The sequence below is a fragment of the Gobio gobio genome, assembly GCF_949357685.1.
Source record: "Gobio gobio genome assembly, chromosome: 14".
NCBI lineage: Eukaryota > Metazoa > Chordata > Actinopteri > Cypriniformes > Gobionidae > Gobio > Gobio gobio.
The window spans coordinates 32,009,163-32,081,251 of NC_137107.1; the positions used below are offsets into that span (position 1 = coordinate 32,009,163).

At 38.3% G+C, this 72,089-nt stretch overlaps 5 protein-coding genes across 12 annotated transcripts in view; 4 read left to right on the top strand and 1 right to left on the bottom strand.

The window, feature by feature from the left end:
• Positions 1 to 6,382: 6,382 nt before the first annotated feature.
• LOC307137102 (dynein axonemal intermediate chain 1-like) lies at positions 6,383 to 18,303 on the top strand (the record flags this gene model as incomplete). The annotated part of the gene is made up of 9 exons (XM_079834581.1): positions 6,383 to 6,431; positions 6,518 to 6,635; positions 6,731 to 6,774; positions 6,868 to 7,121; positions 7,672 to 7,761; positions 10,607 to 10,749; positions 11,788 to 11,887; positions 15,132 to 15,314; positions 18,214 to 18,303. The coding sequence occupies 9 exons, from the start codon at positions 6,383 to 6,385 to the stop codon at positions 18,301 to 18,303; spliced, it is 1,071 nt and encodes a 356-aa protein (XP_079690707.1).
• A 4,554-nt stretch (positions 18,304 to 22,857) lies between these two features.
• Positions 22,858 to 43,293, bottom strand: wdr5 (WD repeat domain 5). 2 transcript variants are annotated; one of them, XM_079835524.1, is made up of 14 exons: positions 43,084 to 43,293; positions 34,221 to 34,351; positions 33,913 to 34,021; positions 29,501 to 29,574; positions 29,325 to 29,414; positions 29,063 to 29,152; positions 28,888 to 28,971; positions 28,718 to 28,773; positions 28,584 to 28,630; positions 27,658 to 27,733; positions 27,528 to 27,561; positions 27,360 to 27,434; positions 27,108 to 27,195; positions 22,858 to 24,457 (listed from the first exon to the last, which is right to left on the bottom strand). In XM_079835524.1, the coding sequence occupies exons 2-14, from the start codon at positions 34,299 to 34,301 to the stop codon at positions 24,357 to 24,359; spliced, it is 1,005 nt and encodes a 334-aa protein (XP_079691650.1). In that variant the 5' UTR covers positions 34,302 to 34,351; positions 43,084 to 43,293; the 3' UTR covers positions 22,858 to 24,356. The 2 variants fall into 2 exon arrangements, with proteins under 2 accessions (XP_079691650.1, XP_079691649.1); XM_079835523.1 differs by having other exon boundaries at positions 34,221 to 34,355.
• Positions 43,294 to 53,761: 10,468 nt separating this feature from the next.
• LOC307137198 (uncharacterized protein) lies at positions 53,762 to 61,085 on the top strand (the record flags this gene model as incomplete). The annotated part of the gene is made up of 8 exons (XM_079834698.1): positions 53,762 to 57,878; positions 57,993 to 58,076; positions 58,220 to 58,384; positions 58,610 to 58,814; positions 60,254 to 60,328; positions 60,426 to 60,464; positions 60,692 to 60,778; positions 60,996 to 61,085. The coding sequence occupies exons 1-8, from the start codon at positions 55,222 to 55,224 to the stop codon at positions 61,083 to 61,085; spliced, it is 3,402 nt and encodes a 1,133-aa protein (XP_079690824.1). The 5' UTR covers positions 53,762 to 55,221.
• A 229-nt stretch (positions 61,086 to 61,314) lies between these two features.
• On the top strand, positions 61,315 to 62,984 carry LOC307137199 (uncharacterized protein). Its single transcript, XM_079834699.1, has 6 exons — positions 61,315 to 61,507; positions 61,583 to 61,643; positions 61,776 to 61,904; positions 62,039 to 62,134; positions 62,222 to 62,306; positions 62,682 to 62,984. The coding sequence occupies exons 1-6, from the start codon at positions 61,362 to 61,364 to the stop codon at positions 62,690 to 62,692; spliced, it is 528 nt and encodes a 175-aa protein (XP_079690825.1). The 5' UTR covers positions 61,315 to 61,361; the 3' UTR covers positions 62,693 to 62,984.
• A 4,574-nt stretch (positions 62,985 to 67,558) lies between these two features.
• The window catches only part of brd3a (bromodomain containing 3a), a 14,455-nt gene continuing 9,924 nt past the window's right edge, over positions 67,559 to 72,089 (top strand). For 3 of the 7 annotated variants that reach the window (XM_079835660.1, XM_079835665.1, XM_079835663.1), the window contains exons 1-4: positions 67,559 to 67,681; positions 69,237 to 69,598; positions 69,762 to 69,899; positions 69,999 to 70,134. In XM_079835660.1, the coding sequence (XP_079691786.1) occupies positions 69,398 to 69,598; positions 69,762 to 69,899; positions 69,999 to 70,134 (475 nt within the window). In that variant the 5' untranslated portion in view covers positions 67,559 to 67,681; positions 69,237 to 69,397. Of the gene's footprint in view, positions 67,682 to 68,040; positions 68,198 to 69,236; positions 69,599 to 69,761; positions 69,900 to 69,998; positions 70,135 to 72,089 lie in introns of those variants that run through there. The other 4 variants (XM_079835662.1, XM_079835666.1, XM_079835664.1 and 1 more) reach the window with 2 other exon arrangements.

Sequence of the window (72,089 nt, forward strand, 5' to 3'; positions counted from 1 at the left end):
AGAGATTACAGTTTGTAAAGGTTTAAATATGGATGTTTTTCTTACACAAATGCATCGATTCGCTTCATAAGTCCTTTATCAACCTCCGGGAGCCGTGTGGAGCAGTTATGATGGATAGATGCACTTTTATGGACTTAAAAACAGAAAAAGTCCTTCACTGCCATTATAAAGCTTGGGAGCCAGGACATGTTTTAATATAACTCCAATTGTTCGTCTGAAAGAAGAATGTCATATACACCTAGGATAACTTGAGGGTGAGTAAATCATGGGCTAATTATCATTTTTGGTGAACTATCCCTTTAATGTCAAGCCCAGAAGACTTTGTAGGTTTTCTGTATTTTCAGTTAATGCATAATTCAGTTAATGCAGGATGTAGCTTGTAAAGCCTCTGCATGCAAATTTCTCAGCTAATGCCAGTCAGATAAATTATAAAGATAGATCAATTTCAGATAAATTAGCAACTTTTGTGGTACACCTGCAGTAAAAAAGAACTATGCTTGTATTATTGTGAAAATGGACGTGTACAATGTTAGCATGACCTGCTCTTTCTGCAGTCCGAGACCAATGACTTCTATGAAGAGCATCTGAGGCAGGAAAAAAAGAAAGAAAGCTGTGTGGAGGAGGAGGAGGAGGAGGAGGAGACTCAGGTGGCTATAGACAACAAATATGATCTGACCACTGATCTCTGTATAGATCATATAGATAATTGAGTACATACACTATGATCGATAAAATGACTTGTCTTTTAAATTGTCTTATTTAGTTCAAGAGTGTGAACATCCCAACAATGCCGATACCAGGCATTTTTGACCTTGTGTGGACATTTTGTTTGTCCCCATGTGGAAAACAGCTTATAAATAATAGTAAATTATGTTTTTTGAAAATGCAAAACTCTGTGAGGGGTAGGGTTAGGTTTAGGGGATTGAATACATAGTTTCCACACTATAAAAATCATTATGTCTATATGGCAAGTCACCATAAAAAAATGTAAACCCAGCAAGTGTTGTTAAGATACGTTACATTGTATAATCTTCATACTACATTCCTGCAAAGATGACCGAACTCGCAATTTCTGTTCTGCGGCATAATGGCAATTGCATTTTAGACCAGACGTTCTGAATTTGGAACCGCATACTAGTATACTACTCTTACTACTACTTCTTTCTATGACAGAAAAAGTAGTATGTATGTCCACGTTTTACATCATAATTTATGATTAGCCTATATGATATTATAATATGATATTATGAAAAGAAATCCGTAATGAAACATTGAACCCAGCAGAACTACTCTGACATAGTGATGGGAAGTCTGATTCTTTTGGATAGTTTGTGAGAAACCAAAGAAACACATTTTGCCCTTCATTCAAGTCAATTGCTCGGTTCACGCAGAGTAACTGGACGTTTTGGCAAAAAACGGCTTCATACAATAAAACGTACTCGGTTACTTAACGTAACCTCGGTTCCCTTACGAACGGTCAGTTCGTACTGCGTCGAAGACGCCATGGGAATTCTCCTATTCTCGAATATATTGAAGTAATTTGTAAAATCACGCAGTGCTACTGCCCAGTCAAAACAGTGTCGAGCCATCTCGCACGCTATTGGCTGGCCAGTGGGAACTGCATGAACCAATGGCAGAACAGCGTAATCTGAGCGAACCAATGGGCACAAGGCCCGAGCAAGAGCCCGCGAAAGGGGCATATAAAATACGCTGTAACTGTCAAAAACGTCAGGTTAAATCGACTGAAGCGACGATCACCCGAGTCAGCGCCATAGCACGGCCGTCTACGCAGTACTCCTTCCCTTATCTCAGGGAACCGAGGTTACGTTAAGTAACCGAGTACGTTCCCTTTCGAACGGTCCGTTCGTACTGCGTCAAAGAGAACAAGGGAACCCAAGGGAACGCCAAGGGAACCTGTAAAATCCCGCCGTGCAATGATAAGCGCAGTGACATGTACTCCCTCAAGTTTGAACACTTATTAGAAAGGGCTCAAGACTAGAGTTAATGACACATCATTTATATATATATATATATATATATATATATATATATATATATATATATATATATATATATATATATATATATATATATATATATATATATATATTATATATATATATATATATATATATATATATATATATATATATATATATATATATATATTATATATATATATATATATATATATATATATATATATTATATATATATATATATATATATATATATATATATATATATATATATATATATATATATATAAGTCTTATACTACTGGGCTCATAGAGGCCGGTAACTATAAGGAATGTGTAAGCATTGAAGCATATGAAGGCCCCAAATGCCAACTTATGACGGGGACGGGCTTACAAGGCCGTCTAATATTCGTTAGGCCGTCTTAGTATTTTTATACAGCGAGGACTTGTGCCTGCAGTGCAGGGACATCCAGACTGTAGAATCTGGTTAAAGTAGATGGTGAGGACCAACCTGCCAATCTACAAATGTCCCCCATAGAAACTCCACTAGACCATGCCCAGGAGGAGGCCATGCCTCTGGTGGAGTGAGCTTTGACACCTATGGGGCATTGGAGGTCCATAGTGTCTTTTGCTAACGCTATCGTGTCCACTAGCCATCTGGCTAGGTTTTGTTTGGTGACCGGAAGTCTCTTAGTTCGGTCACCAAAACTTACAAAGAGCTGCTCCGACTGTCTAAAGTGGGAGGACCGCTCAATATATTCTCTAAGCGCCCTAACAGGGCCGAGCAGGTATAACTGTCTCTCATCCTCCGAAGCGATAATCTGTGAGAACAGTGCTTATGTGCAAGGTGCACGTATTTTAGTAAGGTCGTTGTTAAAAACAGCGTTGATGTGCAGGCGAGCATGTTTGACAACAGGCTAGTTGACTGCAATATTTACATCTCCAGTCGCCTGAACCGAGGGGATTGAGAGAATGTAAAGTAAGTCTGTAGTGGTAATCAGGCCACAGCAGGACTTTTGAGTGGTTCTATAGCGCTGAATTAACAGTGCTTATATGCAGGGGTATACCCTATGTAGGGGACACACTGCCTGCAGTCATAACAGAGGAAAGAACTCTTAATTGTTTATTAGGATCGCCGTTAATACAGCGTTCTGTGGACAGGCGTGCATGTTTTATAACAGGCTCGTTTACTGAGAGAAGTGGTGGAGGGTTTGGCCGCCATTCACTAAATTGAGACTCAATGAGAAACCTGAGAGAGCAGGGCTCGAACCGGCAACCCTGTGTGCGAAAGTGCACCGTACCAGCAGAGGGCACGGCTATGATGTAGGTTGTGCTCTCGACGGTGTTTTGGTGTGTAGGGCGTGCGTGCTTCATAACAGGCTCGTTTACTACACTGTTGAACCTCTCCAGTCGTCTGAATAGGGGACTGAGAGAAGTAATAAAGAGTGAAAAAGGCGCAGGGCTTGGCCGTCATTCACGACGCCATTATGCGCTAGACAGCGAAGCAGCAATGACGTAAGTCACGCGCTCTCGACAGTCGCGCTGCCGCTGTAGAAAGCGCGGGGTGCAGTGACAACAGTCTGTAACGTAAGCCTTAATATCTCCAGCAGTCTGAGAGCCATTAATGCGGGAAGCTCCGGCATTAGTTCGCTCGTCCACTCTGGCATTCTCTGTCCGCGGCGCCCGAGTGAGGGAATAGGAAGAGCGAGACGTTGGTAATCGTGCAGATTCGTCTTCCTCATTGCTGCCGAATGAGACCAAGCCCTCGGCGTCGAGCGGAGGGAGCAGGTCCGATCGAGAGAACGTCACAGGGGAAACGTCTCTCTGAGGCGAAGACGAGGCGCGCGGGCACTGGGCCGGCGTGAACTCGCTAGCCTTGGTTTACTCAGCCCTCTGGCTCCGCCGTTCTTTCCCGCCGAGGCTCGGACGGAAAGGGGAACGGGAGAGCGCGAGGGCCGGGGTCGCGCTCTGAAAAGAGCGCTATCCGCGAACGGAGGGAGGAAATGGGCATACCCTCGCAGTGAGAACAGCCGGACCCAGCGAGAGCAGCGTCCGCGTGGGCCTTGCCCAGACAGATCACGCACCCGTCGTGGTTATCCTCCAAATGCAGGTAAGTACTGCACACACAAGCGATATGTTTTTCTCAGTATTGTACAGAAAGGATACACCGTAGTGTTTCACCAAAGAGCGCAGGGGAAAGGCGTGACAGCTCGCGGGATCGATGGCGATTTAAGCGCGCTGAACTACAGCAGGCCGCTGACTCTCGCAGGACGTCCGGGCTGGCTAGCTCGCTATTCCGCTGCAGGCTCGTCAATTCACGGTGAAGGTGGTGTAGTTCGAGTTTATCAGCGAGGACCGTAGATCGTCGCTGAAGGAGATTAATCTGCCGTTTTTGACAGTTACAGCGTATTTTATATGCCCCTTTCGCGGGCTCTTGCGCTCAGCTTCGCGGGCTTTGTGCCCATTGGTTCGCTCAGATTACGCTGTTCTGCCATTGGTTCATGCAGTTCCCACTGGCCAGCCAATAGCGTGCGAAATGTCTCGACACTGTTTTGACTGGGCAGTAGCACTGCGTGATTTTACAAATTACTTCAGTATATTCGAGAACAGTGTTGGGGGTAGTAACGAGTTACAAAATAACGGATTACAGTAACGATATTACTTTTTTGGGTAACGAAGTAAAGTAACGCATTACACAACAAATATTGGTAACTACACTACTTTACTAGACTATAGGAACGCGCTTTCCTGCGTTACTCAAGCCGTGTTTGCCTGTGTATAAAGATCTGATTTGTTTAAGTGCTGCGTGCGCCGTTGCCATAGAGCAGTGTTTCCCAACCGAGGGGCCGACAAGAGCAGGGTTGCCGTGTAAAAGTCCTTCAAATTCTCTCTTTGTAAACTTTGTTCAATGCATATAGTGCTGCAGTATGTTCGAATACTAGTCATTTTCGCCGTCATCACAAATGAGAAGTTGCGCGCGCTGTGAGAATATTTTGTCTATGTGCACTCATCCGAAAGCGCGCACACGTCTCACAGTGCGCAAATATTGAGTTCTCTTTCAAGTTTTGCTCTTGAACGGACAAACTCACACAAAAACTATGTCAACATGCCCATCTTGATGAGTATCCTAGCAGACATAGTCTGTATATGCCTTAAAACGACGCATATCCGAGCATTAGGTCTTTAAAGGGGCAGTATTATTAGGTCTTAAAGGGGCAGTTTTATTAGGTCTTAAAGGGGCAGTAGCCTTTACTGCTGTCTGTTTAATGTCAAACAACAAAAGACAAGGGCATCACTCACTGCTCTTGATTGAATAGATTTTGTAAATTTAATAGGATTAATGTTTAATTTATACAGTCAAATATGCAATGTTATTTTACATTTGATTTCTGTACCTGAAAACTAATGTTAGACGTACCTGAAAAACCTGAAAAGCATTGTTTATTTTATTAGTGTCTTTGCTCAATAGTATTTATTTGTGCTGCTGCTTGTATTTAAATTATTTGTTCTTATTATTTTCTTTATCTTGATTTGACAGTAGTCCTTTTTGTTTGTTTGGGGAAACACTGCCATAGAGCCATGATGTTTGTCCATATATCTACACAGTAAATTAAGAAATGGGAAAGTAAAGTAATAAGTAGTGTAGTTACTTTTCAAATACAGTAACTAGTAAAGTAATCTCATTACAATTTACAGATGTAACTAGTAACTAGTAACTAATTACTTTTTTTGAGTAACTACCCCAACACTGTTCGAGAATAGGAGAATTCCCATGGCGTCTTCGACGCAGTACGAACTGACCGTTCGAAAGGGAACACTATTTTTACAGTCTATGGTTAAGAATAAGGTGAATAAAGTTTGGCTGGCCTGCACTGTTTCTTACTCTGGTCATTCTGGGCTATAGGTCATCTATTAAAGAGAACAATATTTTGTGAAGTTTTAATAAATCTGCGAATGTCTAAAGATTGTTTTTTTAATGTGAAAAAAAAATCTTTAAAAATGTAAAATGTATGTTTATTCACGGTTACATGTTGTTCATGTTATTTTACATTGGAAAATGTACAGTCTATTTCTGTAATTTTATACATTTTTCGTATTTCAAAAATACAGGAAATATCTGTAAAATAAAACAGTGCAACTTCCTTACAATTATTTAAAAAAAAAATTTTTTACAGTGCACAGCTGCAGACCTGTGATCTCACTCTAAATACGTATCACATCATAGTGTTGGGATGATTGTTTATACATCTTTCTATTTCTTGTGTTCAAAAGTGATCAAGAAAATTATTAATATCTTATTTAGTTTAAGAGTGTGATTGGTTTGTTTTAAAAGGTTGATTAAAGGGGGAAAAAATCCCCTCTTGTGGTTACAGAAACTTGACTCGTCTCTTGGTGCGGCTAAGATGATGGAGCAGAGTGTGGTTTCCAATATGTATGGGGAAATCACAGATGGTAAATAGAGAAACCATTTCTTTCCACTGCGACACTGCTTTATTTTGGATTACTGACGGATGGACACCTTTATATCCAAATCTCAGATTTCCTGTACTTTGAGGATGCATCTGATGAATTTCGAGGAGGGAAGGGCACTGTTGCCCCACTGTGGAAATTCCTGTATGAGGAAGCCAAAGGTCTGTGTGTGACTGCCCTCTGCTGGTGAGTTTCATACTGTATTAAAACAAAACGCAGAGTTTTTCCAAGTAAAATAAGAAGCACTTTTTTGAGTGACATTTGTATTTGCTAATTTCTAGGAGTACTGAATACAATGACTTGTTTGCTGTTGGTCTTGGGTCATGTAAGTTGATTATTTACTCTGAGAGAAAACCTTGGACAAGTAATCATTTGTAAGCTAAATGACTCTGAAATGTGATTCATCTTACCCCACAAGATGGATATGATATTGAGGATCGTGGTGGCATGCTTCTCTTTTACACCCGGAAGAAGCACACTTACCCAGAATTCATCTTTAACACGGACTCGGGCGTAATGTGCGTAGACATCCACAAAGAACTGTCCGAGCTGGTGGTTATGGGGATGACAGACGGCTGTGTTGCAGTGTATAGCCTGCTGGAAGAGAATAAGCAGCCCATTTGTAAGGCCACATGCCTGAGCCCCGGGAAACACAGCGGCCGTGTGATGCAGGTATGGATGAAGATATGACCATAGAGTCATGGGTGAAATAATAACAGTAAACCATCATTACTTAATATGACAATGAAGCTGTATGTTCAATACAATGGTCGGAATAAAATACTACTCTTACTAAGTAGTAATATGAAGTATGTGCAGTACTAACTGTGTTTGTGCAGTTTTTTTTTTTAAACATATTTCTATACACGACTGTTCAAAAAATTATCACAGTTTCCACAAATATGTTAAGCAGCACAATTGTTTCAGACACTGATAATAAATATAAATGTTTTTCAAGCACCAAATCAGCAAATTAATATTAATATGACACTGACGTAATGGCATAAAACAATATTCAACTGTACTTTTGATCAAATAAATGCAGCCTTGGTGATCATAAGAGGCTTTTTTAATATTCAATTATCTTACTGACTCCAAACTTTTGAATGGTAATGTATTTTAATAAAACTAAATACAGGTTTTAATTCAGTGCTTGTATAGTTTTTGTTATTGTTGAATGGTAATAAAGTCTTGACTGTGTGTTTAATTGTCTTCATTACAGGTGAAGTGGAAGAAAGATGATTTTGACGGTAAACACAACTTCCTCTCTGTGTCCGCTGACGGTCGAGTGGTGTCTTGGACTCTAAGAGAGGTACAGATGGAAACATCTAAGTGTTGATTCTAAAACAAGTCATTATTGTAAGAGGTTAATTGATGCCTGAATTTCAGAATGTACTAGACTTCATAGACATCATCAAACTCCCAGCCATGGACAAAGTTCCTGATGATCTTGAGGATGTCATTCCCACATGTATGAACCACCTTACCTTATTTTTTATGAACGCATACTCTCAGAGGGAGCTTCTGATCAGTTCCATTTATGTTCAGATCGGTTTTTAGAAATCACACAGAACAGAAAGAAACCGTTAAAATGTCAAATGAAATAAATGTGCTAATGGTGTGAAAATTGCATGCAATAATGTATTATCATCCTTACTGAAGAATATATTTTTTCTGTGGTTCAAGCTGGAATATCTTTGGACATTCATAAAAAATATGACTGGATTTTTCTTGTTGCCTCTAAATCTGGAACGATTTACAAGGTCAGTCATATACCATCACATTCAATATGTTAATATACACTAAGGTCAGTCATACAGTCATTCAGCCAAACATTGATTATATATATCAGGCATAATCTGATATAGATCAGGCATAACATACAGGTGAAGTGAATAACACTGATTATCTCTTCATCACGGCACCTGTTAGTGGGTGTGATATATTAGGCAGCAAGGGAACATTTTGTCCTCAAAGTTGATGTGTCAGAAGCAGGAAAAATGGGCAAGTGTAAGGATTTGAGCGAGTTTGACAAGGGCTAAATTGTAATGGCTAGATGACTGGGTCAGAGCATCTCCAAAACTACAGCTCTTGTCAGGTATTCCTGGTCTGCAGTTGTCAATATCTATCAACAGGGTCATGAGCGGCCAAGGCTCATTGATGCACGTGGGGAGCGAAGGCTGGCCCGTGTGGTCCGATCAAACAGACGAGCTACTGTAGCTCAAATTGCTCAAGAAGTTAATGCTGGTTCTGATAGAAAGGTGTCAGAATACACAGTGCATCGCAGTTTGTTGTGTATGGGGCTGCACATCTGCAGACCAGTCAGGGTGCCCATGCTGACCCCTGTCCACTGCCGAAAGCACCAACAGTGGGCACATGATCATCAGAATTGGACCATAGAGCAATGGAAGAAGGTGGCCTGGTCTGATGAATCACATGTTCTTTTACATCACGTGGATGGCTGGGTGCGTGTACATCACTTACCTGGGGAACATATCATGGCACCAGGATGCACTATGGGAAGAAGGCAAGCCGGCGGAGGCAGTGTGATGCTTTGGGCAATGTTTTTCTGGAAACCTTGGGTCCTGCCATCCATGTGGATGTTACTTTGACACGTACCACCTACCTAAGCATTGTTGCAGACCATGTACACCCATTCATGGAAACGGTATTCCCTGGTGTCTCTGGCCTCTTTCAGCAGGATAATGCGCCCTGCCACAAAGCAAAAATGGTTCAGGAATGGTTTGAGGAGCACAACAATGAGTTTGAGGTGTTGACTTGGCCTCCAAATTCCCCAGATCTCAATCCAATCGAGCATCTGTGGAATGTTCTGAACAAATAAGTCAGATCCATGGAGGCCCCACCTTTCAACTTACAGGGCTTAAAGGATCTGCTGGTAACATCTTGGTGCCAGATACCACAGCACACCTTCAGGGGTCTAGTGGAGTCAATGCCTCGACGTTTCAGGGCTGTTTTGGCAGCAAAATGGGGACCAACACAATATTAGGAAGGTGGTCATAATGTTATGCCTGATCAGAGTATATAAATGCAGTCTTGACTCATCTAGCATTTAAACTATTCATTTTGAAAGACCAGACAATTTTGTTTCTCATCTGTATGCCACGCTTTGGTCCATATGACTTGTTTTGTTCTAAATTATAAACATAATTTAGGCAAACACATGTTCTTCTTTTAAATTTTCACTTCTACTGACTCAAACATCCCTCCACTTCTGCACAACACACTCACACACACTTTTACTTCGGTATCTTCTAGATGGGGACATTCCATAGACTTCTATTGTTTGTATATACAGTTAGTTATAAATACTGTAACCTAACCTTAACACATACCCTAACCTTAAAAGAAAAATTTCTACTTTATTTACTTTTTTGATACACACACACACACACACACACACACACACACACACACACACACACACACACACACACACACACACACACACACACACACACACACACACACACACACACACACACACACACACACACACACAGTGTAGTGTTTTCATCTTTTATGGGGACTTTCCATAGGCGTAATGGTTTTTATACCGTACATACCGTATATTCTATCCCCCTACACTGCCCCTGCCCCTAAACCTAACCCTCACAGGAGACATTCTGCAATTTTACATTTTCAAAAAACATCACTTAGTCTGATTTATAAGATGTTTTCCTCATGGGGACCTAAAAATGTCCCCACAAGGATGAGGATTTCGGATATTGCTATCTTTGTGGGGACATTTTGTCCCCATAACGTGATGATTACCAGTCCACACACACACACACACACACACACACACCATGCTTTTAATTCCTCTTATCAGAACAGAGGCATTTGCCATGTTATCTTTATATATTGTATTTTTTTAAAAAAAATAAAGATAAGGTTCAAACAGAAACAGGTAAAACATATGCTTCAGGATTTATGTTTTAAAACTTGATGGATCGTGCTTGATGGATCGAACAATCCCCAGAGTTGCACAAGACAAACAAAACAAGACAAATGATGTGGATTGCTTTTCACCAACGGATAATTAAGCACAGTATAACAAGAGCAAGAGTGCTGTTGTATAAAACAGCTTTTTTTCATGTTAATTTAACCAATAATGGGAATATGTTTGTTTTTCACAGGGTGGCAAGTACTCTTTCCTGAAGGAATATGATGCACACTTCCCCATGAGTGTCCAGTGTGTGAGGTGGAATCCCTTCCATTCCCAAGTTTTCATCTCATGCGGCTTGGACTGGATGGTGAAAATTTGGGATGAGAGAATGAAGTATGAGCACCATTCCCTGCAGCACTATATTTACTGCAGCCTTTTCCACCTCTAAAACTTATCATTCAGTTGTCTTCATTTTAAATTTGACAAATCAATTAGACTGTCTCTGTTGCGCAAAAAGACACCTTTTAATAATAATGAATGAATATTTCTCTTGACTGCACATTTTGTGTTAGTAGCCAGACACATTACATTTCTAAGGTGGATAGCGCTTTAGCTGCTGAAGTGTTTGTTGGATCTGTAATGGCAGGATAAGCAATTAGAAGATTTTACAATAGATTTTTCAACATCTGTGGCACCACAGACAACAATTTTGACTTCAAAAGTTTTATTTTCTTGAAATAAATTAATAGTTTAATTCAGCGAGGATGCATCAAATTGATCAAAAGTAATTTATATTGTTAGAAAATATTTATATTTCAAATAAATGCTGATCATGTTTTTTGTCCATCAAAGGATCTAGAAAAAAATGTATCACAGTTTCCACAAAAATATTAGGCAGTATAACCATTTCAACTGAATAAGAAATATTACTTGAGCACCAAATCAGCATATTAGATTGATTTCTGAAGTATCATGTGACACTGAAAACTGGAGTCATGGCTGCTGAAAATTCAGCTTTCACAAGTTTGTGTTCCCATATAATCTTAGTGAAAGTGATAAACAGATTTGGTTTGCTGTCTAGATGGGCCTGGAGAGGATATTATACCCGAGCTCCGATTGCCCCCCTATAACAGGCAAAATTATACAAAAAAAATGAGGAGCAGGGGAGGAGGAGGGACGCTGCAAGAACTAACAACGGGAAGAGGTCTCTTTTTCCCTACTGATTGTGACAGTCTGGGGAAGTTCTGGTGATGTTTTTTTAAGATGTTATATTTCACATCTTTAGACATCAGTTAGTCAGACTGCTAACATTTGAACATTAAATGAATTCAGAATGGGAGCAGTGTAGTTTCTGTTAAAGTTTTGTTTTCACTGAATAGTAGCTTATCTGAAGCATTCTACTATTCCAGTAACAATACATGTCTCTCACAGATCTCCTGTGTTCACCTTTGACCTGAGAGCTGAAGTGATGGATGTGGCCTGGGCTCCATACTCCTCCACTGTCTTTGCTGCTGTCACCGCTGATGGAAAGGTAAACAGCCCAAACGACTCCTCTAATACAAACACAATGGTATCATCCATAGCCGCTTTTCCACCGCCGGGCCGAACGGTTCTCATTGCGTAACCGTGGTTTCATTTTCCACTGTGGGGCTGATAACGGCCGCTCTTTGGAATGTCATACAAAAGCGTCAGTCGTTTCCTTGGCAACACAACGGTTTACTCATAGGCGTCGATTTCGGGGGGGACGGGGGGGACGCGTACCCACCAGATTTCGTCATGAGTCCTTTTGTACCCAGCACTTTTTTTTTTTTTTTTTTTTTAAACCTCGAGTTCAATTTTGCGGTGAAGCATTGCTGACACACACATATTATTTTTTCCACTCAATTGTGTCGTAATAACGATATCTTATGTCGTTTTAACTACATCTTTTCTCATAATAACGAGATCTTATGTCGTTTTAACGACATCTTTTGTTGTAAAAACGTTTGAAAAGCAGAAGGAAGCTCCGTAAAATAGGCTCTTCCGCTGCCTGTATCAGTGGCAGTGCCCATAACACGAAATTGTTGTAATGGATTGATGTAGCCTATACAGTTCTTAACAGCCATGGGTAGCAGGTGCCATGGACCGCTCATGATTTAGCGTAATGACGGACCGCGGTGCAGCCACAAATATCATAATTATCTATAGGCTAGGCCTACTGTAATTGAGACATTCAAGAAATGTATTAAAAAGAAAGACGCTTTCAGCCTTACTCAAAGTAGAGCCCTATTTCTGCCCGAGCCCGACGGGCCCCGACTTTTTTACGCCCTAGGGCCGGGCTTCGGGCCAATTTTCCAGTCATAGCCTACCTCAGACGCGGGCCGGGCTTCGGGCTTTTTTAGGCAACACGCATCGCCGCAAATGAGTAAAGCAAGCCAACACGCAAACTGCCACAAGTGAAACTGAAAATAAGCTAAGTTTTAGATGCTCAAAAGCACAATCATCTTCATTAAAATTAATGAGACTAAATGCTCTTACCAGTGTTTAGGTCGCTCGTTCTCATAATGCGGTCTTTGATGTTGAAAAGAGCTGATGAATAAAATACTCATATCGGTTGATTTCGTTGACATGAACTCCGTTAAATGTGCATATAGCACGGGAATTGAAGAACGGATATATATTCATTTCGCGGAGAGGTGTAGCCTAAGGTAAGACAACCAGCATGTTTTTTATTTTTAATTATTTGTTTAGATTGTGTAGCCCGTTTTGTTTGCGCGCGCCGTTGCGATCTGCCTGCCTCATCTTGTCAAAAATGCCTTTTTACTGTGATGGTGGTGATAATAGGCTAAACGTTTAAACGATGCTTTAAGTGTTTTTTATGGATTTAATAAGCAAGACAAGTCAAGTGTTGATTTCAGAGGCTAAAGTGTTGGGTTAACTCACTGTCGGCCGCTGGCCGCTTGGTCGTCACTTTAAAAAGCAAAAACTTTAGTTTAACAAACATTAAATGCTTTAAACATTTTTCTAAATTAACTTAATAAAGAAACAAAACGAAATATATCTACTTTGACATTAAAAACAAAACTGAACTATTTTAATGGCTGTAACTAATGTGTAATAGGGAGGATAAAAAAACACGGGCTCCAGTGGGACTCTGATAATGAAGTGGTAAAAAAAATTGCAAAAATGAAAAATATTAAAGAATTCGTGGGGCGCTTTCGTCGGCATGAGTAAGGCTATAAGACCCGCAATATGTCTCTCATCTGACATTTTTATTTATTACATTAGTAAGCTGCAGGACATAGTCTTTCAAAACATGACCTGCGCGAAAGAGAAAAAAAAATGTACCCAGCACTTCTGAAAATGCACTTCTGAATGCGTCTCTGTCCCCAGCACATTTCAAACCGAACTGACGCCCATGGGTTTACTGATGATATGAGACATAAATAACGACTGCATTATAGAGGATGATCAGATATTTATTTTAATTTTATTATTAATTTCTGTTTACGCCGCTCAAATAGAGCGCTTAGCCAGCTACAGAGAAACTGGTAGCCAGGCAACAGACAAGTGAGCGACGTCATTTCATGGATTCTACCAGCATACCAGCAGTTAGCTAAGTATTCCGGGCCGAGAGCTCCAGGCTCAAGTGGAAACACAACTGGAACCCTTCCTTACCATTCTAAGAACCGTTCGGCCTGACGGTGGAAAAGCGGCTCATGATATGATAAAATCCTTTTTATTATTATTTTAATAATGATAATAACAAAAAATGTATGATTAAAGTAATAATAAAATGAATAATAATTCCTTTAATAATCCCTCACCTTAAAACAGCAATTTTCTGGATACTTCCACTTAAAGCACATTTAATTTTTCACAATGCATCATTTTTGCATTAAAGTTGATGCAATAATCAAACTGACATACTTTCCTAAACACTCCCCTCTTATATGTAGCATTAAACCCTGATTCATTCTAGTGAATCAATTTAGGAAAACAAAGTCCATATGTGGAAGGCCCAGTGCAGCATTTTAGGTCTTCTTTTTTTAAGCAAAACGAACACGACATCTATCCTTTGGCTCATTGTTAGCTGAAGTTGTTATACTGTCATTAGTGTTAAATCACACCGCTGGTCTGGCACTTGTCTAAGGCTGCAATCACCTGTCAGTCTCGCAGTCTTGATCGGAGTCTCAAATCACCAATTGTATTTATTAATTTCTGGACAAATATATTGTGTTATTTTAGATTGTTATTAGAAGGGGGGGTTGTTAGCCCTTGGGTTGGCTTATTCTACAAACAAGCAATAATGTACAACATTCATACACGCAATTTAAGCAAAAAAAACGTGACACATAACACAACACCAAAAGTGTCTGTCAGGTCCTGCCAGAAACTAAATCACTATTACTGTGAACATTAGTGCAATCAAAAATTTAGAAATGTCCTGCACTTAAAATTGTAGATATTTCTCCTCTAAGTAAATAAAATAAATAAATACAAATTTTTTGCCTAATTTTTTGTAAAAGAACAAAAAAGGGTTCAGGACATAGAGGCCTGATTGAACTATTACATGATGACAACAGCTCAAAATATGTCTCGAGCATCATGCATGCTACCATCTGCTCTATTGCTCTTTGACATATATTATCTTGCTTGCTGACACACAGAGCCAAAGCAAGAGTATACATATAGAGGTGCTGCTTCAGCCTGAAAAACATCAAAACATAAACTGATACAACATACATTAATGACAAAGACTAAAACTTCCTGCTCCTCTTCTATTTCTCTCTCAGGTTCATGTGTTCGACCTCAGTGTCAAAAAATATGAGGCTCTCTGCCAACAAATAGTGGTGTCCAAAAAGAAAAGGCCTGTGAAAATTGAATTCAACCCTGTCGATCCCATCATCATCGTGGGTGATGACCGCGGCCATGTCATCAGCCTCAAGCTCTCGCCCAACCTCCGCAAGAAACCTGAGGTAAGTGATGCACAAATATTATGTATAGGCCTCTAATGAAATCACATGCTCAATCGATCAGTGCGGTTTCAATCACTGCTGTGCTGCATATTTCATGTGCTGAATACTGATATCTGCATATTTGTGACTGCTTCAGACATGAATGTACAGCACACGCACAACCCACTGCAGTTCATCCCGGTTACTGAACACCTCATTTTAGCTAAGTGACATCAGATGAGAATGTGTCGGGAACACATTAACGTAGCGCATTGAGCATAGTAATTCCCGATATACAGTGCATCCGGAAATTATTCAAAGCGCTTCACTTTTTTCACATTTTGTTATGTTACAGCCTTATTCCAAAATTGATTAAATTAATTATTTTGCTCAATTCTACAAACAATACCCCATAATGACAAAGTGAAAGAAATTTGTTTGAAATCTTTGCAAATTTATAAAAATAAAAAAAAACACATGTACATAAGTATTCACAGCCTTTGCTCAATACTTTGTTGAAGCACCAATTGCAGCCTCAAGTCTTTTTGAGTATGATGCTATAAGATTGTTTGTCACACCTATTTTTGGGCAGTTTCTCCCTTTCTTCTTTGCAGGACCTCTAAAGCTCCATCAGGTTGGATGGGGAGAGTCAGTGCACAGCCATTTTCAGATCTCTCCAGAGATATTCAATCAGGTTCAAGTCTGGGCTCTGGCTGGGCCACTCAAGGACATTCACAGAGTTGTCCCGTAGCCACTACTTTGTTATCTTGGCTGTGTGCTTAGGGTCGTTGTCCTGTTGGAAGATGAACCTTCGCCCCATTCTGAGGTCCAGAGTGCTCTGGAGCAGGTTTTCATCAAGGATGTTTCTTTACATTGCTGCATTAATTTTTCCCTCGATCCTGACTAGTCTTCCAGTTCCTGGCGGTGAAAAACATTCCCACAGCATGATGCTGCCACCACCATGCTTCACTGTAGGGATGGTATTGCCCAGGTGATGAGCGGTGCCTGGTTTCCTCCTGACATGACGCTTGCCATTCAGGCCAAAGAGTTCAATCTTTGTTTCATCAGACCAGAGAATTTAGTTTCTCATGGTCTGAGAGCCCTTCAGGTGCTTTTTTGTCAAACTCCAGACAGGCTGTCATGTGCCTTTTACTGAGGAGTGGCTTCCGTCTGGCCACTCGAACATACCTGGCCTGATTGGTGGAGTGCTGCAAAGATGGTTGTTCTTCTAGAAGGTTCTGTTCTCTCCACAGAGAAACGCTGGAGCTCTGTCAGAGTGACCATCGGGTTCTTGGTCACCTTCCTGACTAAGGCCCTTCTGTTTGGCCAGGCGGCCTTCTCTAGGAAGAGTCCTGGTGGTTCCAAACTTCTTCCAGTTACAGATGATGGAGGCCACTGTGCTCATTTGGACCTTCAATGCTGCAGAAATGTTTCTGTACCCTTCCCCAGATCTGTGCCTCATTACAATCCTGTCTCAGAGGTCTACAGACAATTCCTTGGACTTCATGGCTTGGTTTGTGCTCTAACATGCACTTTTAACTGTGGGACCTTGTATAGACAGGTTTGTGCCCTTCCAAATCATGTCCAATCAACTGAATTTACCACAGGTGGACTCAAATCAAGTTGTAGAAACATCTCAAGGATGATCAGTGGAAACAGTCTGTGAATACTTCTTTTTAATAATATATATATATATTTTTTTTAATACATTTGCAAAGATTTCAAACAAACTTCTTTCACATTGTCATTATGGGGTATTGTGTGTAGAATGTTGAGGAAAATAATGAATTTAATAAATTTTGTAATAAGGCTGTAACATAACAAAATGTGGAAAAAGTGAAGCGCTGTGAATACTTTCCGGATGCACTGTAAACCAGTTAGTCTGCAGCACTGTGGGAAAAGGGCTTTCAGAACAAATAGATGCAGATAAATAAATTACATGACTGAAGGTCCTTAAAGTTTTACAGAATAATTCAGGTTCCAATTTGGAATTATTATATATTTTTTTAGATGTTTTTGAAGGGGGCTCTTATGCTCACAATGGCTGCATTTATTTGATCAAAAATAAAGTAAAAATTGAAATATTGTGTAATAAATGTAGAATTTAAAAGAACTGTTTTCTATCTTCATATTTTTTTAAATGTAATTTATGCCTGTGATGGCCAAGCTGAATATTCAGCATCCATTGCTCCAGTCTTTAAGTGTCACATGATCCTTCAGAAATCATTCTAATATGATGATTGAATGCTCAATAAATATTTATTCTTATGTTGAAAGCAGTTCTGCTGTTCAATATTTTGGGGGAAACTGTGATTCTTTTTTCAGGATTCTTTTATTCAGTTCAAAAGAACAGCATTTCTTCTTTTATAACATTATACATGTCTTTACTGTCACTTTTTATTAATTCATGCACCCTTGTTGCTGAACAAAATTATCAAGTATATGTATACAGTATTTTTCAAGCTAATGATAACAATAAAGACAGCATGAAGGTCTTTTTTGCCGTTATAGCATTCTGCTGAGCAAATTTAGCAGATGTTCTCAGAGTGATAACCAGACTCATGATTGCTGAAATGATTGTCATGAACTGGAGAGTGTTTAATTTGTGCAGGTGAATTTCTTTGTTGAGAAGCCGGTCTGGTTCAGTTTAGTTCATTGCGGTGTTGGTATGGTCAGCAATAGTAATGTCAGACAAATGTTGTGTGAGATTGGAGCAAGTCCGCCGCAGAACACAGAGGAAATAACGTCTTGCTAACACCTTTCTCATTACCTCCACCGGGCGAGAGAGAAACTTTTAAATGGGACTGGGAGCTTCACGCTGAGACGTGTTTGTGATTGTTACTGGCACCCCTGGGTCAGTCCTCTCACTACCAGCAGCTGACTCATCTCTTTCTCTTCATTTCTCTCTTAGGTTCTGCAGAACGAGGAGGATCAGGAGTTGCCGAATGGGCCAGAGGAAGAAATAGCAAAGATGGAGCGACTGTTGAGCCAGACTGGTGAGATAGACTGAGGCACAGTAAAGACCAGGACGAAATTAATTTAAAACAGTAAAACATAAATAGATAAAAATAAATAAATGCACAAATAAATATACAAATACACATATTCTGATGTTAAAAAAATACCAAGACACTTGTATGGATATTTCATTTGTATTTATTAAACATTCATGATCTCAATCTACTGTTTAATATTTGTATTTATATTATATATATATATATATATATATATATATATATATATATATATATATATATATATATATATCACTGTTTCTTGAGATAAGGGACAAAACATGTTTTAAAATGTTAAAAAAAACACTACATTATTAAAATTTGTATTTAAAATTTGGACAAAGGTCTCAGATAATGAACCATGTGAGGGAAAAGTTTTTTTTCTAAATAAATGATATTTATTCAGTCCATAACTTAATTTGTGTCAACTCCGTCAGACACACTAAAAAGCATGCTAATTTAATTTAATCTATCCAAACAATGTAAATTCTTCAGTTATGTTATACTGGTGTTCAGTAAAGGATCTAAATCATGAAATACCATCTCTGTTTATTGTTGGTTTGTTTTCACACTATTATGGACAACCCGGTTTCTAAATTCCTTAATTCTCCTCCCTCCTTTTAATATTAAACATTTATCACCAATGTTCTTAGGTCATTAAGACACAATATCATGTAATTCCATTGATGTTTTAACATTTTTACACAATAAATTGAAAAAAGAATAAGACGTTTCTTTCAAAATTAACAAAAACCTTCACCAGACGGTGTAAAATACTGATGGAGTTGACAAATACTGACGGAGTTGACAAAAGATGAGCTGAGGCCAAATATACCGTATATGTAAATAGAATCATGAAACAGCATTAAAAGAATTCCCCATATGCAAAACACAAATTAAATCACATTATACAGACTTTTTGGGTGCATTTGACAACTATCAGGCATAAAACATGACGGAGTTGACAAATTTGAATTTTTTTCCACCTTAATCACAACTATTTACAGAAACTATTACACTGCGATGACAGGGTTGACATGTTAAGACTGTGACTACAGAGACTTCAATATTGTTTGTTTAAAATATTTTAAAAATCTATAACTTCCAGGACTATGTGTCCGACTGTGAGATCCACAATGAGCAGGAAATAGCAAATGCTCCTCAGAGTTAAAGCTGCCCATGACACTGCCTGATTTATTCAGAATTATAAACAATCCTGACGGAGTTGACGCAAAGTGAGGACACAACTTTTATAGCTATTTTTGAATGGAAAATATATTTCAATATTTACATGTTGTATTGTTTGATATCTTAAAGATTTCTGCCTTTTAATGTAACTGTATTTTTTAATTTGTTGCATTTTTAAACACTTTGTTTGGCAGTTTTACACTATGGTTTTACATTGTGACCTCATGCTGAGGACAGGTTAGATTACATGCGTTTCCAAGTATAGAGTGTGCTTTTAAAATAATACTAAATCAATTATTTAAAAGAATAAGCAATACATGTCCTGAGTATACAAATTGCCCTTAGATGTATCTTTTTAAGTATTTTTATTGTGTTGACATTCTTACTTTTTAACCTAAATAGGGCTTTTGTGTGTGGGACATGTTCTGTCCCTTATCTCAAGAATCAGTTATATATATATCTCATTTGCATTTTGTTTTAAAATTCCTCTTTCAGACAAAAAGCAGCACAATTCAGCTCTTATTAAAATGTCATTCTCGCACTTGAGCTTTTATTCATTTGCACATGCTAATTAACATAGCATGATTGCTAGCTGGTTAGCTGCAGGTGTGGGAATTCACTGACGCTGACTCTAAAGAGGGCATTGAGAGTCTCTTTACTTTTATTTAAAACACTCAAGCAGAGTGGGTCAGTATAAAAGAGCTCAGGTACAGTGCCTGCAGCCCACACTCAGCCAACTCGCTCCTCATTCTCGAGTGTTTTAACCAAGTGTGCCACACAAGTCCTGAAAAGTGAAGCCAAAGCGGCTAGATCACCCCCAGGTGGATGGATGCAGTATAGGTCATAAACCCCGTCCTCTCCATGAAATGTGGGGAGTGTGGGTGGGACCTTGATAAGGCGGCTCCACTTCTAGCTCACTACTGCACAGACTCGAGACCCAAGATGTCAGCACCATATTTGGACACTGGCGGCTTCACTTGCGATAACTGGAAGAGAGTAAAGGCCATCTTTTTTTCTTCTTCTATGGTCTATGGTTTTAACTTGCTGCCCCAATATTGCAGGCCTCTAAGAATAGCATGAAACATCTATGAAATCATGTTTTAAAAACACTACTAATTTGTGATGACAAACCATGTTGCCTAATCCGAGTGCCTGGCACTCGGATGGCTGGAGGGGAAGTTTTTAGTTTGGGTGAACTATTTTTGTCAGTGCTCCATGTTCTTGACTCATGCACAAGTACCTTACACACTTATTTTATTCTTCTGACTAATTTTGAAGTTTTCTATCTAAATTGATATAGTTATCTATCTATCTATCTATCTATCTATCTATCTATCTATCTATCTATCTATCTATCTATCTATCTATCTATCTATCTATCTATCTATCTATCTATCTATCGTTCTAGTGTCTAGTTTTGTCTGTCATTTATCTGTCTAGTTTTGTTAGTATGTCTTTCTATCTACAGTTCTGTATATATCTATTTATCTATAGTTTTGTCTGTCTATCTACAGTACTGTTTATATATCTGTCTACAGTTGTCTATCTATCTAGTTCTGTCTGTCATCTATCTGTCTACAGTTCTGTCTATCATCTATATATCTGTTTATAGTTGTCTGTCTGTCTGTCTACCTATATGTCTATTTATCTATTTACTCAATGTCTTATTTACTTCAGTTTATAATTAAGTTTATAATAATTACCTTCTCTGCTGCTCTAGAGTCCAATCGTGGCGTGCTTTAAACCACTGCATCCGATGATTTGCATTGCACTTGGTGATGTAAGGCTTGGATGCAGCTGCTCGGCCATGGAAACCCATTCCATGAAGCTCTCAGTCTCTACACACTGTTCTTGAGCTAATCTGATGGCCACATGAAGTTTGAAGGCCTGTAGCTATTGAAGTTGGCGACTTCTGCGCACGGTGCGCCTCAGCATACACTGACACTGTGTGATTTTACGTGGCCTACCACTTCGTGGCTGAGTTGCTGTTGTTCCCAATTGCTTCTACTTTGTTATAATACCACTAACATTTGACCATACAATATTTAGTAGTGTGGAAATTTCTCAAATGAATTTTTTGCACAGGTGGCAACCTATCACGGTACCACACTTGAATTCACGGAACTCCTGAGTGACCTATTCTTTCACAAACGTTTGTTGAAGCGTCTGCATGCCTAGGTGCTTGATTTTATACACCTGTGGCCATGGAAGTGATTGGAACACCTGGAATCAATTCTTTTAAGGGGTGCCCCAATACTTTTGGCAATATAGTGTAGGTCATTTGGGCCCCTTTATGCATTCATGTAGGTTTTTCAATTCATGCAAAATTATGAATAGCTCACAGCTTGAAAAATTACTCTGTAGTCTTCAAAGGAGACAAATAGAAAGGTCCACCAAGTTGGAGAATTCTGGCCTCACCATTGCCGTGTCACACACTACCAGTGTTGGGGAAAGTTACTTTGAAAAGTAATGCATTACAATATTGCGTTACTCCCTTAAAAAGTAACTAATTGAGTTACTTAGTTACTTTTTAAGAAAAGTAATGCGTTACGTTACTTTTGCGTTACTTTTTCTCACCTGGGCTGGGCTTGTTTTTTTGTTTTGTTTTTTAATAGCAAAAAAAGTTATATTTTTGTGCAAGTGTAAAGACCTCTTTATACCAAAATTGAAATAAGCCTCAGGCTGAGGTAAAGATGTGCAGCCATTCTGGATAATGGAAGAGTAAAACGCAGGAGCAAAAAAGTTTTACCAATAAAAACAAAAAATCTAGTAATATTTGCTCATGGTTTAACTGAATCATCGAAGGTAAGTAGCAAGACATTGGTCAATAAAGGTAGATTAAATGCATAAAAATATTTGTTTTATTTAACATTTATATATTTGAGGTTTGCATAGTATTCTGATTTTGCATTTGACTGACTGTATTCATTTTGAGGAGTACTGAATCTTTATTGTGCAAGTGAGATGAATAAATGCTCACATTTAGTCTAGAACTACAATAACACATTTACACACAACGCCTCTACACTTACTCTCAATTTTTCTCAACATGGGGGCAGGAGAGCTGTCAGTCAAATAAATGTGAAAATGTAAATTGGAGTTTTTTTTCAAAAAGTAACTCAGATATTTTGTTGTAAATTTGAAAAGTAATGCATTACTTTACTACTTACTTGAAAAAGTAATATTATTACGTAACTCAAGTTACTTGTAGTGCATTACCCCAACACTGCACACTACACATTGTCATGTAGTCAGCCAGTCATGATCGCAAAATAAACCTTTCTGTTAACACCTGTGTTTTCAAACCTAATGCACAGAAGATCATTTAACTATATCAACTGTATAAATGCATGGACAATGTTGCACTGATAGAGGTAAAAAATCTTTATTGAGTCACAGGTCATGTCCAAAGTGACTAAATGCAATACAGATACAATTCCTCATGCGGCCCTTGTCATCACTGCAGTGCACTGGAAATCTGGCCAAAAACAATGAAACAGAGGGAGTCCAGAAGCAGTGGATAGGCTTATGACAAACCATCATCCACATCAAGCAGAGAAAAAAAATTATAAAAGTCTTGAAGCACTATCAGCTACTTGAGACAGTTAAAAAGACCACAGAACAAAAGGGAAACATACCAAAGAACAGAGAAGCTGCAAGTATGTACAAAGTGTCTGGTACACAAAACATCTCAAGGCTTTTAATACATCGAGACTGCTTTTGGTCACGAGATATAAGGTTATGGCATATTCAGATCACAGCAACACTCCTCCTTGCATATGATGTGTAATTGTAACCACATAACAATGGTTAGAAACGGTCTTTTACCAGATTGTGCAGTTTTTTGTTTTTTTTTGTAGCTTAGAATTAATATTTATAGTTTGTAAAATTTTAACTGAATGCTTTCTCTGAAAGCTCTGACCAAACTGCTACTCCATCCTGATGTATTGTAGTTTTATTTATCAAAAGCACCAAAAACTGATATGAACAAAGGTTACGGGTAGTTACAGCTGTAGGAATAAAGTGAACTTTTGGCATACCTTATGTCTGTAACTGCAATAAGCCTTTATAACAAAAGAGAAAGGAGTTGTATTGTTAGCACTGCCTAGACGACACTGAAAGCCACTGAAAACAATAAACAATGTCTGACAATTAGCTTAGCAACTATAACACAATGAATTGATTTAATTGCCGTTTTAACATTTACAGAAATAAACATGAAGTAGTGGATGTTCAAAACATCCTTCTGCCACACAACACATTTCGTACATGGAGGTTTGATTTGACATCAGCAAGTCAAAGTAAGTATTTCAGGTGTTCACAGATGAAGTCTGTAAAACTTCTTTTTGGCCAAATAATGAAGTCAAGCTGCAAATCGCTCATCAGGCAGAGAAATGTAATACTCCAAACATTTCTGTTAAAATGGCCACTTAGGCATTCTGCTGGCTTCAGAAAGTGTGCAAACCATCTCAGATTCTACAAAACCTACAGGGGAAAAAAACAGATATGAACGCTCTCTTTGTCATAACTGTGGATTTCAAACAAAGCTGCCTAGATTTACAGTCTGGTTAAAAGTTTTGCTGGATGCTTAAACTGATGAACGAGAGCTGGCGGCAAGGCAGAGAAAAAAAGTGATTGTTTTAGTGCACACGAGTGGAGAGAGGGGAGCTGTGTTAGGAGAGGGTATGTCAGGGTAGGGCGCTTTCACCAATCCTCTTGCCGAGCCTTGATGTCAATGTGAACAGCGTTGCGTGACCTTTCAAATGAAAAACAAAAGTCTCTCCCCCCCACAAAATGAATATTACAAAATTAATTAAAAAAAAAATAACAAAATAATAATAATGTAAAATAAGCTTGAGGCTTAGCAGTCGCTCTTCCAAAGTTTGATGGTTTTGTCATTTTCTAGTGCTGCTGATGCGATGATATTTTCTGTAGGGTGACACGCAGTTGAGATCACCACATCTAAAAAGAAAATACAAAACAAGATAAGCTTATTATATCTACATTAGATGTGCAGCTATTAAGAAAATCAGCATAATAAGAAGAACATTTTTTAAATATTTGTATGAACAAAAAGATTTATCAACTAAGCCATAAACTGAAATTTGACTAATTGAAAGTCCCTGAACAAAGGGGGTTAATATCAAAAGTAGCGGTCAGTATCTGGTGTGGCACCAACTGCTTTAAGCATCTCATACTCATGGATTGCACCAGATTTGCCAGTTCTTGCTGTGAGATGTTACTCCACTCTTCCAGCAAGGCATTTGCAAATTCACAAACATGTCTGAGGGGAAATATGTTAACACGTGGTACGTGGCCCTGCAAGGATGATCAGCTGTCAGTTTTAACAGTTAGGTCCGGTCGAATTATTTATTAATTCAATTCTGATTGGATTCTGTAGGCACTTACCTAAAGCTACAATAAGTTTTGAGCCTTTTTATCTGAATGGTAAGCAGAAAACACTTGAGGTTTGCCACAGACTTGTCCCACCGCCTAGAATGCAACTAAATGCTTTTTCCAAGCGCCCCCATACTTGAAAAAACAGGAAATTACGGTATGTTTACTGCATATTTACAGCAGGTCTATTCGCACGGCATTAGTATTACCTGAGGTAAAGTTTCGAACCTTTTTACAGAAGGTAAAAGTCGCCGTAATCTTTACTGACATTTGTCCGGAGTGATTACTGAGATGGCACATTCGGACGGGACTAAAATCACTTAGAAGCTCTGGTAATAATTACTTTACACCACCACACCATGTTAAACGAATCCCGTCCGAACAGGGCTTTAGGTGACTTACATTACGGACATTGCCGTTTTTTGCTCAGTCCTGCTGCAGGACGCATGAGGACTGCAGATGTGAACAATGGCATGTTCATCTTTCTCCTGGTGTTCACAGAGCCAGTAGAAAGATCTTTTTAAATGGCCAAAGTTTTTAGAACTAAGGCCCCAATATAGTTCTTTTTCATTTTTCGTTTAGGGGTAAAACGAAGTTCAAAATACATGACCAGCGATATACTGCAAGCGAACATCTGACGCCGCCAACATTGCTGAGAGCGATGGTTAGATGAATATGTAAATGTGTGCTGCACGCTTTTCTCTCAATAACAAAAACAACACAAATTTGAAAACGGCAGGCATTTTTAGCAAAGCATAAGAAAAGCATCTGGCCATCATAGCAACAATTCAGCACTCTAGCAAAGTCGCGTCACGTTTATTTACATAGCACTTTATTCAATAGATTGCTTAAAATCAAGCAGCTTTACCGTATAAAATGTCAGTCTCATTTCATCAGAAGTACAACTTAATTTTCAAATGGATCCAGTCTATGTTCATTAGAAATTATTTGATAATGCAACAATAAACTAGCTAGTAGGCTATAAGTTAATGTATTTTTTTTTTACTTTGCTGATTTAAAACATGATCAAAACACTTTTATTGACAAAATTTCAAATAAGAGGGCAAGTGACAAATATCGGTATCGGCCAATAATTGTGTGTTAAAATCTGTATCGGCCCCAAAAAATCCTATCGGTGCATCCCTACATGACATATTACACTGTGTCATTATTTATTTAGCAAAAATAAAGTCAAGATGGAAAAACCATGGGTGACAAAGTTAGGACACCCTTTCATTTAATTGCCTGTAGATCGACTTTGGGTAGCAATAACTTAGTAATCATTTTCTGCATGATTTTTCAGTCTCTCACATCATTCTGGAGGAATTTCGGTTCATACAACACTGCTTCAGTTTGTTGAGTTTTGTGGGCATTATGCACAGCTCGCCACAGCATTTCAGTCAGTATGAGGTCTGGACTTCGACTGGGCCATTGCAACAACTTCATTCTTTTCTGTTGTAGATTTGCTGGTAATCTTCGGATCATTGTCCAGTTGCATGACCCAATTTTAGCAAAGCTTTAGCTGTCGGACAGATGGTCTCACATTTGACTCTAGAATACTTTGGTATACAGAGGAGTTCATGGTCGACTCAATGACTGTGAGGTGCCCAGGTCCTGTGTCCTTGTCCGCGTCGACGTGCATAACAGACGCAGAGGGAGCATGTGTACCCCTAAGGGAGGGGTTCTGGCCGACCAATCACAGCGCTTGTGGTCTGCGTAGAATTTACGCGTTGTTACATTTTTGGAGAGGTGCATGTCAGGGTACGTCGTAGGCTATGCGTGCAACACACAGCCTACAACGTAGCTACGGCGCACACTCGACGCAGAAGTATAAATCAGCCTTAAGGGTGAGCTAACTTTATCACCAATGGCTTTTCCATTTTGGTTTTATTTTTGCTAAATAACGACACGGTGTGATATGTCATGTGTTGCTCATGTGAGGTTTTATTTTCCAAATTAAGACCTACCAAGGACCAGATGATTTTTTTTATTTATGTCCAGATACAGAAAACCATGGAATTCAATAGGGTGTCCTAACATTTTCACATGACTGTACATACATACAGTATATGTGTGTGTAATGATAATCATGCAACAACTAAACACCATTTTATGGAATAAATAATTAAATATGACAATCAAAAAAACTAAAAAGGAAGTGTTTAAACAGTTGGGCTTGAGCTTTGTAAAACATCCCCTGAACTTCTGCTCCTACCTGTGTGCCCCTGTAGTTTCTGTACAATCTCCTTGGTCTGAAGGTTCCAGATATAGACCATGTTGTCCTCTGAGCCGGAGACAATCCACTAAAAAAAAAAAAAAAAACTCTTACAATGTAAAATCAGCAATAATAACCGTTCTTTCGGCAATAATAATTGAATGCTTCTGAACAACACTAAATTCAGTATGCTGATTGCCTGTTAGTGCGATATGCTTAGCAACTGATTAGTATAGTGTAGAGCCTACATACCTTTCCACCAGTGACGGAGAAATTAGCAAATATGCAGTACTTCTCATTTTTATGACCAGTATATGTTTTCAAACACTAAACAAGAAAAAAGGATATTGGTATACACAGATTTAGCATTATTTGATTTAATTAAAACAATGCACCAACTTAACAGAAAAAAACTCTAACCTTTCCTTTGCTGTAGTCCCAAAGCTTCAAAGTGCTAAAAAACAAAGGGAATGCATGCGTCTTTTCAAAGTCTATGGATTAATATAAAAACAATAATAATAATAAAAATAATAATATTATGACGACTCACTTATCCAAAGTGGCAGCCAGGATGTATTTGCCATTGGGGGAGAACTTCACAAAAGACACAGGTGGGTTGTCATCATCTGTTGAATATTTGCGAATGTATACATTATTTATAATGCCTGTTTATGCTTCTATTAATCTCTTTCTTCTTACTTAAGATGTTGTACATTTAGTTGTGTTATGCATGAATGTTTGATGAGAACAGAGTTTCATAAACACTAGCTATGTTTCCATCTTTTTTTTTTTCCATCTTGCAAATTTTGGGTCAGTACATTTAAAAAAAAACTGGATGAAAACACAGATGCACATAAATTCTAAAAATTTATGCACTCATTTGGGGTGCATAATTTATTCAATAAGACATGCGCATAAACTATAAAGCAAATAAATCCCTTGATGCGCAACAAAAAAGTTTGCCTCAACAGAGGATGTGATTGGATAACTGTTCTAACCAGTGGATCAGTTTCATTGCACAGCATCTCAAATGTTGGTTTGCTCACTCTGAAATGCCCGAGCCAAAGTCTGTCAGCAAAATTGTTGGGTATAATGAATCCTCACAGATTTTTCAAACACCAGGCATCCAGACGCAAGATAACATGACATCATTTGTATTTGGTCTGCGAGCTCTGAGGCGCAAGTTATTTATGATGTAGGAAAAAAGAGCCAAAATGGCTTCTCCAATTGCAGCAGTGTTCATTTTTATTACAGATACTTTGCACCAATTTCCAAGGAAGTAAATATTTTGTTTTCTTGAATACATGGAATGAAAACGGTGCTATATTCACAAAAAGTTGTATGCAATATTATTATTTTTTTGCATAAGTTAAATTCTCAGCTTTGGATGGAAACATAGCTACTAGCGAGGAACAAATTGTTGCCTTTGAAACTAGTCTGAACAAGTGCTTTCGTGTAAAACATTGGTCAACTTACCGATAAGTGTTTTAAGGCACTGGCCTGATGCTGTGTCCCAGATCCGGCTGTTTAAAAGTCAAATAAGTGGGTATGGTTGTTAGTTATGCATCTGACATAGTCTAAAAAAAAAATCACGGCCAAAGCTTACTTACCAAAGTCCATCATAACTACTGGACACAATCAATGAACCATCTCTGTTGAAATGAACCTGTAATAAAATAGCAAATACACCTTTACAATTAAAAGTATATCACCCACCCACTGTACACAGTTGTGAATTTTACTATTTGATCATCATAGGTCAAGTAAAAAAAGCACGCACCGCAGAGACGGGGTCCGAGTGAGCTGGCAGCGTCTTCAGACATTTCCCTGTTTTAACATCCCAAATCCTCACGCTCTCATCAAACTGCCGTAGAGATAATAATTAGCATGCATGCATGTATGTATGGCGTAATTAACAAAATTGTAAAATGACAAGTGATTGTGAATGGACTTACAGATCCAGATACAATGAGATTGGATTGGGGGTTGAAGTTACAGCAAAATACGTAGTTGCTGTGACCCTTCAGTGTCTTTAAACACTTCCCCTGTTGATATGAAGAAGAAAAAAAAACAGAAAGGGAAAAGGTCTTGAATATGATAAATTGTGCTGTAATAATTTTTTTTTTTTTTGTATTCCGGTCTGTCTGAAAATAACTAGCAGGATTCAACAGCTCTGATGCTTTCAATTCTATGTTCAGCTTTGTGATGTTGACTTACAGAGCTCACATCCCAGATCTTCAGGGTCTTGTCATCGGAAGCTGAGACCAGGAGGTTGGAGTCAGAGGACCAGGCTACATCTGAGATTCCCTGCAGAAAAAAGAAAACCAGGTCACATCAGTCACCTTGTGCAGTAAAAGCTACTCTTGAGATCATGGATCTTTTGAGATACTCACTAGTTTGTGTCCAGATATCGTCTTCTCAAATTTGCCATCATATGCACCCCATATTTTGATCAACTTATCAGCAGCTGGATGAATGGGGACAAAATGTTTTTTAATTAAAAACAACATTAATTAAAAGCTATTAATTAAATCATAAATTGTTGAATTAATGTAAGAGCTCAGAGATGATAGCAAATAAGTAATGCTAACGACAGTGGCCATGGCACTTAATGAGCAATCGCTATTACAGTCAAAAAGGGCCAACAGTCAAACTTATCTTATGCAAGATGACTCGAGATACAAATTACGACTTTTTCAAATCTGCATATTTTCCAAAATTTTAACTAAACACCAATAAAAAAATAAATAAAAAAAAATTCTAGCAAAATAAATGCATGAATTGCATACATTTATTCATGTATATATTCACACAGAATCTGTTTTTCACATATCATCCTTTGGTGCGCTACAGTATATGATCACGCTATCATTCATTCAAGTGCTATTAAGCCATTCAAGCATGATAAGACGCAACAATCTATACTGGCGTCTGTGAAGCAGCTCTAAGTGAAGAAACGCATCAGATGCTTCAGACTGACGAGTTTCCTCATAAGAAGAGTTAAATTAGTTAAATGAACATAAAAACAAAATAGAATGCGTGTCAGATCTGTGTCATGTGCAGCAGGTCTACGAGTGACAGCAGCTGAGCAGCCTAATAAACCCTGTTAAACTTTTTTGTGCATTTTAGCAGGGCAGGGAAAAATCTGAACCGGTCTGACTAGGCCAGTAGAAAAAAACCCTTGGGTTGAGCCCTGATATATTAAAGGCACAGTTAAAAGTGACATTAATTATAATGGGTTTAGGTGAAGATTGTATTAAGTTTAAAGGAGTCAATGATTGGATAATTATTATGTTCCTAGCATGTTATATGTTTGGCAACAGTCCTTCTAACCCAAATTGATGGAATGTGTAGTTTTTCTTTTCTTAAACAACCATGTATAAAAGACACATCATGGCTATATTCCATGAATGACAATGTCATGAAAAGAATGTTTGTGAGAGCATGAAGAATCATTTGCACACCTCCAGACCTTAAATTCATTGAAGTCTTTGGAATGGATTTTTTGTTAACATATAACATGCTAGGAACATAGTAAATCACTGCAACAATGACGATCCAATTATTGACTTAAGCATAGGGGTGGGCGATACAGCCTCAAAATTATATCACGATATTTCAAGAATATTTGCGATAACGATATTTATGATGATATAGAAAAAAATATATGGAACAAAGTTTTATTGGTTATTGCAGCTGGTAGGCAGCAGCAGCATTTATTAGTGCAAACAAAACCATAACATAACATTTTAGTTCAACAATAACTAAAGTAATTTATGCCATGGTCTGTCTGAATATTTGATTCTGATTGGCTGGAAGGTGTGCAATAAAATGGTTTAATGCACAGGTAGTTCCAAGTCGGATGAATCCTTGTTCTATATTATTAATGCGCTGAGGTGCGTTTACACGGAGCACTGTAATCAGTTTAAAAGTCTGAATGAAAATGCTGCATATAAACACCTCAATCGGAAATAATGTTATAATGTTGACGAGAGGAAAGTTAATTATTATGAAGTGTTAAACTTTGTATTTCGTAACAAGTTATGAAGATAATGTTGGAATAATAACAGATATAGCCTGTCTACGCCATCTCATCTGACAGCGTTTGTCCCAGGCACTTTCTACTTCAAATGTGCCTGACAGAAGAATTTATTTTTCTGAGGTGTTTCTTACAGCAACACCAGGTCGGTTTAGATAACGTCTCGTGTAAACTGTCCACAGAATCGTTCAATCGGAATGATTTTAGTCGGAATTACATAAAAGTGTGCATGTAAACGGGGCTACTGAAGCGCACACGTGGATACTATTGCATTCATGAGCACAGAAACTTGTTATTAACGCCGCCCTGCGACTTTTAGCAATAAAATAGCTAACTTACTGGATCACTATATTATATTTCTCAGCAACGATGGGGTTACATCGCTATTTTTCAGTAATAAACGCACATCTTCGTTAAGAGAGACGCAGTCACACAGGTACGAATCTCTCTCTCTCTCGATCGATAATTAATCCAAATAAATGTAATCTTACACACTACTTTATCTCTGTGTCAGATTCAAAGGAGGCAGAATGTCAGATCTCATGAGCCGTAACTGACGAAAATAACCATCAATGTTACCCTTCCGGTAAAATATTGCACTGCAAACATCAATAACAGCTTTAAGTTGTCAATGTTTAGTCAGTTGTGAAGAGGGCTGATCTCTTGTAACCAAGTAGCTCCTTTTTAGGTACTAAGTCCTTATCGGATGCTGACATGCTGCTCTTGTATACTCTGACAGGTGTTGTGTGCGCTAGGGAACGTAAATGCGCCATACGTCATCGCGCCGCTATATCATTGATATCGCGATATGACACTTTTAAGGCCTGTTCACACCGGGACGATTTTCGCACGCGTTTATCGCCGACGTTTAACGCCTCGGGACTAAACAATGGGCGCCAATGTGAGTGTTCACACCGACGCGCAAAACGCCAGCCGTAAAAGCGTAATTTAAAAAAAAAAACACCTCGGGTTCGTTTTTTTATTTTGACGCGGCGCGTAAAAAACTGTCCGACCAATGAGATCAGCGCTTTTGTTCACGTGCCTGGAGCTGCTGAAGTGACAGTAAAACACGACTTGGTGGCGCTCGAGCACAAAACGGTCTTGCTGAGCACACATTGATACGACGAAGAAGCAGTAAGTAGACAAAGAAGAAGATGAGCTGCTAATGCTGCTTGCCAGTTAGCAAAAAGTGTGTGAATGGTTTTGTCCATATACATAATATGTCTATGGTTTTGGCAAGCACGTAAATACTGTCTCTCTTCTCCTTCTGTGTGACAAGCGAGTGTCAGAGGCTTAAAGTGCCGCAGCACCATCTTGTGTACCGGGAGCGCATCGACTGAATGTGCACGTTCACTCGGCGCAGCGCCAGTGAAAATCGCTTGGGTGTGAACACTCAAGACGCGCCGAAAAACAGCACGAAAAAAGCTGGCGATAAGCGCGCGCGATATTCGTCCCGGTGTGTACAGGTCTTTATCATGTAAAAATGTATACCGGTATTATCGTGAAATGGCACACCCCTACTTAAGCATTTGCATATTTAAATCCAAACATATACAACAGAACAAAGATACATATGAAATGAACAGTGCTTTTTAGGTAGGTTTAACAGTTTTCAGGTACAGAAAGAAAGAAAGTTAACAAATGTAAAATAACACTGCATATTCTTCTCTGTATAAATTAAATACATATTAATCGAATGAAAGTTACAAAAGTTATTTAGTCAAGAGTAGGGAGTGATTTTTTTTTTGTCTTTTGTTGTTTGATTAACATTAAAACGCAGACAGCAGCGCAGCAGAAATATTAGATTACGTTCGTTTTTAAATATTCTAGCTAAGCCCCCGGCGTGATAGCGCAATAGCACAATAGCGCTGTATGACAAATGTATCACTCTTATTTTGTTTTTCCTTTTTTATTAAAAATATTCACAAACTTGTTGGCCATGTCATCAAATACCTGATATTCCAATTCTCAAATACATGTAAGTGAACATGTTTTGTTGTTTAAAAACCGTTATAATGATCGTGTTAGTTGATCTATAGAGTGCGATGGCCATCTCAATGTTACTTTGCGCTGCAGTTCAGAGAATCGGATCACGTCAATTCATGCACTTCTCCCACAAAACATGAAAGTAAGTGACCCATTAACATTTACATGTACATTTATGCATTTGGCAGACGCTTTTATCCAAAGCGACTTACATTGCATTCAAAGTACACATTTTACATTTTATCAATTCTTGCTTTCCCTGGGAATCGAACCCATGACCTTGGCGTTGCTAGCGCCATGCTCTACTGTTTGAGCTATAGGAAAGCTAAGTGGGAGAAGAATAGAGTAAACGTTATAGTTCCCTAAACAATGTGTATCTGTTATGAATAAAACACCTCTTCAATTTATAATTGAAAGGATTTTTATTGCCGGTTCCATAGACATCAGTGTGGATTTAACAAACTATAAATGTAGTACTAGCAATGTTGTTTTGCTAGTACTTATGTGTATTTTAATGTCTGGAACCTAAAATAAACCTTATGTGGTTGAAAACACTGAAGAGTTGTGATATATGACAAGGGCTGAGCGTGTCTGTCTCTGGGACAGCGCTAGCCAAAGCGCGAAAGCACTGATCACTGATATTAATATACCATTGGTTTGTTATATCTGCCTTTTTCATGCTATAGCCGATATAACAATGGTTGTACATTGATCAAAAACTGTCCGATAAATATCAGAGGCCGATACATTGGTACATCTCTAGTTAATACAAGTACTTACATGAGCTGGCGAGCCACTCCCCACTTGGACTGAACTTGACAGAAGAGACTGCTTTTGTATGGCCAGCCAGTGTGAATTTCAAGGTGTAGTTTGGCTTCACAGGTGTTGACTGAGATAAAGCAGAATTCACATCATTAATGACACAAAGTGAAATGATAGTCACAGAACATAAGCACAGTTCAGTAATAAGGCTGCCATACCATTTATAATTACAGTATATCTGTTATACAACATCAAAATAATTTATAACCAGGCAGAAAACTATTCCAAACTGTGTCACAGATGGGCGTTCCCAGCAATGTTTTTACCTTGCTCTGGCTCGCGGAGGCAGCTGATGCCGGCTGTGTTTTAGTAGCCTCAGTGTCTGGTTTTTTCTCCTCAGTTGCCATGGCGACCAAGTTAGCGAGAACAGGTTTACAGACGCAAGTTCAACCTCAACCTGACTGTCCAACAGAGAAGTAGTGATGAGTTTTTGTATGATATTAGTCTTCTAATTTGAATGACACACAATAAATGGAGGAATTCAATTCAATTCATCACATCAACATCCGTAAAATCACCCGGGTGCAAATTCTGCGTGGGTGTTCCTCTTATACCCCTTTTCCACCAAGTCAGTGCTAGAGCTAGATCGGAGCCAGAGCCTAGTTTCAAATCAGTTCTTTGTGTTTCCACACCCAAAGCCCCAGCTCCGAGCCAGGAAAAGTGGTTCTTAAGTAGCACCAAAACATCGCTGGGCTAGAACAGGGCTAGAAGTAAGAACCGATTACGTCAGGCGCTGGGGGCGGGGTCAACAAGACCAACACAAACTTGAAATCCGCCATTATTGAAATAGCAGCTAATGGAGCTAACAGCTGCTGCTCGTTTGTAATCTCCGTCTATACAAATTAAGGCGAACTGCATGAATGCGTTGGATTCGCTGTGTTTTCGTTGTGTTTTGCTGCTGATGTAGGATCGTAAAGCCATGTGAATCAATAGAAACGCAACGTTTGCATTGTTGATGGAAGGCTTGTTCGCAGCGGTGCTGTGCAGAAACCGATCGCCGTATGATAACAAGTCCACCGAGAGCACACGACACCTTTTGCTTTTGATTCACTCATGCGGTTTTTTTTATATATCATACGTGGATCGGTCTGCGCAGCGCCGATGCATCTCGAACAAGCCTGGTGTGTTTGTGTTTCCCGCTGCCCAGGGTTGCCAGGTTTTCACAACAAAACCCGCCCAATTGCTACTCAAAACAAGCCCAATCGCGTTTCAGGGGGGCTTCCCGGTAAAAATCACATTTGGGGGTAAAATATGTGTTTTTTTGGCATGGTTGCCTACTAAAATTTGCATTCCCGGGGCTAAATATCACATAATTGGGGTCGCTTCAACCTGCGGACATGAAAAAACAGTGCCGCTGCCTCGCTAGCGTTGCTGAGAAAGATGAGACGTATACAGTGATGTAAGACCTGGCTCTGTTGTGGCTCTCAGCATGTGGAAAAGCAAACGGTTCTTAGAAGGCTCCTCAGTCGAACCAACTATGAACTGGGACTAGCTCTGGCTCTGAACTAGCTCTAGCACTGCCTTGGTGGAAAAGGGGTATTATAGACCAACATAAAAAACTAATGAGCACACGCCAGCTAACTGGTTGGTTGTCACAACATCTTTCAAATATGAATATCATACAGTTCTGTATGATCACTGTAGTGTCTAAAATGCATATCACATGGTAAATTCCCTTTCCATTTCTTTATGTATAGCCCTTTTAGTCCAATTCATATAAAAAGACACTTTTCTATGTGTTCAAACACCCATAAAGAGCACCCATTATCCATAAAGAGTTTTTAGGTTTTGTTTTTAACTGTAAAAGTTATTTGTATACATTATATAATGGTTTACAGTTATATTTCTTACTTTATTTTGCAATTGCAGTGGGAATTGATACTTTTAAACGTAAATTTGCTGGTTGCACCACCTGATATATTGGTCCCACCACCAGACATTTCAAACTCAATTCAAATCTAACAGGCATTAACTTGGACATTACTCAAAAATGTCAAATTATCTAATATTTATGGGAGGGTGACTAACATTGTTACTGCATCAAAGCGGTCATCTGGGGTCTTGTGTGATGTCATGCTGTCCCATGGTTTTCTTAAAGTAACATTGCATAAAATGGCATTTTTATGTCGGTCGTTCTCCCTGACATTTGGAAAAGTACATTTTTCAGACAAAAGTTTTTTAAGTAATAGAATAGTTTTAAAATAGGACTTTTACACTATTTTCCCTCATTTATAAGGAATTAAATGTAAAATAAATCCAAACTATTTGATTAAGAGTTTTACTGAGAAAATGAACCGTTTTATTGAGGTTTTGTTTTCTGCTTGTACATTCTGACATTTTTGGTCTTTAAAAACACCACAACTCAAAGTCAATTGAATTTTTTTTTTAAATGAAAAGGTTTCTTATAAAGGAAATTTGCAGATCAATTTGATATATGACCACTGATCTATATAAATGACCGGATTGCTCATCGCGTTCTAAACTGCCATCAGGCGGTGAAGCCACTGGAAGTGCTCGAGCGGCCATCTTACTATTCCCTACCAGCAGAGGGCATCATTCACGTATAGCCAAAACTTTGACCTAATATCACACGATTTGCAGCGTCTAAGTCTTACAGGATTAGCTTTACGATATATGTATGTAAATTAATAGTTACTTCAGATGTTATCTGTAATGATTATGGTCTTTTCGGAGAGGATGAGTCATATATTGAAATAGTTCATGTGGTTGAGTCTACTGGACACTTCCGACACAGGTAACGTAACTGAACTAACAAACATTTTTCTTTATGTATGCAATTATGGAGGAAATATTCATTATTAACGTATATCTGTGTTTAGCTGCAGAAATTGTTTTGAATAGCTTATATTAATACAAGCCTCTACATTGCACTATATTGTATAACAATTCAAAGTTTGCCATGCATCATCTCAGAAATAAAGTAGTCAGCGTTATGATGTGTGTATTTGATTTCCTGATTGAGCAACGTCTATTTCAGACTGTTAAAGAAACAAATTTGTGCCGTTAACAGTTTCCATATGAGTTTCAATATATTCCAAGTGTTATATGAGTATAAGTATTTCGTATAAGTGTTTTGTATTCCATGTTGTTGAATTACATATTTATTTAATCATCATTTAAATAATGAACTGCTTCAAAATGCATTCTGTTAACAAAAACCTTGTTGAAACATTTGCACTTAGCCTACTGTATGAATAAAAACAATACTACAGCACTACATAAATGCATAAACACAACAGTACAATGCGATTTCAAGTTACAAGGAATACATCTTTATTCCGATTTCAAAATGCGCGCTTTGACAGTTGTAATACATACGCTGAAGTGTCTCGTCCGCCCGCCGAGCTGATGTTCACTACTGTAAATCAGTAAATCACTCTTTTTAATCAGCTGGGGAAATTCCTGACTATAAACGAATAACCATTGCCCTGCTCAGGACGTTTGTGTTGTAAGAATGTGAAGGGAGACAAAAAATCAGATATAAAAACAGTGTCTCCTTAGTCAATGTTTTCTCAGTAAAATCATTTAATGTCCTATCCATTCAATAGAACGCATGAGCTGACTAGGGAACACCAACATGGCGGCGAGGCGGCTTCGCTTTTTATGACGTCATGAGCAATCCAGTCATTTATATAGATCAATGTATATGACATGTATTTAATAAAATTCTTTTTAGGAAAATAATGAATTCTGACACAAAATACATGTCATGTCATTGACCCTTATATAATTTATTTACCTTTGCAAATGTAGCTAATCCTTGCAGAATATGTACGACATTTATCCTTTTAGAAATATCATTTTGAATTTGTACTGCCATAATTAAGCCATGTAAAGTGGGATATTGTAAACGTCGGTTACAAAGCAAATAGTAACTACATTTAATGTACACTAATAATCCTGTTCAAAGGTTTACCTACTTAAAATTACATTTTAATATAGTGTTTTGGCATCCGGCATCATTGTGCCTGGTTTGTCGAGGGCTGTGAATCAATTTTACAATCTTTCAGATTCTGGAAGGAGTATGTACCATTTTAAAGGGTTAGTTCTCCAAAAATTTTAATTCTGTCAGATTAATCACTCACCCTCATGTCGTTCCAAAGCCGTAAGACCTTAGTTCATCTTCAGAAGACAAACTAAGATATTTCTAGGGCTGGACCAGAATATTCGAATATTCGTTCGATGGGTTGGTATTCGATTTTCAAATTTGTGATTCGAATATTCGTTGTTGTTGTTTTTCCGCGAACACCTGGCATCCCGCTCGAAACGACTCTCATTCGCGCTTGCATATGTTTACACAATAAAATCACTATAAAATACAAAACTTTTTTCAATTATCTTATAGCCAAGCCATTTTTAATAGCCTCGTTATACTTAATAAATATATTTGCTTCTTCTTAGTGTTCCCTGCAGCAGAGCGCACAACTGCACGAGCTTATACGGCAGAAGCCATGTCTGAGCTTGCATTTTGGGTTAAACTGCGTTTGTTTGACATTGTGGAAAATAGAATAATAGAATCAAAATTTATTATCCTTTTTACACGTTAGGGATGTGACGGTGAAAACATGTTCCCTCACCGTTTCCCTCATTGTTGTGCTTGTGCACGGAGCGGCTGAACGCATGCAGCCCTGCACCGCGTTTACTATCGGTTTGCCAATTCAGGGACGGGTTGCTTGAATTGTGGGTTCATTAGCTATTATTCTTAATGAAAAACATAGCAACAAAACAGTACAATGACAAACTCCCTTAAATAGGCGCTTTTACATCGCTTTGAAACCAAATATTCCGTGATCATCTTGTAATTTAGCTCCTCACTCTCATGAAGAATATGATCTGGCTGCTGCTGATGTGCTGAGACGCCCGTTAGTTTGGCTCAAGTGGCACGTTCAGTTTTTAAATTGTAGTTAGTCTTAGAGCCCTGCACGGGCCTCAAATCTAGGCCCTAGCCCGGCCGTGTCCGACAGCTTACCAAAACTATCGGCCCGAGTCCCGATTTTATTATTAATTTTTTTCTTTTTTTATCCTCCCTATTAGGTCTACACATCGTTGCAGCCATTAAAATAGTTCAGTTTTGTTTTTAATGTCAAAGTAGTTATATTTCGTTTCGTTTCTTTATTAAGTTAATTTAAAAAAAAATGTAAATCATTTTTTTGTTTGTTAAATTAAAGTTTTTTTAAAAGTAAGGACTAGAGATGCTCCGATCAGCATTTTTGGGGCCGATCACCGATCACCAAGATCATGATCTGCCGATTGCCGATCACTGCCGATCACAGAATGGCAGGGGAATGGCAATCTTTTATCTATAATCTTGCGGAGTTTGCACCATTTGTAGAAATGAAACTAACTCTAAATTAACTGAGTCAAGATCTTGAAGAACCACCAAGTGTTTATTTTAGAAAATTAGATAACTTAAAGGGTTAGTTCACCCAAAAATGAAAATTCTGTCAGTAATTACTCACCCTCATGTTGTTCCAACCATGTAAGACCTTCGTTCATCTTCGGAACATAATTTAGTATATTTTTGATGAAATCTGAGAGCTGTCTCACTCCTCCATAGGCTTTCAGAGGGACTGAAACTTGATGGCCCAGAATAGTAAGTAAAAACGTCATTTAAGGTGACTACAGTGGCTCTGTATTAAGTCTATCATGCGACGAAAATACTTTTTGAGCGGAAAAACAACAAAAATAACGACTTTATCACACTATTATTGTTGTTCAATTTGAGCCTCTGACGAGAGTTCGCGGGAGTGCCACGACGCATGCGCGCCACGACGCATGCGCGAGAACTGAGATTAACCCTACTCCGAAAGAGTGAGCAGCCAGTCAAGTAGTAGAAGAAGAACGCCGTAATCTCAGTTCTCGCGCATGCGTCGTGACACTCCCGCGAACTCTCGTCAGAGGCTCAAATTGAACAACAATAATAGTGTGATAAAGTCGTTATTTTTGTTGTTTTTCCGCTCAAAAAGTATTTTCGTCGCATGATAGACTTAATACAGAGCCACTGTAGTCATTTGGACTCCTTAAATGACGTTTTTACTTACTATTCTGGGCCATCAAGTTTCAGTCCCTCTGAAAGCCTATGGAGGAGTGAGACAGCTCTCAGATTTCATCAAAAATATACTAAATTATGTTCCGAAGATGAACGAAGGTCTTACATGGTTGGAACAACATGAGGGTGAGTAATTACTGACAGAATTTTCATTTTTGGGTGAACTAACCCTTTAAGGCTACTGTAGGCCACCTTTCCCAAATAAATGTATATAATAAATGTATACAATTATCTCACCTAAATATTTGATCATGCAGTGCATTTTTGTTTTTAAAAACAATTTTTCAGGTAGGTCTAACATTAGTATTGAGGTAAGAAATACTAAAGACATTTAATAAGAAATCAAATGTAAATTAATATTGGTCTTCCCTGAATAAATTAAATTAGATTAATCCTTACACTTAAGGTTGCAAAAGTTAGTCATTCAAGAGCAGTGAGTGTCATAAAGGTTCATCAAACAACACAAGACAAAAAGAAACTCAGAGACAGCAGCAGTTTATTCGACAGCTGTCACTTTAAGAGCGAACACGGATACGGTTACATGCAGTTGCACAAACGTTCACTCGCGACTCGCGAGTCACGACGGGGTTTACGTGCATACTCGTCATGGCAGTAATTTAGTACATACATTTGTGTGTATCTGACCATTTCAGCGCAATTTGTACTCGCAAGCTTTTTGTGAGATGGCCTGTGTGTGTGTGTGTGTGTGTGTGTGTGTGTGTTTCTCCATGCGCGCGAGTGCTGAGCGGTTTGAACACTGGCAAGACTTAAAAATAAATGCAAATGATAACTTCAGTGAGGATGCGACACTGCCTCGATTGTGCAAAGTGGCAAATCCTGTGTCAACTGTGCAGCTCGATTTTAGTGCACATGCGATGCGCTGATGTGAAGCCATTTGAGCATTTTGAGAGGGAAAGAGGGAGTGCGCGCACGCGGTGATTCACGCGCGCTGTTTGTGAATTTACGTCCCACAGAAAGTTTTCAAATGACTGCGTAAGTTATTTAATATAGAAATATGAATTGTACCTCACCTTCAGCATTATAATAATTTTACCCGCGCTGGAAAGAGAATGAGACGGTGTCGCTGCATATCATGCCCTAGCTCTCAGGTGCGGGTTTTATGTGTCGTCAGCATGCGATCGGTTCATGAGATCGGCCTTTTTGGAGACCGCCGATCAATCATCCCAAAGCGATTATCGACCGATCGAGATCGGTTGCCGATCAATCGGAGCACCCCTAGTAAGGACCAAGCGGCCGACAGTGAGTTAACCGCGTGTTTGAGCAATTTAGCCTCTCAAATCAACACTGGACTTGTCTTACTTATAATACAATCCATAGATATATAATACTTCAAGCATCACAATTTTAGTTTAAACGTTTAGCCTATCACCACCACCACCACCAGAGTAAAAAGGCATTTTTTACAAGATGAGGCAGGCTGATAAGCTGCTCGCAACGGCGCAAATGAAACAAATAAGTGAAGTGACGTGTTTTTTTTTAATTATTTTTTATTTTATTTTAGTGCCATGATCATATTCCATGTTGGCTTGCGTTACTCATTCGCGGCGATACTCTAAACACTGTGTGAGCTGTCTTGACAGTCGCGGTGTCATGGTCTCATGTTGTTTCCACCAGCGCAGCACACCTCATTGTTTCTTTAAATTAATTAATGTCTAAAATATAAAATGAAGGAAAAAGCCCGCGTTAGAGATAACGTGAAAATTGGCCCAAAGCCCGGCCCCAGGGGCAGAAATGCAGGGCTCTAGTTAGTCTGTTCTATAACTGAACAGAATTATTTTTACTAGCTACTATAATATATCAAAACTGGGACGTAACAGATCTGTGTGTTCTGTATCACTAGTTCATTGCCCGTTCGCGGAGCATATAAGCCATGCCCGCGTGAGGCGCGCCGCTTCTCCAGATTCCAGCTTTTACTAGAGAGAAGCATATGTTCAGCTCCTTCCCTCCGAAGCTTCGAATATTCGATGTTGATAACTACCAAAGCTTCGAAGCTCAAAAAAATGGTATTCGGACCAGCCCTAGATATTTCTGATGAAATCCTAGAGCTCTCTGACCCCTCCATAGACAACAATTGAATTACCACTTTCCAGGTACCGAAAGGTAGTGAAGACATCGATAAAATAGTCCATGTGACTACAATGGTTCAACCTTAATGTTGTTATGAAGCGACGAGAATACTTTCTTTTTTTTGTTGCACAAAACAAAAATAACGACTTTCTTCAACAATCTCTTCTCGTCTGTGCCAGTCTCCTACGCTGTTGACTTAGCGTAGTACAGTGGTTATCAAACTTTTTATACCAAGTACCACCTCAGAAAATATTTGGCTCTCCAAGTACCTCCATAATGACCAACATTAAAATACTGTAGCTTAGAAGGCCTAAGTATTCAGCTACAGCTCTGCACAGTTCACAGTTCAGTTTTTACCCATGTCTTTACTACCTTTCTGGATCTGGAAAGTGGCAATTAAAATGCTGTCTATGGAGGGGATCAGAAACCTGAGGGTGAGTATTGATGACAGAATTTCAATTTTTGGGTGAACTAACCCTGTAAGCACACATGTACATGTAAACACACTAGTTACATACACCTTTTTTTTTAAATAATAAACAGTCTGTTAAAACGGTTTCATCTCCACAATATGCATGGCGAGATTGTTGGCAATGGGACATTGACTAAATGTCTAAAATCATTTGGATAAACAGCAAAGCAAAAACCTCGATATAATTTACAAAGCTCGTGTCAGGGGCAGACCAGTGAGAACACCATTACTGTTAGCTGCTAGGCTAACAGAGACACAGGGCCTCAGAGAAACGATGGATCACCGGCAAAACACGTTTTATCCATGTAATTTAAACAACTTCGTGTCTAAATTCGTGGTTTAACCACGATCATTTCAGTCGGCCGCCCCATCCCCCATAACGTAAACGGAGTACAGATTGATGTATCTCTTCTCTGCACACATGCCTCTCTCTATCTCTCTCTCTCTCTCTCTCTCTCCATACATTCAGACAACAAAAGCAGCGCGTAAAACCACTCACCGGCGGCTGCTGAAGAGGTAATAGGAGCTACTTTCAGCTTCTGGTATGAATCCAATGCTGGGTTTGGATAAAGATTTGTTCATGAATCGCGCGCCAGGCCGTTTTGACCATGAAATAATCAAGTGATCGTGCTGAATACGATGGTAGATGAGCGCTTGTCCACCGCAGGCTCAGGCGGTAATGTGGCAGTGACAACAACTCCGCATGCGCAATGTTCAACGGCAAACCAAGAGGGACATTTTTTTCAAACGCCGAGGTAGGCCGTACCGTGCACTTTTTATTTTATTTTATCGTTTTATTACTGGACCTATTAATGGAAAGGTTTTGATCGTATTTTTTCTAATTATAAATATTTATTTAAATAAATCAAATAATAGGCTACATATAAGTAGAACAAATAATAATAGTAATAATAAATAGTAACAATAATTTAACTTTATGTATATGTATGTTTGTTTGCTTTGGTTATTTTGTATTTGTCACAATTAAATAGTGTCACAATCTTTGTGTTATGCTGGGAGAAGCTGGAAAGTTATTAACAAAATGACAAAAATGCACAGAGCCAAGACAGAATCCAAAACAGAAAAATCCACAGGAACGGAACTGAGTAAAACCATAAGGCCCCGTTCACACCGCAAGTCTTTATGCTCAATTCTGATTTGTTGCTCAGATCCGATTTTTTTGTTTGACTGTTCACATTACCTTTTAAAATGTGGCCTATATCTGATTCCAGTGTGAACTGTTTGAGGTTTCAAACTAACCCGCATGCGCAAAAGAACAATAACAATGACATCAGACGCAGCACGCTGTTGCACTAAAGTTCGGGAGGTTATGGAGGAAGCAAGCATTTTCGCTTTTATTTCAAAATGTTTGTGTAATGGAAGCCGTAACATTAATGAGCAGGTGCTGAAGAGGACAAGAACGAAGAGAAAGAGAGCAAAATTTGTTATTTTGGAGGTTTAACGGCTGACAGCTGGGTTTATCGCCCATAACACGGCTAATCTCGTTATAAAATGGGCAGGTGATGCGACCACGACCGCTTCGGTTGTTAGAATCATTTGCTTCTTTAAATTAACCTTTAAGACTCTTTACCTTCCTTTGGCACTGAAGCCACGTTCTTCTGTGTCCCCGTTCTTTCATTTCGTGTGCTACTTTTTTCAAAAACGGAGCGATTACGGTAGGATCCTTCTAGTTTAGCTTGAATTGAAGTATCTCCCCATATACTAATTAGGGCTAACACCTCACTCTCCCTCCAGTGACTCGCTCCATCGCTGTTCTCCATATCTAGTCAAGTTTTTAATGTTACTGTCTGTGTCTGTTGTGTCTAGGGCTAACTCGCCGGCGCATAATTGTGACAAATGTCGACGTAGATTGACTTAAAAGTCGCATCAAATCCGCCTTGGTTGTTCACACTGCGGCCGCATTGAAAAAAATCAGATCTGGGTCTGATTCAGGACCACATATGTATGTGGTCTAAATCTGATTTGAAAAAATCAGATCTGGGCAAGATTTGAGTGTTCACACTACCTCTGAAGAAGTCTGACCTGGTCACTTGACCCCAAAAAAATCAGATTTGGGCCACTTTTGCCTGCAGTGTGAACGGGGCCTAAGACACTGAACTGAGTCAACACCAACATACAGCCACATAGGACAACACCAGACAAAGAATGAGAATCACTGGGGTATTTATACACAAGGGATGATTGGCAAACAAGACACACATGTGAACAATCAGGAACTAATCAGCAAGAAAAACTACAAAGGACTACACAACATGGTGCAAATCAAGAAATAAAACATAAAAGTCCTCACAAGACCAGGGGAACACAAGCCTGGAATCATAACACAATCACAAGAGTGGATTCCAGATGCTCCTCAACAAGTACCGGATGGAGGTGGAGCTGAGGTGGAACAGGGGGAGGGATGGAGGGCCATGCCAATGTGGTGGAACTGGAACACAGAGCATAGAGAGGTTATTTTTGGCCTCAGGTGCCCTGTCAAAACAGGCAGAGAGTGCCGTTATGGCCTCAGTGGCCAATACTGGGCAGGCAGGGTGTTTCAGGTTGCCCTATGTGGTCATCTCAGTGCAAACAGAAAGTACATGAACGACCTCTGTAGTTGTGTCTGCCTGGGAACATATGAAATTCGGGGACAACCCCCGGGGTCGTGTCAGGGCAAACCGGAAGCTCAGGGAAGACCTCCGTGGTCATGTCAGGACAAGCAGAGAGTTCAATGACGACCTCTGTGGTCGTGTCGAAACAAACAGAAAGTTCATGGGCAGATGCCGCTGCCTGGGGCAAAACTGGATCAGGTGCTGCCGCCGCTGGAGAAACTGGAGACGCATACGTGGTCCAAAGACACACAGAATGGCCATCACTGTAACAGGGACCGCCACAGAGATGGCAGCTGCTTGCACCTACATCAGCCGGTGTGTCCACCAAACTGAAAGCCAGTCTCAAATGTCCAGTGACCGCCTTGGTAGCTTCAGATGCAACATTCATGACGGCCGGACACCCTGGCGTGGCGGCCATGACGGCCGGAGACTCTGACGTGGCAGCCACGAGGGATGGAGACTCTGGCTTTTGGGAACAATCAGGAACTAATCAGCAAAAAAACTACAAAGGATTACAAAACATGGCACAAAACAGGGAGAGAAAAAAACATATAAGTCCACACATGCCATGAAGCCGGTTTAGCTGACTAGCCAGATATGTTTAAGCTTAGTTTGTGCCAATCCTGGCAAAAAACTTGACAAATTATACAATAAAAACCCCACGAATTTCTGGACCTTTATAAGGAAACAACTAAACCAACATAAAAGTTATAATAGATAAATGATAAATGTTTTTTTGTTTAACATGATTACCAATTATTTATATTCACGATTTTATACAGTATTTGTACACCCTTTACATTTTTATTTAAATGTTGTAATTTAATTTTTAATTCAATTTGGAGCAGATTTGTAACGTGACAGTATTAAAGTTACTTAAGGGTCAAGATCAAATTATCTGCATCTCTTGCGCTGCATCAAGCCACTCCCATAATATCTGTGATCACTTAAATTAATGCACGGCTCAGAGTAACGTGTGTAATGTGTGTAAACCTCCAATAAAATTATAAAGTAATTATTCCATCACAAATAAGTCACTCAACCAAGTGGCTGTGTCTATATTATTATATACAACATTATAATATTATATACATTCTCATATACATAAACAATATAACATTTTTATATTATTATTATTTAAAATTATTATTATTGACCCTGGTTCAGTAATGAACTCTTGTAATAAAGTAGCAATGGCTGGGACAGATTTTAAGTATCACCTCAAGATGCAATCTAATCCTGTTTACATTAAATAAGCCTGCTCATGAGCAGGTTTAAGCTTACGGACCTGTTACTATGACAGCAAGTCCAGGATGAGCTTCGAAGAACCAAACAATCCAAGATCATGTCAAATCATCAACAATCAAATCCAGCTAACGGAGTTAGCGACGTACGAAGAACGGGCCCCAGGGCAAAACTGAAATTGGACCAAAGTGACACACCTCGAATGCAATAAAGCCAAATTAAAGGTCACTACAGCAAATGGTTTTTTAAAGACTAAAGCGTCTGGCTTTTAACAATGCTTATTTATAATAATAATAATTTTGAATGATTTAGATACAAATAAGCTTTAAAATCAATAAATAAAGCTATAAAAAATACTACATGTGAGCTTAAATGTTCAATTCTCTCTATATATCAACTAATCTAACTTCATAACTTTTACTTGCATTGACATACGATTTTTCTTTAAGTTGTCTTCTTTTGTAGACAGCTCTTTTCTTCTTGCTGTGTAAATTTGTTTAAATTCCTAATATTTTTCAATCATGTAATATTCTGCAGAAGAGAGAAGGGAATCTCACTGATCCACAGCATGTGATTGGCTGTTCACTACTGATGTCACAGCTAAACTCCTAAACTCAGGATCAAAGCCTGAGTTGACAAAGAAAGCTGATGATCAACAACATGGGACCAACAAAGCCTGAATAGATTGGTTTAGTTATGTCAACTCAAAGCTAATCCTGTAACCCTGAGTTTGTTAAACTACCATCATGGTACAGGCTCCAGGGAACACAAGACAGAAAAATAACAACAACAACAATAATAATAACAACAACAATAATAATAATAAAAACCAAAATATAAACCAAATATTTTACAAATAATATTGTACAGATATTTATAATATTATTTTTGGCTTTATTTTTTAAGTATAAATTTGGTATTTTTACTGGAAAATATATAATAGCCTATTACATTTTAGGATGGGGTCTGGGCATCCAGGGGTGTAGCATATTTTCAAAAGCCGGGTGGACAAAATGTCAGTTTTTCTTAACTATGTCTAATTGAAGGGATTTCTTTTTTCTCATCTCTTGCATTTAATTGGCTAAGAAATCAAAGACACTGCAGAACAATAACCTATAATTTGTATTCTAATTTTTTTTTCCTAATGACAATTTTATGATTGATTCATGTACTGCAAACACATGTGCATTCATGGATTTTATATAAATCATTTACTTTATTGTGATTAAAACACCGCGAGATAGCTTTATTCCACACGAGGCTGAATCCAGCTTCTTATTCGCAGCTTCTTATTGACGCTATCCGGTCCACCTTAAAAGACGCAACGCTTCCGCGTCTTTGGTTTCTTATTCACGCTCAACTTAGGGACCGTGCGGTTTTTTTTCTCTTTTTCAAACTTTTTAAGGGATTGTGTTGCTTTTGTGTCCATTTTCAGAATAAAAGAATACTATATTAGCGAAGATTGACTTTAAAAATATTAAGGCACATACAATATAATTACAGTGTGCCTATTCTTTAATTATTGTACATGACATCAGCTCAATTTAGGGACCATGTGGGTTTTCTCTTATTCGCACTTTTGATACTTTTGTGTCTATTTTCAGAAAAGAATAATAAACTATTTTAAAAGGTTATTAACACAGAAATATCAGTGAAGATGACTGTAAAAAATACAAATGTACATAAAATATAATTACATTATTCTTCAATTATTGCACTTGAATTCTTTGAATGCTTTAATAAATCAATAAAAGGTAAGCGATTAATGCCAGCTCCAGCTTGGACCCAGCCTCCGAAGACTTCAGATGAACCAACACCAGATGACACCTACCCCTGCAAGGTCTCCAGAACATCAAATATGGATGAAATACAAAAATGTATGATCATGTTATCATTGCTCTGAAATGCAAACTCATTTTGCTTAAATGGGTATATGATTTTTGTCAATACTGTAATTTGTAATATCTTACAACATTTGGGGAAGTAAAATATTTCAGGTGCTTTATACCCATCGTGCTTAAATATCATTATTCAAATTTTCAAAGATTTTTACTGTTGTGTTATGAATTTATGGACCAACGAATTTGACAAACAACGGTACAGTAAGAGCCTTTACATTAATGGCACAAGTGGCAAATTTGGAGGCGCTATATCTCGTCTGTTTTTATGGGTGCGTTCACAGTTCCACTGGGACTTTATACCCTGTGTGCCTGACTGTTACCATGCAAAATTACAGACATTTTTACTGTAGCATTTTGAAGTTATGGATTCATGAACTTGACTTATATGACAGTACAGTTAGAAGAGCTATTGCATTGTTGGCCCATTGGAGGCGCTATATCTCGGCTGCTTTTATGGGTGCGTTCACAGTTCCACTGGGGCATTAAACCCAGTGTGCCTGACTGTTACCATGCAAAATTACAGACATTTTTACTGTAGCATTTTGAAGTTATGGATTCATGAACTTGACTTATATGACAGTACAGTTAGAAGAGCTATTGCATTGTTGGCCCATTGGAGGCGCTATATCTCGGCTGCTTTTATGGGTGCGTTCACAGTTCCACTGGGGCATTATACCCAGTGTGCCTGACTGTCACCATGCAAAATTACAGACATTTTTACTGTAGCATTTTGAAGTTATGGATTCATGAACTTGACTTATATGACAGTACAGTTAGAATAACTAGCATTATTGGCCCATTGGAGGCGCTATATCTCGGCTGTTTTTATGGGTGCGTTCACAGTTCCACTGGGGCTTTATACCCAGTGTGCCCGACTGTCACCATACAAAATTACAGACATTTTTACTGTAGCATTTTGAAGTTATGGATTCATGAACTTGACATATATGACAGTACAGTTAGAATAACACGCATTATTGGCCCATTGGAGGCGCTATATCTCGGCTGCTTTTATGGGTGCGTTCACAGTTCCACTGGGGCATTAAACCCAGTGTGCCTGACTGTCACCATACAAAATTACAGACATTTTTACTGTAGCATTTTGAAGTTATGGATTCATGAACTTGACATATATGACAGTACAGTTAGAAGAGCTATTGCATTGTTGGCCCATTTGGAGGCGCTATATCTCGGCTGCTTTTATGGGTGCGTTCACAGTTCCACTGGGGCATTAAACCCAGTGTGCCTGTCTGTTACCATGCAAAATTACAGACATTTTTACTGTAGCATTTTGAAGTTATGGATTCATGAACTTGACATATATGACAGTACAGTTAGAAGAGCTATTGCATTGTTGGCCCATTTGGAGGCGCTATATCTCGGCTGCTTTTATGGGTGCGTTCACAGTTCCACTGGAGCTTTATACCCAGTGTGCCTGAATGTCACTATACAAAATTACAGACATTTTTACTGTAGCATTTTGAAGTTATGGATTCATGAACTTGACTTATATGACAGTACAGTTAGAATAACTAGCATTATTGGCCCATTGGAGGCGCTATATCTCGGCTGCTTTTATGGGTGCGTTCACAGTTCCACTGGGGCATTATACCCAGTGTGCCTGACTGTCACCATGCAAAATTACAGACATTTTTACTGTAGCATTTTGAAGTTATGGATTCATGAACTTGACTTATATGACAGTACAGTTAGAATAACTAGCATTATTGGCCCATTGGAGGCGCTATATCTCGGCTGTTTTTATGGGTGCGTTCACAGTTCCACTGGGGCTTTATACCCAGTGTGCCCGACTGTCACCATACAAAATTACAGACATTTTTACTGTAGCATTTTGAAGTTATGGATTCATGAACTTGACATATATGACAGTACAGTTAGAATAACACGCATTATTGGCCCATTGGAGGCGCTATATCTCGGCTGCTTTTATGGGTGCGTTCACAGTTCCACTGGGGCATTATACCCAGTGTGCCTGACTGTCACCATGCAAAATTACAGACATTTTTACTGTAGCATTTTGAAGTTATGGATTCATGAACTTGACTTATATGACAGTACAGTTAGAATAACTAGCATTATTGGCCCATTGGAGGCGCTATATCTCGGCTGTTTTTATGGGTGCGTTCACAGTTCCACTGGGGCTTTATACCCAGTGTGCCCGACTGTCACCATACAAAATTACAGACATTTTTACTGTAGCATTTTGAAGTTATGGATTCATGAACTTGACATATATGACAGTACAGTTAGAATAACACGCATTATTGGCCCATTGGAGGCGCTATATCTCGGCTGCTTTTATGGGTGCGTTCACAGTTCCACTGGGGCATTAAACCCAGTGTGCCTGACTGTCACCATACAAAATTACAGACATTTTTACTGTAGCATTTTGAAGTTATGGATTCATGAACTTGACATATATGACAGTACAGTTAGAAGAGCTATTGCATTGTTGGCCCATTTGGAGGCGCTATATCTCGGCTGCTTTTATGGGTGCGTTCACAGTTCCACTGGGGCATTAAACCCAGTGTGCCTGTCTGTTACCATGCAAAATTACAGACATTTTTACTGTAGCATTTTGAAGTTATGGATTCATGAACTTGACATATATGACAGTACAGTTAGAAGAGCTATTGCATTGTTGGCCCATTTGGAGGCGCTATATCTCGGCTGCTTTTATGGGTGCGTTCACAGTTCCACTGGAGCTTTATACCCAGTGTGCCTGAATGTCACTATACAAAATTACAGACATTTTTACTGTAGCATTTTGAAGTTATGGATTCATGAACTTGACTTATATGACAGTACAGTTAGAATAACTAGCATTATTGGCCCATTGGAGGCGCTATATCTCGGCTGCTTTTATGGGTGCGTTCACAGTTCCACTGGGGCATTATACCCAGTGTGCCTGACTGTCACCATGCAAAATTACAGACATTTTTACTGTAGCATTTTGAAGTTATGGATTCATGAACTTGACTTATATGACAGTACAGTTAGAATAACTAGCATTATTGGCCCATTGGAGGCGCTATATCTCGGCTGTTTTTATGGGTGCGTTCACAGTTCCACTGGGGCTTTATACCCAGTGTGCCCGACTGTCACCATACAAAATTACAGACATTTTTACTGTAGCATTTTGAAGTTATGGATTCATGAACTTGACATATATGACAGTACAGTTAGAATAACACGCATTATTGGCCCATTGGAGGCGCTATATCTCGGCTGCTTTTATGGGTGCGTTCACAGTTCCACTGGGGCATTAAACCCAGTGTGCCTGACTGTCACCATACAAAATTACAGACATTTTTACTGTAGCATTTTGAAGTTATGGATTCATGAACTTGACATATATGACAGTACAGTTAGAAGAGCTATTGCATTGTTGGCCCATTTGGAGGCGCTATATCTCGGCTGCTTTTATGGGTGCGTTCACAGTTCCACTGGGGCATTAAACCCAGTGTGCCTGTCTGTTACCATGCAAAATTACAGACATTTTTACTGTAGCATTTTGAAGTTATGGATTCATGAACTTGACATATATGACAGTACAGTTAGAAGAGCTATTGCATTGTTGGCCCATTTGGAGGCGCTATATCTCGGCTGCTTTTATGGGTGCGTTCACAGTTCCACTGGAGCTTTATACCCAGTGTGCCTGAATGTCACTATACAAAATTACAGACATTTTTACTGTAGCATTTTGAAGTTATGGATTCATGAACTTGACTTATATGACAGTACAGTTAGAATAACTAGCATTATTGGCCCATTGGAGGCGCTATATCTCGGCTGTTTTTATGGGTGCGTTCACAGTTCCACTGGGGCTTTATACCCAGTGTGCCCGACTGTCACCATACAAAATTACAGACATTTTTACTGTAGCATTTTGAAGTTATGGATTCATGAACTTGACATATATGACAGTACAGTTAGAATAACACGCATTATTGGCCCATTGGAGGCGCTATATCTCGGCTGCTTTTATGGGTGCGTTCACAGTTCCACTGGGGCATTAAACCCAGTGTGCCTGACTGTCACCATACAAAATTACAGACATTTTTACTGTAGCATTTTGAAGTTATGGATTCATGAACTTGACTTATATGACAGTACAGTTAGAAGAGCTATTGCATTGTTGGCCCATTGGAGGCGCTATATCTCGGCTGCTTTTATGGGTGCGTTCACAGTTCCACTGGGGCATTATACCCAGTGTGCCTGACTGTCACCATGCAAAATTACAGACATTTTTACTGTAGCATTTTGAAGTTATGGATTCATGAACTTGACTTATATGACAGTACAGTTAGAATAACTAGCATTATTGGCCCATTGGAGGCGCTATATCTCGGCTGTTTTTATGGGTGCGTTCACAGTTCCACTGGGGCTTTATACCCAGTGTGCCCGACTGTCACCATACAAAATTACAGACATTTTTACTGTAGCATTTTGAAGTTATGGATTCATGAACTTGACATATATGACAGTACAGTTAGAATAACACGCATTATTGGCCCATTGGAGGCGCTATATCTCGGCTGCTTTTATGGGTGCGTTCACAGTTCCACTGGGGCATTAAACCCAGTGTGCCTGACTGTCACCATGCAAAATTACAGACATTTGTACTGTAGCATTTTGAAGTTATGGATTCATGAACTTGACATATATGACAGTACAGTTAGAAGAGCTATTGCATTGTTGGCCCATTTGGAGGCGCTATATCTCGGCTGCTTTTATGGGTGCGTTCACAGTTCCACTGGGGCATTAAACCCAGTGTGCCTGACTGTCACCATGCAAGATTACAGACATTTTTACTGTAGCATTTTGAAGTTATGGATTCATGAACTTGACTTACCGTATATGACAGTACAGTTAGAATAACTAGCATTATGGGCCAATTGGAGGCACTATATCTCCACTGCATTCAAGGTTGCGTTAAAATTTTAATCGGAGCCTTTTTACCAATTAACTTGACTGTCACCACGCAATATTATGAACAATTTTACTGTAGCATTATTTAGTTATTGTCCCATGATTCTGAGAGATATGACATACAGTTACATGAGAAATTGCACTATTGGCCCAGATGGAGGTGCTATATCTCCGCTGCCTTTAAGGGTGCGTTCAAATTTGAACTGGAGTCTTATTCCCAGTGCACTTGACTGTCACCATGCCAAAATGTAGACATTATTATTTTAGCATTGTGAAGTTATGAACCCATACATTTGAAGTATTTTAAAATATACTTATAGGTATTTTTATGTTTTTTATGTAATTTTCCATTGTGCAAAGAAATAAAGACTGAACTGAAAATAAATTGTATCCAGCATTAAACCAAGTTATTTATTTATCTAAATGGTTTTCTACGTTTTTTGTTGTTGTTGTTGTTGTTGTCATAGAATGTAATGCTATATATGACCATTTTTAGAAATGTAGTACCATTGCCGTCGGTCCATTTGGAGGCGCTGTCAATTTCCTATATATATATATAGCCTATATATGTACCTTCACTATTGAGTCAGGATTTCGCCAAGATTTCGTCTTGTATAATGGAACTTTTCTGATTAAAAAACGTAGCTTTTTGCAGTAAGGGTTTATGCAATATACATCAGCAATAAACCTATGCTCCAATTACTAAGTAGCTACACTGTGACTAACCATGCTGGAAGACTCGAAAGATGTCTAAACAAGTCTACAGGCAAGTGAATTACTTGATGCATTACATTTTAGTAGACTAAATGTGTTGCAAACGCCCGCCAAACATTATTTAACTATACATAACTATACATCAATTATGCATAGTTTATGACGAAAAAAAAAAAAACCCGACCCAGTAACTTGGTTATAGCTTCGACTATTGTAGCATCTGTAGTAGCCTAATTGTAGGCCTACTAGCATTATAAACAATGTTTAGGCCTGTTATGTTATAATAAAATAAAATAAAATGGGGAAAAACTTTAATTGGCTATAATGTGCAAGAAAGAAAATGTATTGAAGCCTTAATAAGTTGTTTCTTAATGTGAACTGTACATAGGCTCTGACGTACAGACTTGACTTTCACATCTTGTAGCTACACCGCAGTTTTCTGCCTACGACGTTAATTCCAAATATCACTCACTCAGTCACCCAAAAATAAACAATTAAGCAACAACTAAGAAAGAAAGAAAGAAAGAATGAAAGAAAGAAATTATATAATTTAAAGTTAACTCTGAGGATAGATAACTATCCAAAATTAGTTGTAATTTCATCTCCTGTAAGATTAATGTTGAATTACGCCACATTTAATTTATTCATAAGGTTTTTTTTTTTCAGTTACTCATGCATTATTCATAATTTTAAATAGTTCTGCACCTGTTGTCTTTGCAGGTTCAAAGTGTTTGGAAAGGTATGTAGTAACATCACTTAATAGAGTTTGAAAGTTGTCTTGGTAATAATATTTTGTAATGTTGTCATCTTAACGATATTGTATCGTAACCATAATGTCTTTTTAACAGTCTAGATATGTATCTGTGAGTGGGGAAGAAATTGTAACAAAAGTATCAAAATTGCAGTCTAATGAACAGTGTTTCACTGAAACCCCTTATCAAGATAATGCTTTCTGGGGACAGCTATGTCATTCTCTATCTATACCCAACAATTTCAATAACAGAAAGAGAATTCACAAGATCACACTGCATATTAAAGTAAGTAAACCTCTTTTTCTCCATCTGTCTTACACATTTGCTTTTATTTTTACACATGGACATTTCCTGATGTAGATTTTTTCATTTTAACTGCTAAATACTGTAAAAAAAATATCTTTATTATTTTTTTTATTGTTTTGTTTCAGTTGTTTAATGAACACTAAACATTTAATTTATGACTTACATATGCAAATGTAAACACAATTATTTGATTGAATTTAATCAATGTATTTTTTTTCCTAATAAGGCTGAGCATTCAATCACAAAATCTGATGAGTCTGATGAACAACAATATTGTGTTTGTAAGCGTCCTAATACCTTAGAGCCATATGCTCAGTGTGATAGATGTAAAGACTGGTTCCACCCAAGGTGCGTTGGATTTAAGAGCATTGAGGATGTTGCACTGATTTCACCATGGCTGTGTCCTGACTGTTCCTTTAAGAGAACAAGTCGACCATTACAGAGGACTCAACTTCAATTTGACCATACTGATCAGTCTAATCAGTCTTACACTGAAGCATTTGAAGAGGAAGTAAAAGAGGAAGAAAAACAGTGCCCCACTGAATTTCAAATACAACTATCAGTCGATGAGTGGAGCAAAATAAAACCCACCCAAAGACAAGGCTACAGAATCCTGGAGCATGGCTGGACAGATATGCTGTCAGAAAAAATTGGTTCGATGATCAACTGTGTTCTGGCTTTCTCATACAATAAAGTAATTCGGTCTGACTCAAGAAAGAGGATGTGCCCATACTGGCATGGAAAGGCCAGTTGTAAATTTCCAGGATGTACCCAGTTTAATTTATACGTATTGGAAGAACCTGCCAAAAATGCAGAATGTGTTTTGGTTAAGGTGGAAGTTTCGGGCCAAATAGACCATTCAAAAGGCCTTACATTCAGAAGACGCACCAGCAGTAGCGAAAAGGAAGCATTAAAGGTGAAGTTGAGAGAATGCACACCTATGCACCTTCACACAAAAAAACTTGCTGCTGCAGATGAACAAAAGTTAATTGAGGGAAACACAAATGAGGTGCCTCCCCTCACAACACTGCAAAAAATCTCAAGTGAAAGCAATCTTGACAATAGAATCGACACAAATCCATTTCTGGATTGTGTCAAAATTCAGAAAGCACAAGACTTGAACCAACATTTCAGTCCTCTACAGCATCAGTATGTACAGTTCGTGGCAATTTCACCTTTTATGACTCACATGTACTCAACAGATCAACTACAACTACTCAGGGACATGCAGAAGAAAAATACTCTTCTTCTTTACCTTGATGCAACAGGTACTGTTGTGGCCAAACCTGAAGACAGCAAAGGTGTACTCTATTATGCACTTTGCTGTCCTGTTACATCAACCACAGGATCAACAGTTGTCGCAGTGTCAGAGATGCTCTCTTCTGATCAGAGCACACCATCTATCCAACACTGGCTGACATGTTTTTCGCGTGATTTCTTTAAAATGTTCAAACAGCACCTCCAGCCCCAAAAAGTTGAAACAGATTTCAGCTGGGCAATGATTCATGCATGTGTACATACTTTCTGCCAGAATGATATACACATGTACCTGCAGCGATGTCTTCGGGTCAGTGAAGGCCAACAACAATGCTCTTTCACTGTTGTGCACATTTGTGCTGCACACATGATTAAAATACTGTGCTGCAAGGTAGCAAAGGTGAAGTGTGTGAAGCAAACAAAAGATCTCTTTCTATATTCAGTGGCACTTCTGCAGAATGCCACATCACTAGATGAGATCCAAGCTTTATTAACTGACATGTGTGCAGTTTTTACTGAGGAAGCAACTGCACACTGCCAGGAGAGTTTGAAAAACCTGCAGACTGCTATTCAAAATCAGGCAGTTATTGCAGATGTGGAAACTGCAAGAACAGACAAAGCAGAAGAAGTCTCAGAAGAAACAACACCAAAGACAGTCAGGCATGACTCCCCATTTGTAAAACTCTTTGAGGGTACATTCACAGATACCAAGAGTAAGAATGTGGAAAAGAAGGGGTTGAGCACTCCCTCAAATCCGTACTACTGCCCAGGTTTGATTGATGTAGTCCGCACATACATTGCAACACTGCCACTTTGGACTGGGATAATGCTGAAACATTTAGGACAAACAAGAGACACAAACAGTCTAGCAGAAAATTGGTTCCGCACCACCAAAAACATCGTCCTCCAAAACAAACTCCACAGACGGCCTGGAGATTTCATCCAAACTATGCATCAATTCATAACTGGTCGAATGCGTGGTGTCAGAGTAACCGAAATTCGGCAGAAAGTAATGGAGAAGAAGGAATTGGAAGAAATTGACAAACCATTAAGCCAGGAGGAGCAATGGAGGAAAAAAAAACAGAACAGAAAAAAATCTAAATACTACAATCCCCCAAAGGCTCAGACAATAAAGAAGGCGTCTTACACATCTCCTCCATGGTCTGGTCATGGAATGCTGGGACAGCGGTCCATAACTATGACAAACACATGCACAATTGACAATTTGCTGTACATTATGTACTTAGCAATGAAAACAAGACCATTCATTCTATCAGAAATTGAGCAAATGAAAATGAAAGACAGTTGGATGAACACATTGTTGGAGGTTTATCAACACTTCTCCATTGGGCAGTGGTCTCAGGGAAAGATCTCATGGCTGAAAAACTTGGAGCGTTTTAAAGGAAAAGATCTATGGAATGCATTTGGAGCTGAAAATGACTATGTGGTTTGCCGTCTAGACTACATCAATCACAATGAAAGACTGTCTGTATGTGACGCTTGCAAATGTCCTTTCCCTGAGTTCCCAAAGCTTTGCTGGACTGTAGCTGTACTGTAAGTAACCAAAAGGTTTTATTTTATAAATATTTGGGTTTCATAATGTCAGTAAAATGTTATGCCTGTACCATATGTTATTAACATTTTCTTTAAAATAACATTTCAAAATAGGTGTAAGGACTTCTCAGACCTACAACAGTCAATTAACAACTGGGTTGCTGACAATCATTCTCTGCCATGCAGAAAAAAGTGGAGGTACGAATACACTAACTGCATACAAAGATATGTTTATCAAAAGTTTTTTTTTTTTTTTTGTATGTATAATTATATTTTCTTTTTGCATTGTATATACATTTTTTTCATTTAATTATTTTTATTATGTATTGTCTTGTGCACAGGAATGGAAGAGTCTGTCAGGGAAGAAGAACATACACAGCCCGTAAGTTTGTTCATGGAGTGCCTCCTTTTGTGATTATGGCAATAGATGCTACAGTCACCTGTGATGGCCACCCAGAAATGCAGCCACCAATGCTTCCTTCATCAGTTCTGCTTTGTGATGAAAGGCAAGAATCTCCTTTTTTGAAAATGATGAAGAGTTATAAACATGAGTCTACATGTAATAAACATAGTTAGAGTTATATGTTGTCATAGGGATGATGATATGAAGTTAACATAATAAACAAATAATGAATGAAATATACTTGTAGTTAAATATATGTGTGTATTTCACTGTTTAATTGGAATTATTAATTTAACCCGTGTAATTACATGTCTTTGTTCACAATCAGATACCAACCTGTTGCAGTGACATATCATCTCACGTCAAGAAATCATTTTGTTTCCTTTCATCGAATCACTGGTAGTCACTGGAATTTTTATGACGGGATCAAGGAACTAAAACAGCCAGGCTTTGGGGACCAACAGGCAACAGTCAAAGATTTTAGAAGTGTATTCTCAAAAGACTGTACTGTGGGTCACATCGTGCTTGTAAGGGTAAGTAACCACTTTAATACAGCAAATGTAGTATTTATTCTACATTAGCTATACACTTATTATTAGGGCCCGAGCACAGATGGTGTGAGGACCCTATTGGAATTGCTCAGTCTATTATTCTTCTTCTCCCAAATGAATCACATTTTTGAGGGCCTAAACATGCTCGAAAACACGCTTCAGAAGTGGCAAAAAGTGTCCCTCCCACTACGTTTCAGGTACAGGTATGACATTTGGTAGACACATGTAAAAGCCCAATACCTACAAAAAAGTCTACTGGTATGAAATCTGAAAACCAACAGGAAGTGAGATATTTTCAAAATTGTTGCAATTTTTGCCATTTCTAGACGTTGTACTTTAATCAACTCCTCCTAGAGTTTTAATAAGATCATCATCATATTTGGTCAGTCTAATCTAAAGGCCTTTGCAACGTTTAATTGCGAAGATCTTCAGTTTTCCCTGAAGGGCGTGTCCATGGCAGCCTCACAAAGTTCAATGTTTCGCCCTGAAACAGGAAGTTGTTGTAACTCAGGCATACAATTTCCGATCTGCCCCGAACTTCACATGTTTTATTAAAGTCCTGACCTGAAGACATCTACATGCCAATATTCAGTTACAGTCATAGCGCCTGTGGGCAACAGGAAATGGCATGCTTTACACTATGATTCACTCCCAGAAAACTTTAAATATGCCATCAAGTCCCAAATATACTAGAAACATTAAATCAAGCAACACGTGGCTAAGTGCTAGTGTATGTGATTTACGCCATGAAACAGGAAGTTGTTAGACTGGGTAAACCGAGTCTGATCTGCCGGTGATTTAATTTCGCCCTGCAACTCAGTCTGAAAACCTGTACATTAATTTCTACTGCTTCTGTTGCACTTTTGCGGAACCAATCACAGACTAGCTTATCCACCTGGCACGCTATTTGTGGGTTCAACACGATGACGGATAGAGAAGTGATGGGTCGTTCATGCCTCTTGTGATCTGATTGGTTGAAGGACTATCCAATTGTGTACAGTCATTTAATTTATATTCGTTTATCACACATCTTGTGCAGTAGAAAATACAGAGCAGACTCCCCAGACCAATGTTCAATCTTAAATTGAGCTTGGTCTGGCGATAGCCAGACAAAGAAGTTGTTGTAACTCAGGCATACAATGTCCGATCTGCCCCAAACTTCACATGTTTGATAAGAGCCCTGGCCAATAGTTGGGCCAACTTAAAAAAATGCTCTCTAATTTGTTACAGTCAAATGTTTTGGTTTTTCTAAAATGAAATGCACGATTTTGCTGTAACAATTTTTAAAAGTTTGTACAAAGTATCACTTTTTTTCAGTGTATAGGCACAGAATACCAGAGTATTCTGTAGAATGATGTTTGCAATGGTAAATTGAGACTTTTTCCTGCATCCAATATCTTTTAAATTTTAAATGTTTTCAGACTCCAACAGAACATAAACCTGTGATGGAAGGGTCAACTGAAATCACTGAAATCAGTGATGACACTCCTGCTGAAGTATGAATATTTCAATAATGTACAGTGAGATTTACAAATGTAATATTATTTATATATAAATATTTGTATACATAATACATTTTTATTTATGGTGCAGAGTTCAACGGAGGAGGAACAATGTGACAGAGAGCGAATGGTAGTACCACCATAATCAGTAGGATTACTACAATGCACGCCAATGTCTGTTCAATGTAATATTAAGTATAATGTCTACATGTACTATTTCAAAGGTGTTAATGTTTAGTATGTTTCGGTTTTTCATTTAATTTCTTCTCAAATGGTAGCTATGGGCAACTTTTTCCAAGATGCCTTGTCGCCTTATACAACTAATACTTGCATCCTATTTTATTAATCTGGTGGTAGACTCTTACAGAAGGACAGCTTGCTGACAAGTCTGTAATGGAAGAAATCTCACATGCAATGACCATCAATGATGAAAAACCTGAAGAGGTATGTATCTTAAAAAATTATAAATATTTAATAAATCTATTAAATCTATTTATTTAATAAATCTTTTAATAATTGTTCTAGTGTTGACCAATATAAGACGTTTGGAGAGAGTAAGTTTAATGGGTGTAAAGTTTTGTCAAGTGTAGTTGCTGAATAACGCTGATTTAACCATTTTATTTTGTTTTTAAAGTAACACTTGATTTATATTACTCAACAGAAATTAGAACCTTATAAAGAATTACAGGAACGTGAATGCTTATCACAGGAACTGGGGGCTTGCTGCTATCAAAGAGTCAGAAATCAGTAAGTCAAATAGGGGAAGAAAAAAAAAATAATAATAATAAAATAAAATAATATATATATATATATATATATATATATATATATACACACACAACCTTAAATGAACAACAATAATTGGCATATCACACAGTTTCATTATTCAAATAACAAAAATTAAGACAAATTGGAAAAACCATGGGGGAAAAACGAAAAAAAAAAAATAGATATATAGATATGTATGCTTTTACGTGTGTGTGAGTGTGTGTGTGTGTGTGTGTGTGTGTGTGTGTTTCACAGAACCATGCACTCAGAAGTAAAGAATGTACAGTGGACACAGTGCAATACCTGTCATGGTTGGCTTCACACAGAATGTGCAGGAATACATCTAGGCACTGACACATCATTTAATTGTGGGTGCCACATGAAACTGCCCTACTGTTTAAAAAGGTTGGTCAGTTGATACCTAATGTTCATATGTTGTAAAACCACAAAGGTGATGCCATAACTGCTGTTTTATTTTAGAACAAGGGCTGCTGCGGAAAAGGGCATGCTGGAATGTATCTTGACAGATGAAGAGATTCAAGTAAATGTTAAAAAATGTTATGATTAAGCAAAAAATAATACAAGTACAGAATGAAAATGATAGAATCATTAGCTAAACAGTTGTTGTTAATTTGATGTCAACATTTACAATTTGTTCTTTCTGGATTCACAGAAACTTGCAGATGACCTTAGAACTGGGGTGTTGCGATCAAATAGAATGTATCTAAAACGTCACCCCAATTTCAATCTCAAATTCAAACAAAACAGAGAAGCACTGATCAGTATCTTCAATGAAAAACAGGTATAATAATAATAATAATAATAAATAATTTGATGTTAATTAATGTTATTAATGCATTATAACAAAACATATTGTGCTAGTACTGAGATATTATTTTCTTTCAAACAATCATAATTTTTGTACTGTATATTCAGACGACAGCCATAATAGATAGAGTGGACACTGTATTGGGCCGTGACAAGGCAAACTTGGAACAGCTTTCATTTCATTTGGATGTGATGACACCTGAGGTAATTATTTAGTTATTTTTTGCTTATCTTATTGGATTTAGCTGTGAACAGCAGTTTATGTTATGACAATTACTTTATATTGTAAAGGTAACCCTGTGCATCCTGAGAAAAATTGAGGGATTTAGCCGATATGAAGCGGAAAAGGCTTTTGTAAGTCATGTTTTTTTTGAAGGTAAGAATACTTTATATTTAAATGGTGTAAAAATACCCTAACATTCATGAATATATTTAATAGTTATTTGATAGATTTACTTAGACTCAAGTACTTAATACATTTTTTTAACAACTAAAAGTTGTTGTTTTTAAATGCTATCTTTTTCCAATTGTAGTCACTTGTCATGAGTTTGGATTTCTCTGTCTTATTACAGTGAATCATTATTAGCACATCACTACAACTTGTATACTAAAGCATAGCATTTGAGCAAAAAAACATTGTATTACAAAAAATTTATTATTTTATACAATTAATTGTATAATTTTATTACAATTATATTAATTGTATTTCATTTCACAGAAATAACACTAATTACTTTCATGTCTTTATTAGGTGAAGATTAAAGACATGGCAGAGACTGGAATGTTTTCCTGTTCCTACAACACAGGAATCACAAATATAAAGGAATGTACAGCCATTATGATCAGAAAATACACTGTTAATGCACCTTTACAAATAGTTTGTGTTTTTACAAAGTGAAGTTGAATATCCATTAATAACACCTGCTAATACCCGTTTTAAACATTTTACAGAAATCAGTCTCAAATGAGACAACTAAGTGTTTGACATTGACATTAAAAAAAATATGTAGATGAACAAATGAGTGAATAAATAAATAAATGTAACTCTGACATTGAGTGACTTCCAATGTTTTATGATGTGAGCATGATCTGAGTTGATTATTCCATTCATATAAAAAGTTACCAACATTTTACATTTGGGATTTCATAGTGATAGCATGTAACAACTCTAGTTAATGCTAGATGAAAATGTATTTGCAGTTCTTAATAATCCAATTGTTACAGATTTTTCAGCACCATTGAACAGCGACAAAACAATTTTAAAGGCAGCAGAGATATAGCGCCTCCATCTGGGCCAATAGTGCAATTTCTCATGTAACTATGTAATATCTCTCGGAATCATGGGACAATAACTTAATAATGCTACAGTAAAATTATTCATAATGTTGAATGGTGACAGTCAAGTTCATTTGGTATAAGGCTCCAGTTCAAATTTGAACGCACCCTTAAAGGCAGCGGAGATATAGCACCTCCATCTGGGCCAATAGTGCAATTTCTCATGTAACTGTATGTCATATCTCTCAGAATCATGGGACAATAACTAAATAATGCTACAGTAAAATTGTTCATAATATTGCGTGGTGACAGTCAAGTTAATTGGTAAAAAGGCTCCGATTAAAATTTTAACGCAACCTTGAATGCAGTGGAGATATAGTGCCTCCAATTGGCCCATAATGCTAGTTATTCTAACTGTACTGTCATATACGGTAAGTCAAGTTCATGAATCCATAACTTCAAAATGCTACAGTAAAAATGTCTGTAATCTTGCATGGTGACAGTCAGGCACACTGGGTTTAATGCCCCAGTGGAACTGTGAACGCACCCATAAAAGCAGCCGAGATATAGCGCCTCCAAATGGGCCAACAATGCAATAGCTCTTCTAACTGTACTGTCATATATGTCAAGTTCATGAATCCATAACTTCAAAATGCTACAGTACAAATGTCTGTAATTTTGCATGGTGACAGTCAGGCACACTGGGTTTAATGCCCCAGTGGAACTGTGAACGCACCCATAAAAGCAGCCGAGATATAGCGCCTCCAAATGGGCCAATAATGCAATAGCTCTTCTAACTGTACTGTCACATACGGTAAGTCAAGTTCATGAATCCATAACTTCAAAATGCTACAGTAAAAATGTCTGTAATTTTGCATGGTGACAGTCAGGCACACTGGGTTTAATGCCCCAGTGGAACTGTGAACGCACCCATAAAAGCAGCCGAGATATAGCGCCTCCAATGGGCCAATAATGCTAGTTATTCTAACTGTACTGTCATATAAGTCAAGTTCATGAATCCATAACTTCAAAATGCTACAGTAAAAATGTCTGTAATTTTGCATGGTGACAGCCAGGCACACTGGGTATAATGCTCCATTGGAACTGTGAACGCACCCATAAAAGCAGCCGAGATATAGCGCCTCCAAATGGGCCAACAATGCAATAGCTCTTCTAACTGTACTGTCATATATGTCAAGTTCATGAATCCATAACTTCAAAATGCTACAGTAAAAATGTCTGTAATTTTGTATGGTGACAGTCAGGCACACTGGGTTTAATGCCCCAGTGGAACTGTGAACGCACCCATAAAAGCAGCCGAGATATAGCGCCTCCAATGGGCCAATAATGCTAGTTATTCTAACTGTACTGTCATATACGGTAAGTCAAGTTCATGAATCCATAACTTCAAAATGCTACAGTAAAAATGTCTGTAATCTTGCATGGTGACAGTCAGGCACACTGGGTTTAATGCCCCAGTGGAACTGTGAACGCACCCATAAAAGCAGCCGAGATATAGCGCCTCCAAATGGGCCAACAATGCAATAGCTCTTCTAACTGTACTGTCATATATGTCAAGTTCATGAATCCATAACTTCAAAATGCTACAGTAAAAATGTCTGTAATTTTGCATGGTGACAGTCAGGCACACTGGGTTTAATGCCCCAGTGGAACTGTGAACGCACCCATAAAAGCAGCCGAGATATAGCGCCTCCAAATGGGCCAATAATGCAATAGCTCTTCTAACTGTACTGTCACATACGGTAAGTCAAGTTCATGAATCCATAACTTCAAAATGCTACAGTAAAAATGTCTGTAATTTTGCATGGTGACAGTCAGGCACACTGGGTTTAATGCCCCAGTGGAACTGTGAACGCACCCATAAAAGCAGCCGAGATATAGCGCCTCCAATGGGCCAATAATGCTAGTTATTCTAACTGTACTGTCATATAAGTCAAGTTCATGAATCCATAACTTCAAAATGCTACAGTAAAAATGTCTGTAATTTTGCATGGTGACATTCAGGCACACTGGGTATAATGCTCCAGTGGAACTGTGAACGCACCCATAAAAGCAGCCGAGATATAGCGCCTCCAAATGGGCCAACAATGCAATAGCTCTTCTAACTGTACTGTCATATATGTCAAGTTCATGAATCCATAACTTCAAAATGCTACAGTAAAAATGTCTGTAATTTTGCATGGTAACAGACAGGCACACTGGGTTTAATGCCCCAGTGGAACTGTGAACGCACCCATAAAAGCAGCCGAGATATAGCGCCTCCAAATGGGCCAACAATGCAATAGCTCTTCTAACTGTACTGTCATATATGTCAAGTTCATGAATCCATAACTTCAAAATGCTACAGTAAAAATGTCTGTAATTTTGTATGGTGACAGTCAGGCACACTGGGTTTAATGCCCCAGTGGAACTGTGAACGCACCCATAAAAGCAGCCGAGATATAGCGCCTCCAATGGGCCAATAATGCGTGTTATTCTAACTGTACTGTCATATATGTCAAGTTCATGAATCCATAACTTCAAAATGCTACAGTAAAAATGTCTGTAATTTTGTATGGTGACAGTCGGGCACACTGGGTATAAAGCCCCAGTGGAACTGTGAACGCACCCATAAAAACAGCCGAGATATAGCGCCTCCAATGGGCCAATAATGCTAGTTATTCTAACTGTACTGTCATATAAGTCAAGTTCATGAATCCATAACTTCAAAATGCTACAGTAAAAATGTCTGTAATTTTGCATGGTGACAGTCAGGCACACTGGGTATAATGCCCCAGTGGAACTGTGAACGCACCCATAAAAGCAGCCGAGATATAGCGCCTCCAATGGGCCAACAATGCAATAGCTCTTCTAACTGTACTGTCATATAAGTCAAGTTCATGAATCCATAACTTCAAAATGCTACAGTAAAAATGTCTGTAATTTTGCATGGTAACAGTCAGGCACACTGGGTTTAATGCCCCAGTGGAACTGTGAACGCACCCATAAAAGCAGCCGAGATATAGCGCCTCCAATGGGCCAACAATGCAATAGCTCTTCTAACTGTACTGTCATATAAGTCAAGTTCATGAATCCATAACTTCAAAATGCTACAGTAAAAATGTCTGTAATTTTGCATGGTAACAGTCAGGCACACAGGGTATAAAGTCCCAGTGGAACTGTGAACGCACCCATAAAAACAGACGAGATATAGCGCCTCCAAATTTGCCACTTGTGCCATTAATGTAAAGGCTCTTACTGTACCGTTGTTTGTCAAATTCGTTGGTCCATAAATTCATAACACAACAGTAAAAATCTTTGAAAATTTGAATAATGATATTTAAGCACGATGGGTATAAAGCACCTGAAATATTTTACTTCCCCAAATGTTGTAAGATATTACAAATTACAGTATTGACAAAAATCATATACCCATTTAAGCAAAATGAGTTTGCATTTCAGAGCAATGATAACATGATCATACATTTTTGTATTTCATCCATATTTGATGTTCTGGAGACCTTGCAGGGGTAGGTGTCATCTGGTGTTGGTTCATCTGAAGTCTTCGGAGGCTGGGTCCAAGCTGGAGCTGGCATTAATCGCTTACCTTTTATTGATTTATTAAAGCATTCAAAGAATTCAAGTGCAATAATTGAAGAATAATGTAATTATATTTTATGTACATTTGTATTTTTTACAGTCATCTTCACTGATATTTCTGTGTTAATAACCTTTTAAAATAGTTTATTATTCTTTTCTGAAAATAGACACAAAAGTATCAAAAGTGCGAATAAGAGAAAACCCACATGGTCCCTAAATTGAGCTGATGTCATGTACAATAATTAAAGAATAGGCACACTGTAATTATATTGTATGTGCCTTAATATTTTTAAAGTCAATCTTCGCTAATATAGTATTCTTTTATTCTGAAAATGGACACAAAAGCAACACAATCCCTTAAAAAGTTTGAAAAAGAGAAAAAAAACCGCACGGTCCCTAAGTTGAGCGTGAATAAGAAACCAAAGACGCGGAAGCGTTGCGTCTTTTAAGGTGGACCGGATAGCGTCAATAAGAAGCTGCGAATAAGAAGCTGGATTCAGCCTCGTTTATTCCACTACAGCCAAATACGTGATTTCCTGCAATGTCATAAATTATTAGGCTACTTTTATTTTGGACTGGAGAGAGCGCCCTCCGGCTTCCAGTATGAATGAAACTTATATTAGTGTAAATATTGTAATATATTACATATCATAATAGTGCCTAATATAAAAGTAAGGAGAAGAAAAAGAAAAAGAAAAAGAAAAGAAGAGTCTAGTAGAACTACTAAACAGCAACTGGCTTGGCGTTGGACACAGCGCGCCAATGCGCATGCGCACAGCGCTCCATGTACCTCATCTCTGTGCTGCTGCCCAGCCTCCAAACAAGCGACGAGCTACTAGGATCACCACACGCTAGCCCCTTTCCTAAAGCCACTGAGTGAGTAATGTACTACTTTTAAATTAAACAACATATATTAACATAGAAATTCGAATTCCGTGTCAAATCTTTAATATAGTTCGCGTTCAATCAGTGAATCTCACGGGAAGCCGTTAGCGACTGGCTAGTTGTTTTCAACAAAGCGACAGTGCAACAAAGCCTCTCTGAAGTAACATGACCAAATTAGCCCCTTCATTTGTTAAGCCGCTATATGCCTCTTTATTTAGCTATAATTTTTCTGTATGTATTACGGATGGGTGTGAATAAATAAAGGGGCTCGGGGAGGTGTTGAGACGGTCAGCGTGGATGCTAACTCGATTAGCCAGCTGTAGCTGCGCGCCATCTTTATATGTGTGACTGACTGTGTGCTAAAGCTATAAAGCTAATCAGCTGCTGCGTTCTGCGCGCCGGTTCTATTTTCAATTCTGCAGATACACCAGGAGGCTGTTTATTTTATACACATGCTGGTTGATGGCTATATTTGTGGTGGGAGGCTGAAGGAATTGAATATAAGGAGTGGGTTTGATATAATTCATTTTGATTAAATGTTCTTCTAGTCGCGGCATGTGTCTGCAGCAGTTCACTTGGATGAGTTTTAATCGAATGTTCAATCTTACCTTGTTGGGCAAACTTACCTTGTTGATACTCTTGTTTATTAGTAAACGTTTTTAAAAACAATTATTTTGAAAGGAAACGTTTAATTTTAGTTGGAAACAGTGATGGACCCAGTCCAGTGAGGTAGCATGATTGTTTACGCGGTAATGCTGCGACTACTGCTGTCGTTTCATACTACTAATTACACCGATATAACAGTTAGATCACTCATTAAGATTAGCGGATGAAAATAAATCCAAAGCAATAGTTCACACCATTCTGTCATACCCAGGGCCAAGGGGAACTTTCTGTGTTCCGAAAAAGTCTCTAAAAGTCACTATTTACCATACCAAAACAGTGAATGGTGACCTGAAATTTCATTCTGCTCCTTTTGTATTCCTCATAAAAGTCATGCTTGAAACCGCTAAATAATTAAATCATTACAGGATTTTCTTAAGTAAATGCTTTCAGGGAAGGATTAGAAAATAGGGTATTATTTTGATATGTCAACAACATAAACCGTCATTTCGTTTTCAGCTCGGAATGAATGTCAGTGTTATACATTCAGCATGTTGACAGGAAATAATAGCTCATTTTTTACACATGTATGGGATTCTTTACAAATTGAGTTATGGATGTGTGTCGGACTTCTCCAATCATTTAGTTTGCAAGCTCACATTCAGTTCTGCCTCCATTCAAATGACAAACGGTGGATCGATCTTGCTAGTTCTTGTTCTACATTTTTATTTCTTTCCTGAAAATGTTTCACTCTGAAGAAAAGATATTCCTTCCGTTCACGATACGGAAGAAGAGACCTGTTGATACTTTTGTTTCATCGTGCCTAAAAGTGTGAAATTTAAATGCAATTGCAGTATTGTTTGTCTTCATTTTCATAAAGTGTTTAAATGCATAGCATAGGTACGTTTTTGTTCTGACTCGTGTTATGTTTCTTGTTTTTTAGAGGTCAAAGGTCGGGTCCTGCAATGGGATGTGGTCTCTCTCAGATGACTGAAGAGCTAATAGAGAGAGAAACTGAAAAGCATAAAGAGAAAGCACATTGAAAATTGAAAATAGTAAAGACCCCTATCCCCCCATTAAGCTGTTTTCCCTCTCTTTGCCGAAATGTCAACGGTCACTTCAGCAACCCCAGAGCCTCCTGCAGCTGTCAACCCTCCTCCGCCTGAAGTGACTAACCCTACCAAACCTGGCCGCAAGACTAACCAGCTGCAGTACATGCAAAATGTAGTTGTAAAGACACTGTGGAAGCATCAGTTTGCATGGCCTTTCTACCAGCCTGTTGATGCTATAAAGCTTGGTCTTCCGGTGAGTGGATATATATGATATAGCTTTTTATGCATCCATAATTTTGAATAATCATAAAAATAGGCTGTGTTTTCCCTTGAGAATGAGATCTTGTCAATTATCCTTATTGGTTTTATATTACCATGTGATGTTTAAAGACTTTCTGCTGCTTTTTGGTGTCTAGGACTATCACAAGATCATAAAGAACCCAATGGACATGGGCACCATCAAGAAAAGACTGGAGAACGTGTACTACTGGAGTGCAAGCGAGTGTATGCAGGACTTCAACACAATGTTCACAAACTGTTATATTTACAACAAGGTATGGCTTGGCTCAATCCGGTTTAAAACGCTTTAAAAGTTTCTGGGACGAGGGTGCTTTTGCAAATGCAATCCATTTATTTCTTGTCTGTTTTCTCAGCCAACAGATGACATTGTTTTGATGGCACAAGCATTAGAGAAGATCTTCCTTCAGAAAGTGGCCCTGATGCCTCAGGAAGAGGTTGAGCTTCTTCCTCCTGCTCCGAAGGGTAAAGGACGCAAACCAGCAGGACCCGGTAAAATTGAAATGGCTTTAATAGCCTGAATGATGAATTGATCATAACATTTTGTGGGTAACACTTTACAATTAGGGATGCACCGAAATGAAAATTCTTGGCCGAAACTGAAAACCGAAAAAAAGGAAACCAAGGCCGAAAACCGAAACACCGAAAGAAATTATGCCAATTAGTACCATTGCATTTATGGCTATGACTGTGTACTAACTTTACTAAAATCAAGGCATTGCAGTTGCATACATTAATATTAAAGTTTCAAAGGATAAATCAATTACAAATTATGCCAATATTTATTTAGCACATTGCAACAATGCACAGTATAAAATAAAATTCAAACTAAAATGTTTAACTTGACCCCACTCATGTGTACATTAAATAATAATGTACAGGCCTACAGAAAGGTGTTAAAATTAAATGTTCTCTCATAAAAACAAAGTGCTTTTAGGTCAAGTGCAACTGCTTAAAGATACAACTATTTTCTCTGTAGGCCTTCAACATAATAGTGTATCAAAACACTATTATATATATATATATATATATATATAAGACTGCCATAGCCCATATGTTAACTGTAGAATAGGGGTGTAGCGGTACACAAAACTGACGGTTCGGTACAGCAGTTTTACAAAATGGCTTTTTATTTATTTTTATTGGTTTACTGAAGAAAAAAAAAGTATCTGTCCTTAAATGAATTAAATTATAACTAAATGTTTATTGAAGATATTGCTGTAAACTATATAGGGAGCCCTTACTCACACATTAATATTAAAGGTTAACAACAGAGCCCAAACTATTAGCCTAAATTCAGTTGCTATTTATTTTTAGGTTTAATAATCAACACTCAAATAACAGTACACAAACATGTAAATTTCACATAAGGCAGTATTTGCAATAACTTCTAAATCAAATTATTTTTTATTTTTTTATCCAATTCGTTGTTGAAATATAATCTTTTAGCTATACACAGTGACTGTCATTTTCATGACAGGTTTATTTAAACATACATGAAATAATCAAGATATCATTAACAGGTTAAGTAGAATATAACGGCTAATATAGAGCATATATTTAGTGAAAGAGTTGATTTCTCTAGTAAACTAACAGCTGTGGACACTGAATGACTTCCTGAGGTAAATGTGATGCTACATGACTGTTTAGTTTACAGCAGTTTTGAGGTCTTTCCGCCGTTGAAACACTGATTGAGCGATTACACCACATATGATACGTGATCATAAGTTGTAATGTATCCTCAACATACCGTAGATGTTCATTCATGTTTATTCTTAAGGAAGAGATGATCGATCGCGCTCACAGATTATCGCATTCACGCGCGCGCCGCCACTTGATCTGTGATGTGATCAGTGATGCCACATTAAAGAGCGTCAAAACGGCATTTATCGTTTGAATTTCATGATGCATGTTGATCGATGCTGGTGTGGGAACTCGGATTGAAGTGTGTTCCGCGCTTAAAACATGCCCACTGTTAAAGATTGCATTCGGAAACCGTTGGGTTTCACAGTGAAGTCTGGTCCTCTTCTCATCGAGAACATGAGCTGCTGCACTGAACAGCTCTGAGCTCTGGCTGTCAGTGCTTGTGCATGGAGCAGACGTGGGTGTTTCTCAGATATACTGAAATACGTCCACACCGCTGACATGTTGCTTCAGACAAGCACGTGCAGGTCGCGGTTTCTGTTTGCGTCATCACAACATTTTGGCTGTGTTTTTTCAGTGATAAAAGTCTTTCGGCTGAAAACCGAAAATGCACTTTTTGGCCATTTTCGGCCGAAAATTTTCGGTGGCCGAATATTCGGTGCATCCCTATTTACAATACGGTTCATTATTTAACATTAGTTAACTACATTAGTTAACATGAACTATTAATGAACTGCACTTATAAACCATTTATTTATCTTTGTTAATTTCAACATTTACTAATGCATTATTAAAATCTTGCT

Coding starts and splice junctions, on each gene's coding strand:
- wdr5 (XM_079835524.1), bottom strand. CDS start 34,301: ATGGCAACTGAGGAGAAAAAACCAGACACTGAGGCTACTAAAACACAG. Junction 34,022..34,220: donor CCTCCGCGAGCCAGAGCAAG/GTAAAAACATTG, acceptor GCTTTATCTCAG/TCAACACCTGTGAAGCCAAA. Junction 29,575..33,912: donor GGAGTGGCTCGCCAGCTCAT/GTAAGTACTTGT, acceptor CCATTCATCCAG/CTGCTGATAAGTTGATCAAA.
- LOC307137199 (XM_079834699.1), top strand. CDS start 61,362: ATGCACTCAGAAGTAAAGAATGTACAGTGGACACAGTGCAATACCTGT. Junction 61,508..61,582: donor CTGCCCTACTGTTTAAAAAG/GTTGGTCAGTTG, acceptor GTTTTATTTTAG/AACAAGGGCTGCTGCGGAAA. Junction 62,135..62,221: donor TGGATGTGATGACACCTGAG/GTAATTATTTAG, acceptor TATATTGTAAAG/GTAACCCTGTGCATCCTGAG.